Source organism: Phocoena sinus, chromosome 10 (genome assembly GCF_008692025.1).
Source record: "Phocoena sinus isolate mPhoSin1 chromosome 10, mPhoSin1.pri, whole genome shotgun sequence".
In the NCBI taxonomy this organism is placed as follows: domain Eukaryota; kingdom Metazoa; phylum Chordata; class Mammalia; order Artiodactyla; family Phocoenidae; genus Phocoena; species Phocoena sinus.
In genome coordinates, this window is record NC_045772.1 from 76,712,369 (window position 1) to 76,784,457 (window position 72,089).

General features: G+C 40.1%; 1 protein-coding gene across 6 annotated transcripts; it reads right to left on the reverse strand.

Annotated features, from left to right (window-relative positions):
* Positions 1-19,995: 19,995 nt before the first annotated feature.
* On the reverse strand, positions 19,996-59,216 carry RESF1 (retroelement silencing factor 1). 6 transcript variants are annotated; one of them, XM_032645173.1, is made up of 5 exons: positions 59,078-59,216; positions 57,528-57,622; positions 25,086-30,075; positions 23,735-23,818; positions 19,996-20,741 (listed from the first exon to the last, which is right to left on the reverse strand). In XM_032645173.1, the coding sequence occupies exons 3-5, from the start codon at positions 30,016-30,018 to the stop codon at positions 20,575-20,577; spliced, it is 5,184 nt and encodes a 1,727-aa protein (XP_032501064.1). In that variant the 5' UTR covers positions 30,019-30,075; positions 57,528-57,622; positions 59,078-59,216; the 3' UTR covers positions 19,996-20,574. The 6 variants fall into 6 exon arrangements, 5 of the variants coding, with proteins under 5 accessions (XP_032501064.1, XP_032501059.1, XP_032501060.1 ...); XM_032645168.1 differs by lacking the exons at positions 57,528-57,622; positions 59,078-59,216 and adding exons at positions 30,519-30,522; positions 35,163-35,168; XR_004351718.1 differs by having other exon boundaries at positions 20,677-20,741; positions 23,735-23,873; positions 59,078-59,151.
* Between the last annotated feature and the right edge of the window lie 12,873 nt (positions 59,217-72,089).

The window sequence follows — 72,089 nt, forward strand, 5'->3', positions numbered from 1 at the left end:
ATGCACCTATGGTCAATTAATCTATGACAAAGGAGGCAAGAATGTACAATGGAGAAAAGACAGTCTCTTCAATAAGTAGTGCTGGGAAAACTGGACAGCTTCATGTAAAAGAATAAAATTAGAACATTTTCTAATACCATATACAAAAATAAACTCAAAATGGATCAAAGGCCTGGATATAAGGCCGGACATAGAACACTCTTTGACATAAATTGCAGCAATAGATTCTTTGATCCACCTCTTAGAGTAATAAAAACAAAAATAAACAAATGAGACCTAATTAAACTTAAAAGCCTCTGCACAGCAAAGGAAACCATAAACAAAATGAAAAGACAACCCACAGAATGGGAGAAAATATTTTCAAATGAAGCGACCAACAAGGGATTAATCTCCAAAATATACACACAGCTCATGCAGCTTTTTGTCAAAAAAAACAAAAAGCAAAAACCAGGCAGAAGATCTAAATAGACATTTCTCCAAAGAAGACATACTGATGGCCAAAAAGCACATGAAAAGATGCTCAATGTCACTAATTATCAGAGAAATGCAAATCAAAACTACAGTGAGGTATGATGGCCAAAAAGCACATGAAAAGATGCTCAATGTCACTAATTATCAGAGAAATGCAAATCAAAACTACAGTGAGGTATCACCCCACACCAGTCAGAATGGCCATCATCAAAAAGTCTACAAACAATAAATGCTGGAGAGGGTGTGAAGAAAAGGGAACATTCCTACACTGCTGGTGGGAACGTAAACTGGTACAACCACTATGGAGAACAGTAAGGCGAGTCCTTGAAAAACTAAAAATAGAAATACCATATGACTCAGCAATCCCATTCCTGGGCATACATCCAGAGAAAACCATAATTCAAGAAGATACACACACCCCTGGGACTTCCCTGGTGGTCCAGTGAACAAGACTCCGTGCTCCCAGGGCAGGGGCACAGGTTTGATCTGTGGTTGGGGAACTAGATTCCACATGCACGCTGCAACTAAAAAAAGATCCCATGTGCCACAACTAAAGATCCTGCATGCCACAACTAAGACCCAATTCAGCCAAAATAAATAAACATACATTACACAAAAAGATAAATGCATCCCAATGTTCACTGCAGCATTATTTACAATAGCCAAGACATGGAAGCAACCTAAATGTCCAGTGACAGAGGAACAGAAAAAGAAAATGTGGTACATATACACAATAGAATAATACTCAGCCATAAAAAAGAACTCTTCCAAAAAACTGCAGAGGAAGGAACACTCCCAAACTTGTTCTATGAGGCCACCATCACCCTGGTACCAAAACCAAATAAAGATATTAGAAAAATAGAAAATTACAGACCAATATCACTGATGAACATAGATGCAAAAATCCTCAACAAAATACTACCAAACAGAATCCAACAACACATTAAAAGGATCATACACCATGATCAAGTAGGATTTATCCCAAGGATACAAGGATTCTTCAATATATGCAAATCAATCAATGTGATACACCATATTAACAAACTGAAGAATAAAAACCATATGAACATCTAGACAGAAGGAGAAAAAGCTTTTGACAAAATTCAACACCTATTTACGATAAAAACTCTCCAGAAAGTGGGCAGAGGGAATATACCTCAACATCATAAAGGCCATATACGACAAACCCACAACAAACATTATTCTCAATGGTGAAAACTGAAAGCATTTCCTCTAAGATCAGGAACAAAACAAGGATGTCCACTCTTGCCACCATTATTCAACATAGTTTTCAAGGTCTTAGCCACAGCAATCAGAGAAGAAAAAGAAATAAAAGGAATCCAAATAGGAAAAGAAGTAAAACTGTCACTGTTTGCAGATGACATGATACTATACATAGAAAACCCTAAAGATGCCACCAGAAAACTACTAGAACTAATCGATGAATTTGGTAAGGTTGCAGGATACAAAATTAATGCACAGAAATCTCCTGCATTCCTATACACTAACAGCAAAAGATCAGAAAAAGAAATTAAGGAAACACTCCCATTTACCATGGCAACAAAAAGAATAAAATACCTAGGAATAAACATACCTAGGGAGACAAAAGACCTGTATGCAGAAAACTATAAGACACTGATGAAAGGTATCAAAGATGACACCAACAGATGGAAAGATACATCATGTTGCTGGATTGGAAGAATCAATGATGTGAAAATGACTATACTACACAAGGCAATCTACAGATTCAATGCAATCCCTATCAAATTACCAATGGCATTTTTCACTGAACTAGAACAAAAAATCTTAAAATTTGTATAAAGACACAAAAGAACCTGAATAGCCAAAGCAATCTTGAGAAAAAAATCAAAACAAAACTGGAGCTGGAGGAATCAGACTCCTTGACTTCAGATTATACTACAAAGCTACAGTAATCAAGATAATATGGTACTGGCACAAAAACAGAAATATAGATCAATGGAACAGGGAACAGGATAGAAAGCCCAGAGATAAACCTATGCACCTATGGTCAACTAATCTATGACAAAGGAGTCAAGAATATACAGTGGAGGGGCTTCCCTGGTGGCGCAGTGGTTGGGAGTCCGCCTGCCGATGCAGGGGACACGGGTTCGTGCCCTGGTCCGGGAGGATCCCACATGCTGCGGAGCGGCTGGGCCCGTGAGCCATGGCCGCTGAGCCTGTGCGTCCGGAGCCTGTGCTCCCCAACGGGAGAGGCCACAGCAGTGAGAGGCCCACATACAGCAAAAAAAAAAAAAAAAAAAAGAATATACAGTGGAGTAAAGACAGTCTCATCAATAAGTGGTGCTGAGAAAACTGGACAGCTACACAAAAAAGAGTGAAATCAGAACACTTCCTAACACCATATACAAAACTCCAAATGGATTAAAGACCTAAATGTAAGACCGGACACTATAAAACTCTAAGAGGAAAACAGGAAGAACACTCTGACATAAATCACAGCAAGATATTTATTGACCCACCTCCTAGAGTAAATAAAATAAAAACAAAAATAAACAAATGGGACCTAATGAAACTTAAAAGCTTTTGCACAGCAAAGGAAAGCATAAACAAGACAAAAAGACAACCCTCAGAAAGGGAGAAAATATTTGCAAAAGAATCAACAAACAAAGGATTAATCTCCAGAATATACAAACAGCACATGCAGCTCAATATCAAAGAAACAAACAACCCAATCCAAAAATGGGCAGAAGACCTAGACATTTCACCAAAGAAGACATACAGATGGCCAAGAGGCACATGAAAAGATGCTCAACCACTAATTATTAGAGAAATGCAAATCAAACCCACAATGAGGTATCACCTCACACCAGTTAGAATGGGCATCATCATAAAATCTACAAACAATAAACGCTTGACAGGGTGTGGAGAAAAGGGAACCCTCTTGCACTGTTGGTGGGAATGTAAATTCCCCCAAGCCACTATGGAAAACAGTATGGAGGTTCCTTAAAAAACTAAAAATAGAATTACCATATGACCCAGTAATCCCACTACTGGGCATATAGCCAGAGAAAACCATAATTTGGAAGACACATGCACCCCAATGTTTACTGCAGCACTATTTACAATAGCCAGGTCATGGAAGCAACCTAAATGCCCATGGACAGATGAATGGATAAAGAAGATGTGGTACATATACACAAAGGAATATTACTCAGCTATAAAAAGGAACAAAACTGGGTCATTTACAGAGACGTGGGTGGACCTAGAGACTGTCGTACAGAGTGAAGTAAGTCAGAAGAAAAACAAATATCATATATTAACGCATATATATGGAATCTAGAAAAATGGTACAGATGAGCCGGTTTGCAAGGCAGAAATAGAGACAAAGATGTAGAGAACAAACGTATGGACACCAAGGGGGAAAGGGGTGGGGTGGGATGAATTGGGAGATTGGGATTGACATATATACACTAATATGTATAAAATAGATGACTAATGAGAACCTGCTGTATAGCACAGGGAACTCCACTTCGTTGTACAGTAGAAATGAACACAACATTGTAAAACAACTATACCCTAATTAAAAAAAAAAATGAAATAATGCCACTTGCAGCCACATGGATGGAACTAGAGATTATCACACTGAATGAAGTAAGTCAGACAAAGAATGACAAATATCATATGATATCACTCATACATGGAATCTAATTTAAAAAAAATGATAACAATGAACTTATTTATAAAACAGTAACACACTCAGATTTTGAAAACAAACTTATGGTTACTAAAGGGGAAACGTTGCGGGGGAGGGGATAAAGTAGGAGTTTGGGATTAACATATATACACTACTATATATAAAATGGGTTATCAAAAAGGACCTACTGTATAGCACAGGGAACTCTACTCAACATTCTGAAACAATCTGTATGGGAAAAGAAAGGATATATGTATATGTATAACTGAATCTCTTTGCTGTACACCTGAAACTAACACAACGTTGTAAATCAACTATACTCCAATAAAATTATTTTTTGAGAAAGTTAAAGTAAAAAAAGGTGTATCGGGCTTCCCTGGTGGCGCAGTGGTTGAGAATCTGCCTGCTAATGCAGGGACACAGGTTCAAGCCCTGGTCTGGGAGGATCCCACATGCTGCGGAGCAACTAGGCCCATGAGCCACAAGTACTGAGCCTGCGCGTCTGGAGCCTGTGCTCCGCTACAAGAGAGGCCGCGATAGTGAGAGGCCCGCACACCGTGATGAAGAGTGGCCCCCACTTGCCACGACTAGAGAAAACCCTCGCACAGAAACGAAGACCCAACACAGCAAAAATTAATTAATTAATTAATAAACTCCTACCCCCAACATCTAAAACAACACTAGGTGAATCATTATTCAGACATGCTGATTTCTTAAAAAAAAAAAAAAGGTGTATCAAAGCAGATAGGCAATCCCTACACAGTTTCTGCTGGTAACTTAGTCTTGGTTTTGACTGTCCAGATTATGCCTGTTTGTAGCTGCTACACAGGTGAATGAACCAGTCCTCTCTCTCTCTGCTTCATATTTAATTACACTCAAGAATTTATTTTGCTCATAAAAGTGCTGTGGGGTTTTGCACTATTAGTAACTCAAAGGCTATTTAAAAGAGTTATTCTCTTTCTAGTGGTAGGATATAATGAGGTTGGTTGCGATAAGAATTCAGTTTTGGGCTTCCCTGGTGGCGCAGTGGTTGGGAGTCCGCCTGCCGATGCAGGGGACATGGGTTCGTGTCCCGGTCCGGGAGGATCCCACATGCAGCGGAGCGGCTGGGCCCGTGAGTCATGGCCGCTGAGCCTGCGCGTCTGGAGTCTGGCTCCGCAACGGGAGAGGTCACAGCAGTGGGAGGCCCACGTACCACAAAAAAAAAAAAAAAAAAAAAAAAAAAAGAATTCAGTTTTTACTAGTCACATGCCATACCACAAGTACCTCTTAAAATTTATTTTTGAATAACCTCACTTTTAAACATGTTCTGACGCTTAAACATTTTCTGATTCAACAAGCGCTTCACATAAGTGTTACATGATGGATTTTTATATTTGTGGCTGTATTTCATGTCCTTGTTAATGTGCTAGTTTTTAATTAACATATCAGTTCTTTCATCTGTCTGTAGAGGAAGCAGAGAGGAGAGTGAAGAGCTCTGGAGTCAAGTCAGAGCTGGGCTTGAATCCTGGTTCTATTACTCACGTAACACAAGTTATCTAACCTTTTTAAGCCCAAATGTTCACTCCTCAATAATCATTTACTTAGTCATAAAATAAATAATTATTAAGAAAATAGGGATTTCCCTGGTGAAGCAGTGGTTAAGAATCTGCCTATCAATGCAGGGGACACAGGTTCAAGCCCTTGTCCAGGAAGATCCCACATGCCACAGAGCAAGTAAGCCTGTGTGTCACAACTACTGAGCCTGTGCTCTAGAATCCGCGAGCCACAACTACTGAACCTGTGTGCCACAACTACTGAAGCCTGCACACCTAGAGCCCATGCTCTGCAACAAGAGAAGCCACCTCAACGAGAAGCCCGTGCACTGCAACAAAGAGTAGCTTCTGCTCGCTGCAACTAGAGAAAGCCCGTGTGCAGCAACGAAGACCCAAGGCATCCAAAAATAAAAATAAATTAAAAAAGAAAATAAGCTAGGAATGGGGTACATAATGATGAAGAAAACAAGTGTTTTCCTGTTTCACACTGGGGATAATGATACCTGCATCTCTAGGTAGTGTGTGTATTAAATAAGATAATATGAGCGATAGATCGGCAGAGCACTTGACAAATCCTCAAAAAGTGAGGACCTCCTATGTACCTACAGACACTTGAGCAACTTTTATGTGCTGGCCTGTGCTGTCCAATTAGTGGCCACAAGTGGCTATTAAGAATCTGAAATGCGGCTTCCTTGGTGGTGCAGTGGTTAAGAACTCGCCTGCCAATGCAGGGGACATGGGTTCTAGTCCTGGCCCAGGAAGACCCTACATGCCGCGGAGCAACTAAGTCTGTGTGCCACAACTACTGAGCCTGCACTCTAGAGCTCGCGTGCCACAACTACTGAGCCCATGTGCCACAACTACTGAAGCCAGCGTGCCTAGAGCCTGCGCTCTGCAACAAGAGAAGCCACTGCAATGAGAAGCCCATGCACCACAACGAAGAGTAGCCCCTGCTCTCCACAACCAGAGAAAGCCCATGCACAGCAACAAAGACCCAACACACCAAAAAAAAAAAAAAAAAAAAAAAAAAAAGAACCTGAAATGCTAATCTAAAATAGGATGCGCTGTACATGTAAAATACACACCAGAATTCAAAATCTCAGTACCAAGAAAAGAAAAAAAAAAGATGTAAAATATCTCATTAATAATTTTTATATCAATACATGATGACAATATCTTTTTTTTTTTTGGCTACGCCATGCAGCATGTGGGATCTTCATTACCTGACCAGGGATCAAACCCATGCCCTCTGCATTGGAAGTATGGAGTCTTAACCACTGGACCACCAGGGAAGTCCCCTGACAATACATTTTAAATATACTGACTTAGATAAAATATATTATTAAAATTAATTTCACCAATTTCTTTTTAATGTGACAACTAGAAAAAAATTTTTAATTTTTAAAATTTATTATTATTATAATTTTTTTGCGGTACGCGGGCCTCTCACTGTTGTAGCCTCTCCTGTTGCGGAGCACAGGCTCCAGACGCGCAGGCTCAGCGGCCATGGCTCACTGGCCCAGCCGCTCCGCGGCATGTGGGATCTTCCCGGACCGGGGCACGAACCCGTGTCCCCTGCATCGGCAGGCGGACTCTCAACCACTGCGCCACCAGGGAAGCCCTATTTTTATTTTTGGCTGCGTTGGGTCTTCGTTGCTGTGTGCAGGCTTTCTCTAGTTGTGGAGAGCAGGGGCTACTCTTCATCGTGGTGTGTGGGCTTCTCATTGCGGTGGCTTGTCTTGTTGCGGAGCACGGGCTCTCAGGGAAGGGGCTCCAGTTGTTGTGGCATGCAGGCTCAGCAGTGGTGGCTCGTGGGCTCTAGAGTGCAGGCTGAGTAGTTGTGGCGCATGGGCTTTGTTGCTCCATGGCATGTGGGATATTCCTGGACCATGGATCGAACCCGTGTCCCCAGAACTGGCAGGCAGATTCTTAACCACTGCACCACCAGGGAAGTCCCAACAACTAGAAAATTTAACATTACATATGTGGCTCACATTTCATTTCTACTGGACAGCACTATGCTAGACAATAGGCACTATAAGACAAATATAACTAATTCAGGGTCCCTGCACTCAAGGAGCTCCTAATTTCTCCAGGAATTGAGAGTAATTGTAATATAATACAATAAGCACTCCTACAGCAGTAGAAAACTCAGCAAGCTGGTACTGTACAAAGAAAGAAGCAATGGGAGAGAATGGCATGGAAAGCAGTGCAGAAAGAGGTCTAACCCTAAAAGAAAACTGACTTTAGGGAACAGCATTCAGTGAGGTTCTTTGCAGCCCCATGGATGATTTGACTCATGCTAGCAGAGTTTCCAAAGCCCCTTCAATACCAGTGGAATTTAGACACAGTGGCTATATGTGAAGTGCACACAGTGTGGTAATAGTACTGCCCAACTGCAGCAATTCCATGCGACTGGATCATTGAAAGGGTTCCTGTGACTTTGCAGGATATACTTAAGTAATTTTAAAATAAAAGTATGTAGTACAGCATAAGAAAAAAAGCATAGACAGCCATAGAGAAATCTGAGGCTTCTGGACACAGCTCCCAGGGCCCCTTCTTAGTCTTTGGACTATGAACCACCAAGACAGGAGTGAGATACTGCAATATCAGGGATGCCGAGGCACAAGTCTACCCAGGGGTCTTTTATACTCTGCACCAGGTAGCTAAAACCCGTCTAGGCAACTGGTTAACCAGGTGTATCACTGTCTATCCTTATCTTGGCCAAAGAGCCTGACTTCCAGGCTTCCCTAGAATAAGCACAGAGCTACTCGAATCAAACAGAAAGTTCACATGTCCATTCAGGCCTTCCATTCCCATATGAAGAAGGAACAATTTAGGATTTAATTTAGGAAAAGACTGTTAGGCAGCTTCCAGGATGGTCCCTAGTGATCCCTACCCCTTCGTATTTATACCCTCGGATTACCCCCTCACCTTGAGTGTAGGCTGGACCTTTGTGACTCACTGCTAACAAACAGAATATAGCACAAATGATAGGATGTCACTTCTGAGATCGTCACAAAAAGATTGTGACTTTCATCCTGCCTCTTTCTCACACGCATGTTCTATCACTTTGAGGAAAGTCAGCTGCCTTATGAAGAGACCTGCACCGCAAAGAACTGAAAGAGGCTCCAGGCCAATGCCTATAAGGAAATGAAGCCCTCAGTCTAACAGTTTGAGAAGCCTGAATCCTGCCAAGAATCACATGAGTGAACTTGGAAGTGGATCCTTCCAAGTCAAGCCTTCAGATGAGAACACGATCCCAGCCAACACCTTGACCGCAGCCTTACGACAGACCTTGAAGAGGAGCACCCAGTTAAGCCACATCAGACATCTGACCCACAGGAACTGTGACATAGTAAATGCTTGTTGTTTCAAGCCCTAAACTATGACAATAACGGATACAGGGATCTAACAATGAGCTTCATTCTGCAACAGGAGAAGCAATGATAGTATATTTCAAATATACGAAGTTGGTAGGTGGTACTAAGTCAGAAATGAAGAAAAGGGAGGCAGTAAGCAAAGTTAAGGTCACACTGACACAGGAAGAAGTTACGACAGAAAAAGCACAAGGCCACTAGAAATTTTAAGTGCAAAGCCAAATACAAGTGGAAGCTGAAGGGCAGTCTGTGTGAGTCCTATGCTGGGATTACTTAGAACACATATTCTGGCAAATTATTCCAGTACTTCTATTCATGGAGAAAGGACAGGTGTTGATATGCATCATGTAATGGAAATGCTCCTTGGTAACTGTACTGTAATTGTTGATTTTAGTATTTGGGGTCAAATTATAAGTTGTTTGATGATTATATTAATTCTTAGGTAAGCTTAAAAGCTGTTTGACCATAAGTTAATTTTCTGTAGCTCAATGTTCTCATATGTATAAAACAAGGACAATGTAACTTCCTGGTTTACTGTGAATATTAACTTATCATTAATGAGAGGAAATGAGTAAGGGTTAATTAATAAAGGGTGTACTTGAATCTGAAGAGAAAAATTAACTATCCACACATTTTGTTTCCTACAAGATCCTTTGAAGCATCTAAAAGGAACTGAACTGAGTTAAGATAATTCTCACCAAGCCTAACTTGATATTTTGCCCAGGCCACACAACCATGAGTAAGTATAGGATTTACATTTGATATTTTGATGTCTTAAAAACAGAGTTTGGACCCCAAGAAATTATAGTATTACAAGGTAGGAGCCACATTTTGGATATGTAGTTCAAAGCAATCAGAGCATGCAAATTCCCAGTGACCAATGGAATGTAACATACCTAAAATGCAGCTGTGATGGCAGCAGTGCACTGATCACTGGGTCCCCACAATTTCAACATCCTGGAATCTCAAGCAAATCATCAACTTGGAGTTGATCAACAGAGAGATCAGAGAATAAAAGACAGGAGGAAAGCAACTAAAAGGACTTAGAAGAAAAGGAAAGGCTAAATTTCCTTTCCTTCCCTTCTAACTCTTTCCATTCAGGTCAATAGTCCAGGTTTCTGGCTATTTTTAAAAAAAATTCTATTATCTCATAGACAAATCGATTCTAATTAGGCAAAGCAAAAGTTAGGATAAATTATAAAAATCTCATATTAAACCACAGACATTCCTTCCATTAAAATTTATCCTGAAATACCATCTATGAAAACAATGCTGCTGGGAAGATGGTGCCCTGGGTACAAGTTCATGACTCCATTCCTTTCTAGAATCTATACTGGGTGACTCAACCACAAAGAGGTTAGGGTTAACTCATTTAAGATTGTTGCCTTCCATCATGGCCTGCAAGAAAAGGAGATGGCCATTGCAAAAGCTCCACTGAAACTGGCCACATGCTTAACACAATCAATCCTCAGTCCCAAGACACCTGTTCCCATAGGCAAGGCAGACCTCTCCACCCACTCAGTGGCACCCACACCACAGCACAATCCAGAAACAAGATTCCTCCCTCTTCTTCTCCCTTATCCAGTCCACCATCAAGTCCTATTGGCTCTCCCTCCAGAACAGTCACCGTTCAGATGGATATTTTCACTCTATATTTCTCCTCTAAAATTAGTCTTATTATCACTTTCTTTCTGTGGTCAGTTCTTTACATGGATGCCTACTGATTTGTTTGATCTTTCACTCTTGCATCTCACTTTCTATTTTTTATTCCCTTCTTCCTGAAGGACCTCTTCTTTGATCCTTTCTTTCATTGAGGGTTTGTTTGTCTTTTTCATATTATGCATAAAGGAATATTCTACACACAATTCCCCAGAGCCTCAAACACTTAAAAGATCAAATTTCTTTTTACTAATTTTAAGTCAAAGCAGTCTTCTTTCATTCTCTGCTGAAATTAACCACTGAAATTAGATGTTATAAAATCTTCATTGGTACCTGTAAGGTGCAAGCCTCAACAAGTAAACACCATGCCTAAAGTGAAAACATTAACTATTAAAAAATTAAAGAATAATGATAGCAGCCAATTCAACATTGTTGAATATACATGTGCAACTCTAAATGACTTATCTGATTTAAGTATTTGAAATTTAATGTTGACTTTTTGGTAATAAGGCAAGACTGAACATATCCACCTAATTGTGCTTGTGCCTCAGTGGTTAAGGTGCTTGAATCACCACTTTAACACTGAGATTTTTTTTTTACAATCTTAAAAACTGAGGAAACTCAAAAGATACTTATCAAAATTTATTCCATGAGAAATTGAAACACATTTTTAAAGCATTTTTCATTTAAAATTAAACCCATTATGGGACTTCCCTGGCGGTCCAGTGGTTAAGACTCAATGCTTTTAGTGCAGGGGGAGGGGATTCCATCCCTGGTCAGAGAATTAAGATCCCACATGCCATGTGGTGTGGCCAAAAAAAAAAAATTTTTTTAATGAAAAATAATTATCAAAACATTTGATAAAAGTCTACCGTTGTTCTACATTTTTGCAAATTTCTAATATCTAAGTTTATGGTGGACCCCTGAATTCTTTTTGTTACATCTTTATTGGAGTATAATTGCTTTACAATGCTGTGTTAGTTTATGCTGTACAACAATGTGAATCAGCTATATGTATACATATATCCCCTCCCTCTTGAGCCTACCCTCCCTATCCTACCCCTCTAGGTCATCACAAAGCACTGAGCTGAATTCTTACTTTTGCCTTCTGTTGTTGAGCTATGTTGTCTTGAAGTATGTCCAAAAAAATCCGATCTCACATACAGACATACTTTTTATGTGAACAAAGAGTGTGTTCATAGCCTTTTCAGATAATCATGCATTATTCTTCTTTGATACTGTGCCAAAAGTTGACAAGCAATTGTTTCCTGAAGATTTAATTGCAATGTAGAAGCTGTCACCACAAAGAAATTTTCAGTTTTATTAAAATCCATTGGTCTACGTGGCATTTTTGAAAGGATCTCTTATCTCTTCGCACTGGTCATCAGAAATATTGGTTCACTAGGGTATAGAGATCTTCCAAATATTGACACTTCTTACCACACAACATCAAAAATAATTGTGTTCATTAATATTCTCATTGAGTTGACTAGAGATCCAGGTAATAGGATGCTATCAAGCTCAGTGTCTTGGATACAAAATTTCCAAAATCCTAATTTCTCTTCAAAAGCTCAAATTATCATTGACAACAAGTATTTTTATTCCCCTTGAAATATCAGGATGACATAGTTCAAGACAAACGAGTCCATGATTCCTTCAAGTAAATATGATGTTCCATGGGACTACTTCTCAATGACCATCACACAACCATTGCTTCTGTATCTCTCTTGGTTCAAATCATTTGGGAATGCATACATTTCTTTATGTGTACCTGCTAGTTCATCACTTAGGATATTTAAAAGATGTATATTCAGGGGTTGAGATTTAACAACATAAACAACTTTCACCACTTTATCAAAGACATTCTTAAGGGAAACTTTTTTTTTTAATTGAAAGATTCCAGCACTAAAGAACACAATGACCATTCTTCTAAGATGGTGGAGTAGAAGGATGTGTCCTCACCCCTTCTTACAAGAATCACAACTAACTGCTGAACAACCATCAATAAAAAAACGCTGGAACCTACCAAAAAAAGACACCCTACATCCAATGACAACGGAGAAGCCACAACGAGAGGGCAGGAGGGGTGCAATCACGATAAAATCAAATCCCATACGCACCAGGTGGGCGACCCACAAACTGGAAAACAATTATACCACAGAAGATCTCCCACTAGAGTGAAAGTTTTGAGCCCCAAGTCAGGCTTCCCAGCCTCAGGGTCCTGCAACAGGAGGAGGGGTACCCAGATAATCTGGCTTTGAAGGCCACTGGGATTTGACTGCAGGACTTCCACAGGACTAGGGGAAACAGAAACTCCATTCTTAAAGGGCACACACAAAGTCTTGCACACATAGGATCCAGGGGAGAAAAAGCAGTGCCAGACTTACCTGCTAGTATTGGAAGGTCTCCTGAAGAGGTGGGGTGGCTGTGGCTCACGGAGGGGACAAAGACATTGGCAGCACCAGTTCTGGGAAGTACTAACTGTGTGAGCCCTCCCAGAGGCCACCATTAGTCCCACCAGCCTGTAGGCTCCAATGCTGGGTTGCTCAGACCTAATAACCAAATGGGAGGGAACACAGGCCCACCCATCAGCAGACAAGCAGATTAAAGTTCTACTGAGCACTGCCCAGTCCAGAGGGACAAGACCCAGCTCTATCCAACACCAGTCCCTCCCATCAGGAATCTTGCACAAGTCTCTTAGATAGCCTCATTCACCAGAGGGCGGACAGCAGAAGCAAGAACTTCAGTCCTACAGCCTGTGGAACAAAAACCACAATCACAGAAAGTTTGACAAAATGAAATGGTAGAGGTTTACATCCCAAATGAAGGAACGAGATAAAATCCCAGAACTAAGTGAACTGGAGATAGGCAATCTTCTGGAAAAAGAATTCAGAATGAGAGTGAAGATGATCCAGGACCACAGAAAAGAATGGAGGCAAAGATCGAGAAGATGCAAGAAATGTTTAACAAAGACCTAGAAGAACTAAAGAACAAACAAACAGAGAGGAACAATACAATAACTGAAATGAAAAATACACTAGAAGGAAGCAAAAGCAGAATAACTGAGACAGAAGAATGGATAAGTGACCTGGAAGACAGAATGCGGGAAATCACTGCCATGGAACAGAATAAAGAAGAAAAGAAATGAAAACAGTCTAAGAGCACTATAGGACAACATTAAATGCACCAACAGGGACTTCCCTGGTGGTCCAGTGGGTAAGACTCTGCGCTCACAATGCAGGGCCCCTGGGTTTGATCCATGGTCAGGGAACTAGATCCCGCATGCACGCCATGCAACTAAGATTTTACATGCCACAACTAAGAAGTCTGCATGCCATAAATATGAAGTCTACATGCCACAACTAAAGATCCCACGTGCTGCAACTAAGACCCGGTGCAACCAAAATGAATAAATTTTTTTTTTTAAATGCACCGACATTCTCATTATAGGGGTCCCAGAAGGAGAAGAGAGAAAGAACATGAGAAAATATCTGAAGAGATAATAGCTGAAAATTCCCCTAACATGGGAAAGGAAACAGTCACCTAAGTCCAGAAAGCACAGAGTCCCAGGCAGGATAAACCCAAGGAGGAACACGCTGAGACACATACTAATCAAATTTACAAAAACTAAAGAAAATGAAAAAGTATTAAGAGCAACAGAAAAATGACAAATAACATACAAGGGAACTCCCATAAGGTTATCAGCTGATTTCTCAGCACAGACTCTGCAGGCCAGAAAGAAGGGATTGGCACGATATATTTTAAGTGATGAAAGGGAAGAACCTACAACCAAGAATACTCTACCCAGCAAGGCTCTCATTCAGATATGATGGAGAAATAAAAAACATTACAGACAAGCAAAAGCTAAAGAGAATTCAGCACAAGAGCAGCTTTGCAACAAATGCTAAAGGAACTCCTCTAGGTGAGAAAGAGAGACCAGCAACTTAAAACAACCTGAACATATAGACTGCTATATCAAAACCACATGGGAATAGCAAACCCAAGAACTACAATACACACACACACACACACACACACAAGCAACCCAAAGACAACACTAAAGATGGTCATCAAACCACAGAAGAGAACAAAAGATGAAGGGAAGAAAAAAGACCTACAAAAACAAACCCAAAACAATTAAGAAAATGACAATAGGAACATACGTATCAATAATTACCTTAAATGTAAATGGATTAAATGCGCCCACCAAAAGACAGACTGGCTGAATGGATACAAAAACAATGCCCATATATATATGCTGTCTACAAGAGGCCCACTTCAGACTTACTGACACATACAAACTGAAAGAGAGGGGATGAGAAGGTATTCCATGCAAATGGAAATCAAAAGAAAGTGGGAGTAGCAATACTCATATCAGACAAAATAGATGTTAAAATAAAGACTAAGAGACAAACAAGGACACTACAAAATGATAAAGGGATAATCCAAGAAGATGATACGATTGTAAATATGTATGTACCCAATAGGAGCACTTCAATACATAAGGCAAATACTAACAGCCATAAAGGGAGAAATCAACAGTAACACAATAATATTAGTGGACTTTAACATCCCACTTACACCAATGGACAGACAATCCGGACAGAAAATCAATAAGGAAACACAGGCCTGAAATGACACATTAGATCAGATGAACTTAATTGATATTTATAGAGCATTCCATCCAAAAGCAGCAGAATACACATTTTTCTCAAGTGCACATGGAACATTCTCCAGGATTGACCACATGATGGGCCACAAAGCAAGCCTTGGTAAATTTAAGAAAATTAAAATCATATCAAGCAGCTTTTCTGATCACAACGCTATGAGATTAGAAATAAACTACAGGAAAAAAACTATAAAAAACACAAACACGTGGAGGCTAAACAATAGGCTACTAAACAACCCATGGATTACTGAAAAAAATCAAAAGGAAAATCAAAAAATACCTACAGACAAATGAAAATGAAAGCACAATGATCCAAAATCTACTGGATGCAGCAAAAGCAGTTCTAAGAGGAAAGTTTACAGCAGTACAACCTTACCTCAGGAAACAAGAAAAATCTCAAATAAACCACCTAACCTTACATCTAAAGCAACAAGAAAAAGAAAAACAAACAAAATCTAGTTACTAGAAGGAAAGAAATCATAAAGATCAGAGAAATAAATGAAATAGAGACAAAGAAAACAACAGCAAATTTCAATGAAACTAAAAAGCAGGTTCTGGGACAAGACTCCATGCTCACAATGCAGGGGGCCCAGGTCCGATCCCTGGTCAGGGAACTAGATCACACATGCCGCAACTAAGAGTTCGCATGCCATAACTAATGAGCCTGCACGTGGCAACAAAAATCCTGCACGCGCCTGCATGCCACAAGTATGACCCGATGCAGTCAAATAAATTTTTTTAACTAAATAAAAGCTGGTTCTTTGAAAAGATAAACAAATTGATAAACCTTTAGCCAGACTCAAGAAAAAAAAGGGAGAGGACTCAAATCAAGAAAAAGGAAAAATTACAACTGACACCATAGAAATACAAAGAACCATAAGAGACTAATACAAGCAACTGTATGCCAATAAAATGGACAACCCGGAAGAAATGGCCAAATTCTTTGAAAGGTACAATCTCCCAAGACTGAACCAGGAAGAAACAGAAAATATGAACAGACCAATCACAAGCACTGAAATTGAGACTGTGATTAAAAAGCGCCCAATAAATAAGTCAAGGACCTGATGGCTTCACAGGTGAATTCTATCAAACATTTAGAGAAGAGCTAACACCTATCCTTCCGAAACTGTTCCAAAAAATTGCAGAGGGAGGAACACTCCCAAACTCATTCTATGAGGTCACCATCACCCTGATACCAAAACCAGAAAAAGATAACACAAAAAAAGAAAATTACAGGCCAATTATCACTGATGAACACAGATGCAAAAATCCTAACAAAATACCAGCAATCCAAATCCAACAGTACATTAAAAATATCATACACCATGATCAAGTGGGATTTATCGCAGGGATGCAAGGATTTTTCAATAACCACAAATCAGTGTGATACACCACACCAACAAATTGAAGAATAAAATCCATACGATCATCTTGATAGATGCAGAAAAAGCTTTTGACAAAATTCAATACCCATTTATGATAAAAACTCTCCAGAAAGTGAGGGAACCTACCTCAACATAATAAAGTCCATATAAGACAAACCTACAGCTAACACCGTACTCAACAGTAAAAAGCTGAAAGCACTTCCTCTAAGATCAGGAACAAGACAAGGATGTCCACTCTTGCCACTTTTATTCAACATAGTTTTGGAAGTCCTAGTGACGGCAATCAGAGAAGAAAAAGAAAGAAAAGGAATTCAAATTGTAAAAGAAGTAAAACTGTCAGTTTGCACGTGACATGACACTATACATAGAGAATCCTAAAGCTACTACCAGAAAACTACTAGGGCTCATCAATGAATTTGGTAAAGTTGCTGGTTTCAAAATTAATACACAGAAATCTGTTGCATTTCTATACACTAACAACACCCTATTTACCACTGCATCGAACAGAATAAAATACTGATACCTAGGAATAACCCTACCTAAGGAGACAAAAGACTTGTACTCTGAAAACTATAAGACACTGATGAAAGAAATCAAAGATGACACAGATGGAAAGATATATCATGTTGGATTGGAAGAATCAATAATGTGAAAATGACTATACTACACAAGTCAATCTACAGATTCAAGGCAATCCCTATCAAATTACCAATGGCATTTTTCACCAAACTAGAACAAAAAATCTTTTTTAAAAAATAAATTTATTTATTTTTGGCTGAGTTGGGTCTTCCTTGCTGTGCGTGGGCTTTCTCTAGTTGCGGTGAGCGGGGGCTACTCTTCTTTACAGTGGGCGGGCTTCTCTTGTTGCGGAGTATGGGCTCTAGGCACGCGAGCTTCAGTAGTTGTGGCTCACGGGCTCTAGAGTGCAGGCTCAGTAGTTGTGGTGCACAGGCTTAGTTGCTCCACGGCATCTTCTCGGACCAGGGATCAAACCCATGTCCCCTGCATTGGCAGGCAGATTCTCAAGCACTGCACCACCAGGGAAGCCCAGAACAAAAAATCTTAAAATTTGTATGGAGACACAAAAGACCCCAAATAGCCAAAGCGATCTTGAGATAGAAAAATGGAGCTGGAAGAATCAGGTTCCCTGACTTCATGCTATACTACAAATCTATAGTCATCCAAACAGTATGGTACTGGCACAAAAACAGAAATATAGATTAATGGGTCCATTGATAGAAAGAGATTAGAAAGTCCAGTAATAAACCCAGGCACCTATGGTCAATCTATGACAAAGGAAGCAAGATTATGCAATGGTGGAAAGGCAGCCTCTTCAACAAATGGTGCTGGGAAAACAGGGCAACTACATGTAAAAAAATGAAATTAGAACATTCTTTAACACGATACACAAAAATAAACTCAAAATGGATCAAAGACCTAAATGTAAGACCAGACACTATAAAACTTAGAGGAAAACATACGCAGAACAATCTTTGACATAAATCACAGCAATATCGTCTTTGATCCACCTCCTAGAGTAATGAAAATAAAAATAAACAAATGGGACCAAATTAAAAGCTTCTGCAGAGCAAAGCAAACCATAAACAGAACGAAAAGACAACCTGCAGGATGGACAAAAATATTTGCAAATGAAGTGACCAACAAGGGAAGTCTCCAAAATTTATAAGCAGCTCATGTGGCTTAATATCATCAAAACAAACAATCCAATCAAAAAATGGGCAGAAGACCTAAATAGACATTTCTCCAAAGAAGACATACAGATGGCCAAGAGGCACATGAAAAGATGTTCAACATTGCTAATTATTAGAGAAATGCAAATCAAAACTACAATGAGACATCACCTCACACCAGTCAAAATGGCTATCATCAAAAAATCTACAAACAATAAATGCTGGAGAGGGTGTGGAGAGAAGGGAACCCTCTTGCACTGTTGGTGGGAATGTGAATTGGTAAAGCCATTATGGAGAACAGTATGGAGGTTCCTTAAAAATCTAAAAATGGAGCTACCGTATGATCCTGCAGTCCCACTCTGGGGCATGTATCTGGAGAAACACATGGTCAGAATGGGTACATGCACGCCAATGTTCATTGCAGCATTGTTTACAATAGCCAAGATATGGAAGCAACCTGAATGTCCATCGACAGAGGAATGGATAAAGGAAAATGTGGTACATATATACAATGGAATATTACTCAGTAATTAAAAACAGTGAAATAATGCCATTTGCAGCAACATGGATGGACCTAGAGATTGTTATGCTGAGTGAAATTAAGTCAGACTGAGTGAAGTAAGAGAAATATCGTATGTTACTGCTTATATGTGGAATTTAAAAAGAACTGATACAAATGAACTTATTTAAAAAACAGACTAACAGACTTAGGGAATGAACTTATGGTTACCAGGGGGGAAGGGATAGTTAGGGAGTTTGGGATTGGCATGTACACACTGCTATATTTAAAATGGATAACCAAATACAACATTGTAAAGCCACTATACCCCAATAAAAATATAGCACAGGGAACTCTGCTCAATATTATTTAAAAACCTAAATGGGAAAAAATTTTGAAGAAGTATAGATACATGTATAACTGAATCAGTTCGTTGTACAACTGAAACTATCACAACACTAATCAACTATACTCCAATGTAAAATAAAGTTAAAAAAAAAAAGAACACAATGACCAATATAATGACCACTAATATTCATAGTTTGGAACCATTGCATTGACTCGACTGGTGCTATGGTGCCAGTTCTACCAACCATTGCTTTTCTAACTGATCCTTCTACTGACATTGCTCAGGATGAGCACAATGGCTTTTCCTATGGAAGCATGCTATTTAATATTTTGAGAAGCCCAGTCTTCTCAAGTCTTCAGAATGTATTTTTAAAACTTGTGATAAAATACATGTAAGAGTTTACTATAGTTTTAATATGTGTGAACTATGTAGCATTAAGATTTTATGAAAACAACACATTTCTACTTCTAGTAGTCATAAAAGCCCAGAAACATCTGAAGAGTTATATTTTGCCTTCCTTGCAATTTCCTGAACCTAGTAAATTTTGCTCTTCTAATGAATGAACCTGAAAATATTTACTTGTGACAGCTTAATTAACATTTCTCCTTTTAAAAACACCTTTCTAAAATGTGCTCTGTTGTGAGGGCAGGAAATCAAACACAAATCAAACTGTTTCGGATATACTTTTTAAAAAATAAATGTTTATTTCAAGTATGAAAAGTAATGTTTAGATGTTATCCAAAAATTATGTCAGTTTAACAAGTATAAAACAAGACTGACAAAAAGTTTACAATTCAGTATAAAATACTTAAGAATATACTTTGACATTCACAGTGAGGATTTCTGAAAAATAAATTTTGCTAATAAGTTTTAGAAACAAAAATACAGTCCCAGAGGAAATAAGTCCTTAAGTAATGCACAGGTCTCCCTTAGGATGGATAGTTAGCATTTCAAAACAAGATTTGTGTAATAATTCATTTTAAAATAATGGTAAACTTGGTTCAATAATGTCAGAATTCAATACCTTATGGTTTCCCTGACAAATACCATCTATTTCTTATGTCTGCTACCCACAAATAAGGTTCTCAAGCCAATTTAATTAAGTAACTTCGATGATATACATAACCTAAAATGGTAACCAAACTCTGAGAAATTTTATCACGGCAATCTGAGTATTTCCAGAAAAATAATTTGAACAGAAAGTGGCAGAAATTTTCTTGTGGCAATTAGAGAACCATCAGAAGAATTAAAGTCTGAAAATTATTCTAAAGGACTGCTACCAAGACTTCTGCTTCTCTTCTCCATGTACATCTTTTTGTAGGTTTGAAACATTGCTTTTGAATCTTTTACTGGGTTTTGTAGTGTCTCAAATCCATCTGCACTGAAACTTCTCTTGGAGAGTCTTGAATTAGCCAAAACATTATCATCTAAGGAAACAAAAATTTTATTTACTTTATTACTCTTAATGTTAGTGACTAGTATACAATCAATATAAATTGAGACGGAAAACATGCGTTGTTCTCTGGGATAAAAAATTAGGGAAAGAGCTAAGTGTGACAAACTATGGCTCTTTACCTACAGAATTATAAAGTAAATACACAGGACATCTTGCCTCTCCTTTGGGGGCTGTTTTCTAACGTCATTCCCATCTTTACTGCCCAGGGCTATTCTGCTCTACCTGTACGCTTGCCCAATAAAAACTCATTATTTGCATACTATTATAAACGTGACTTTCTTAACAGCCATCTAAACTAGCAATACAAAAAGCACAAATGCAAGCCAGTTCCAAAGAGTAAATGAAAGGTACAGCTTGCATATTCTGGTCTTGTTATGCACTAGGTATTCTAAGAAATATCTGTATTTTTCTGTTTCTTTAGACTATTTTAGTGCTGTTATTAGCCTCACTATCCCTTTTTTGATGGGCCCAGCCAGCCTTTCCTTTTTCTGTATATTTCTAGATGTGCCTCTATATCTCAGAAGCTGTTCCAATTCTGAATTCCTGTACTTCACATTCCTGCTCTAGCCACTCCTTTCTGAGTAAGTTTTCTTGTACCTTTTTCTGCCTGGGTGGGTCAAGCACTCTGTCCTCTTCTTTATTTATTTTTTTTGCTAACAGAGGACGGCTACTCTTAATTCTTTATCTGTTTCAAATTCCTCTCTGTGCACAGCAGCTTTCTGTTATGAATGCTGATACCTGAGGTGCACCTCTAAGCTGCTTTCCGCTGGATTCTGTCACCTCCTCTTCTTCTACCTCACCCTGATAGCTTCACGACTTGCTCCATCTACACTCCAACCTTTGCCACCAAATTTAGGTGTTGCTTATCTAAAGCGTGTTTTCTATAGCTCTCTGGGAGTTCCAGTTCTTCAGCCTCTTCCTCTTGGTATGTTCTGTCTTTCATGATTTCCCTGAGTCTCATAAGACTTTTTTTTTAAATTATAATTTTATTTATTTTTGGCTGCGTTGGGTCTTTGTTGCCGCACGCAGGCTCTCTCCAGTTGCAGCGAGCAGGCTCTAGGCATGTGGGCTTCAGTAGTTATGGCTCACAGGCTCTAGAGTGCAGGCTCAGCAGTTGTGGCACACGGGCTTAGTTGCTCCACAGCATGTGGGGTCTTCCTGGATGGGGGCATGAACCCATGTCCCCTGCGTTGGCAGGCAGATTCTGAACCTCTGCGCTACCAGGGAAGCCCTTGTAAGACCCTTGACAGAGCTCTGGACTTGCTTCTTAGCTTTTCTCTCACCCTGCTGCATCTCTCATTGCTCCTGGGCCCTGCTTTGTGTCATTTTCATAGTGATCCTGAGTACTGATGTCCCACCTTCAGTGTTTATTGCTCATCCTGTCCGCAGGTATCTTCACATCTGTTGTTTAGCTCATGCTGCTCCCTGAGCCTCTGGTCAATCTGTGCATATATCTGTCTTCTGAGTATTTTCAGATTCAGATTCCAGTTATGCCTCTCAACTCTCTCTGAGGCAAAACTTATGGTCCTCCCTTTTTCGAAGGAACTTTCTTGCTGCAATCTCCACACCCATTTCCATCTTTCTCATATTTTACTTCCTGTGTTCCAACTTTAGGGGTGTGTTTTCTACTCTCACTAATTCATTTTCCCCTCTTTCAGTTGTCTTCCTGTTCTAATTAAGAGTGCACATTTCTTCTTCCTTTGATTCTTTCATTCAGGTTTCTTTTTCCCTTTATGTATCTTCAATGTATAAGACTCCATTTCTACATGCCTGCTTACATATATTCTTTATAAGCTCTTCTCAACCTTTGTCACACTTCTTCTCTTACTTCTCTTTATTACTGCTCATGGCAAAATTCTGCTTCTCCCAATTTTCAAAAGACTCTTATGAACTCTTCGTATTTAATTAACCCAAACTAAATTTCCTGAACCCTAGGTTCCAGTTCTCAATGTAAAACCCTAAAACACAAAATACATTCATTCCACTAATTAAAAATCAGATACTAAAAACTCTGGTTTTCTTGTTGGCCCTCAGCCCAAAACCCTTCCCAGTAAACAAACAAACAAAACCCCAAAAAACCCAAAACCAAACCGAAACAAAAAACTATGAGCATCAGTCTTTCGTCACCAAAATAACTCAAATTCCACACTTAATAAACTTTGAAGACAGGGATGTGGTTCAAGTCCCTACTGAGTTACTGGCTATGTAACTTTAGCCAAATGATCTAACCTCTCATTGATAAATGGGAACATCTTTGTCTCCCTGGTTTTGAGAATTTAATTAACTAACTTGCAAATAATCTAATCTAGGGGTTGGCTAACAGGGTATGCCTGTGGGCCAAGCCCAGCCTCTAGCAAGTTTTGGTAAAGTTTAATTGGAACATAGCCCATGCTCATTCATTATTCTACAGCCATTTCTCACTGCAGTGTTAGAGTATTTAGGAGAGACATTATGATTTGCAAAACCTATCTACACAGAAGAAGCATGCCAACCCCTTGTCTTAAGTCACTGTGATGAGAATTCTCTTGTTAAAAGGAAATAGATCACTACTTCTCTGTCCACAGCATGACAGAAAAAATAGGAGAATGTCTTCCTACCACTCATACAGACACTGAACTATCTTTTAAAAGAATATGGATAGGGCTTCCCTGGTGGCGCAGTGGTTGAGAGTCCGCCTGCCGATGTAGGGGACACGGGTTCGTGCCCCGGTCCGGGAAGATCCCACATGCCGCGGAGCGGCTGGGCCCGTGAGCCATGGCTGCTGAGCCTGCGCGTCCGGAGCCTGTGCTCCGCAGTGGGAGAGGCCACAACAGTGAGAGGCCCGCGTACCGCAAAAAAAAAAAAAAAAAAAAAAAAAAGAATATGGATAAAAACCAAACTTCACAAGTTTCCATAACTGTAATCCAGCTTATATATGATAGAGTGCCAGGTAAGTAAAATAAAAACTTAAATAGACAGTTTTACCTATTTCTTGGTTGGCTTCCGGCATCCTTTTCTCCTCAGTCAAACATTTTAACCAGTCTTCTTTTGTACTTTTTATTCCTGAAACTATTTAAATATTCATTTTCAGATCTCTAGATATTGCTATTCATCTCTTTTAGTACTATAATGAAGGAAAACCATGTAAGCCTAAATTAGATTTTAGAAGGCATCAGATATATTCACACATAACTGAAAAGGGCATGGAAAAATGCTTTCTCCCCTATGACGTGCCTGAATCTCACAATTTAAAAGTTTACCTTCACTATGTAATTATGTTTCTCCTACTTAGGCTGAACAACAACACATCTCAAGATACCTAAGGGCACATGAGACAGAATGTACCTCACACTGCTGCTGCACCCACTTCCAACCAGGCCCTCAGATTCTAAGGATCTAGTTTTAAGAACCAAGTGTAATCACCAGTACTTTACAAAATGAATTTTATACTCTATATACTCATATATCCCTACCAACTTCCAAGAAAAAGTACCTTATTTACATTGTAATTTTATGCACCCAAACAGATACTGTCTGAACACAGTACAGGAGAAACTACGATTTCCATTCAAATCCTTTAGTTTTCCAATCTGGGTTTCTCAACACAACGTTTTACATATACTATCCACAACCCATAAATGTTTCCTTCTACCACAAATAATGAGTCCTCTATTTTCTCCTTCCATCTTGCACTACATTGAGAATTCTATCCTTCGGCTAACCGACAGTCATGATTTCCATTCGGGTTTGGTAACTCAACAATGGACAACACTGCTTCCAAGATCCTCCCATTGCATACTTCATGAGTAGACTAGAAGGTACCACTTTAGTGATAACACAATCACCAACTGCTTCAAAGATGACTATAAGGCAAACCACTTCCGTATGTACAAAAAGATTTCATTAACATTACATATCTCCTAACATTTAGACCAAAATTTCAAATTCACAGGGCTTTGAAACTGCAAGTCCCAAAAGAGAATGAACAAAGGCAAGACCTGAAATAATGTACACCTGATGCTTTTCTGACTTAGCACAAAGAGTGCTAAGTCACTTCTTGGCACAAAAGGAAATCTTTGTATTTGGCAAACCTTACAATTTTATACACCTCTTACTTTTAATGTGAATGTAATATAATTTAAAATAAGTGGGACACAAACTTAAAACAAACATTGCCCAATGAACCATCAACTTACTGAGAAAACTAAATACTAAGTAAAGGCAAAATGCATTTAAGTCTCTCCTAGCTACAGGGAAGTCAGGAGAGATGCTCTGTCACTTGCTGAACTACAGTATTACAATGTTGCAGACACCATCAAAAAAAATCATACTGGACCTTGCACAGGAGCTTGCTCCTTCCTAGGAGTAGATGGCAGATCATTCTGGTCTTTAACAGGGTTTGTATTCTTAAATAGTCCATCTGGACATAATTTAAACTCCAGCATGCTTAGTTTCTCTGTGGTATCTTTCACAGGTAAAAGGGTCTTAGGTTTATTTTCTGGTCTCTTTTCTTTATTAAGCTTCCTGGGTGAACTGTCTAATTTCGTGAGACAAATGCGCTCACGTTCAGTGCATTTAAATGCAACTCTATTCAGATACAGTTTCCTTTGATCCTTTGCTTGGGAAGCCATTTGGCTGAATTCAACGTCATTATTTACATTACTTAAATTTTTGTCTAATTTGGTTTTATCAATCCACATTTTATCAGGTTGCTTTCCACCAACTGTTCCTTTAATATTCCTTGAAATGTATGTTCTAGACTCCTTGGAATGATGGGCTTTGAGGTTTTTACCATGGCTTGTACCAGTATTTACTGATTCCTTAGAGGTCTGTACACTGCCATTGTGTCTCTCATTTGATCTCCCACAACTTCCCACTCGCGTATAAAGTTTATTGGACCTCATATACTGAGAATCACATGGTACATTTTTCACATAGTTTTTCTTTAATGCTTCTTTATGCTTCTGCCTTGATAAATACTCCTTTGGTGATAGAACTCTATTAATTTTAGATGAGCTATCCATAGAGCCTGAGGACTTAACATTTGACACTGTCTTTTCTTTAATCCTGGCTCTTTCACCTGTGGTTGAGAAAAGGTTACAGAATTTAAATGCACCACCTCCCACATTCTTATTCTGCTCTTGTTTATCATATTTCTTCTTCTTTATCTCTGAATCAAGTATGCTCCCTTCATCTAACTTCTTTTCCAAAACTTTTTGTTTAGAGCCACCTGCTTTCAATTTTCTCTTTTCCGGTGATACTGACTGTACCAAAGAACCATTCTTCACATGCAAATCTTTATTTTTACTTGTCAAAAAACCCATCTTTGGTTTTAGTGGTCGTAAGTTTTGCGCCATGAGCTTCCTCTGCAGGCTCTCTTGAGAAAATTTTGCAGTTTTGTTAGTGGAGTGAAAAGTTACCTCATGAAATTGCAGTTTTCTTTTTCTTTTGTGACTCTGCAAAGAATCTGGTTTTTTATCACCTTTAGATAAAAAGTGACCAGATAATTCTTGTTCTGTCCTTAATGAGCTGTTATGTTCTGATGATTTGGGTTTATCTTTTACATTCCTGCCTTGCTCTGTTTCAGGAAAATATTTTTTCTCAATTGGACAAGTCAGAGGAATCTTCAGCTGATTATTTGGAGGACTGTTAAATGCAATAGGAACATCTCTGTCAGAGGTTCTCTCTTCTTGTTTATAACCGTTAGTCTCCAAAGGAGAACGTGGATCTTTCCCTTTTTCTTCCTTTGAAGTTGAGTTCTTAGTGGAATTACACTGGCAATGAGGTACTCCTTCATAAACCATAGAGAGCCACCCCAACGCACAGCAACGGACATCATCTTTTTCTGAATCCAGTATTACAGAATCACAGGTTTCTTCAACTGCATGTGCTTGTGGGTCACACTGGTTCCCTTCTTTTGTGACAGGCTTTTCTTTCTGAGGCTCTGTCAGTTTGTCTACCTCGTTGGGTTGATCATCCTGTTCAGGAAATAATTCTTTCATTTGCTCTGAATTTAATATTGTAATTTGTATCTGGTCTGTTGAGTCTTTGCAGTCACAACCAGTTTTATCACAAGTTTGAGCTTTTGAGATTTGGTGTGCCATTTGTTGGACCACAAAACCTTCAGGCATGTTCACAGGTTCAATACCATAGGGAAACTCTTTTAAAAGTTCTGACAGCTGATCATGTAGGTATAAGATTGATGTCTTATCTTCGAGATTCTCATTTGTTGTAGGATCCTGGGCTGCTTCCTGAGGGTAACTATCCCGCTGAATAGCAGCTGGTGAACACATATCATTAGCCATGCTTTCATTTTTAGTGATATGCTCCAAACTGCTTTCCTCTGGAATTCCACTCTTTGCTCCAATGTACTTCAAAGTCGATGGTTCTGGAGGTTGCAGTGACTCTGACTGATCAGTTATTTTATGTGAAACATCTGTGCACTGTACAAAATTATCTTTTTGAAAGTCAAATTCTTTATTCCCAGTGATATTGTCAAATTCATTTTGTCTACTATTCATTACTTGGTGATTGGGTAGAGGTTTCTGTGGCTCAACCTTTTGCAAAGAGGGCAAGCTGAATATCTTTGCTATTTGGGAATTATAAGAGGTATCACCTTCAACAAGAGAACAAATACTGCCAATCTGTAATACATCTCTGCCCACAATATCACTGTCCTTTGATATATATGAGGTTTGCTGATCACTCACAGGATACTGGATATCTGGTTCTAATTTGTTATGCTTTCCTTGATTGGTATTAGGTGTGACTTCTGAATTAGTATTAGTTGACTCACTTTGCTTATCCTTCTGAATCAGTGGGAAGATCTTGGTGCTTGTGGTACTTGTCACTGGTTCATTAACGTTCAAAGCAGCAGTATTTTCCGAGGATTTGTTTTGTAAGCTACAAACACTGCCTTCTTTAATAACTGGATACATTGTTTCAGGTAAAGCTTCAGGTGTTATACCTTTGACAGACAATGTTTTGACATCCGAAAGAATTAAGGGTGATACTACAGCAATCCCCTTTGTAGTAGTTGCTCCTGAAGTCTCATAATTCTGTGCTACCGTTGATAAAACTGTGTCGTGTGAGCTGTTTACAATTTTATTCTGAGAATTTACCACAGCTGAAAATGGACTCTTCTCACAGATGTCCGCAGGCTTTGAAATTCCAACTGCTGCTGTGGGTTTTTTTGACTCATCACACTGTTTTTCTTCTGTAGGTTCTGAAGGTTGCTTTTTCCACAAAGACAGACATGTTGCTAGCAATTCCAGGGAAAAGTGAGAGTCACTTTTAGAAGACATTCCATTGAAGGATTTATGCTCAAAGCAAGAAGAGTTGTTTGATATCTTGGCATTTATATTACAAGTAGTTGGAGTATCTGGAGTTTCCATGGTTTTCAAATTCACTTGGTTACCAGTGTTCTGGATATTTGGATTCATTTCAGAACTATGCAGTTTAGAATCATGAATACGTTCATTAGTATCTTTTAATAATTTCTTCTGAGTTTTATTTCCAGATGCAAGTAAACTGAGAATTAGCCTATTTTTATTTGGATACTTTGAAACATATTCCTCAAAGGATGTAGACTGAGGAAGAGAAGTTGCTTCAGAATTTGGTGGCACATTTTGTGCAACGTTGACTAAATTTCCTGATGAAAACTGGGTGTTATTTAATATTGCCTGGGTAATCTCAACAGTTGACGTCTTTAAAGAACTCACAACTTGCGAACAGCCAGAATTTAGTAAAACAGAACTGACTTGGTTAAAATTTCTGTCCTGAAGGTTGGAATTCAATGTATTGTGTGTTCTATTTGTTTCTTCTGCAGATTCCATTACTGTTGGTGGTTTATCCTCCACAGTATCTGGAGGGCCTAGGGTTACCTGTGGTCCAGACTGGATTTTGGCAGTTTGTTTCAGAGACAACCCACAATTTTGAGCTGATTCACTGTAAGAGGTATTAGCTGTTTTAATACAACCTGCTGCCATCAAAAGATTTTTATTAATTTTAATTTTCCTTGCAAGGTCTGAAAACTTCTTTTTTATTTCTACTAATGTTTTAATATCCCTCACTAACTTTTCTTTTGTGGCACTCGTGTCCAGTACTTGATTTGAAGTTAGATTTCGAGAATCCACTCTTTTCTCTTGATTATTTTGAGTAAGAGCCTGAACACCATCCACATAAGATCTAACAGGTTCATTAAAAGGCTGATTGACATTGGTATTTACTCTCAAGTTACAGGAATTTCCCATTGTGCTGAAATTTTCATTAAGGTTTTGCCACTGCTGCTGAAAGCCTCTACAAAAGTCTTTCCTCATTTCAGGTAAGTGTATTTCTTGACTCTGAGGAACTTCCATAGAAGTGTGCTTAACAACATGCTGAGTACTTTGCAGAGGCTGGCTTGCATACCTACAGTCATAAGGAGGAGGAGGTCTTCTGTCAGTTTGAGTAACCGCATATTGATATGACGGTACAGTTGCAATCTGCTTTGACTGTAAAGTCAGGGCAGGATTTGGAGATTGACTATTTTTAACTTGTAATGATACAGATGACATAGGGGTTTGTTTCTGAAGAGTAGGCTCCTGCGAAAAGCTTCGTGATGAATAACTATATTGCTTTGGAAGTGGCCTGTAATCTGGGTAAGTCAATCCACTGGATGCACACTGCTGTGCCCAATCAACCTGTTGCTCTGATAAAGGTAGGTTAAGTCTCGGGTTTCCTTGATAAGTTATAGGAACTCTTCCGGAATTAGAAGGGATCATTTGTAGTTGCATGGAATAGGTATCTGATGTTAGAAATTGATTCTGTAGTGCATGTACATTGGGCGTATTCGTTCCTAAACCAGTCTGATGAGATACAGTTGCCCCTGTTTGAGGAAGCATAGAATTCCTCACTGGTGAGTTCAACCATACATCCTGTGTAACTCCTGAAGACATTTGCAAATCGTGATTTTGTTGTTTGGGTCCTTTAACATTTGCATATGTTATTCTTTCTACTGAAGTTTGTGAGGTCACAATGGTCCCACTATGCATATCAGAAATAGGGATTTGTTGAGGAGTTTTATAATTTCTAATGTTGAGCAGCGGCTGTGAAACTGGATTTAAATTACTGAGAAACAGGCACGGTTCTTGGTTACTTCCAGGATGGTTTAAAGAACTTTGAGATGCTGTGGTAAGTGTGTTTACTAAAGCTTGCTCCAAAAAAGATGCCTGTTTTTTAGGATACTGTGGTGGTAAGGTGACACTCTCTGATTTTGCATTCCAGTTCATTGTTGATTTGATGCAGTAGCAGTGTATGAAAAGCCAGCTGTTTTGAATGTCAGGAATCTGTAGGAAATAAAGATCTTTTATTAAAAATCTGTTTTGCCAGGTCAGAATTTCTACGATAATTTTCTTAGTTTACCTTATCACCAATGCTAACTATGTCTAGCAAAATTCCTGAAACCTCAGACTAGAGAAAGCTTCATCTTTGATTTGGATAAGAGGAACAGCAAAGGAAGATGTAATAATAAATATGGCAAATGTCAATAAAATTTTCTGGTGTGTTCAACAGAAATTCATTCCACCCAATATAGTTAGTATTTTGTTTGTTACACTTAAGAGACAATTACTTTCTGCATTTACTTATTTTAACTAGCTCTTTATTCTAAGTAACCCATGATCACTGTAAAAAATAAAATAAAAAGAAAAAAATCAAGCATATACTAAGAAGCCCTTACTACTGTCCATCTCCAATATCTAACTAACTCCCTAGGGGTACCTACTGTTACCTTTCTTTCAGAAAATTTCTATATATAAAAAAACACCAATACATAGATAAAACCTCATCTTTTAAGACAAATGGAGTCCTACCAAACATGCTGTCTACACAGTTAGCCTCATTTTCATTACTATACCCAGGATATCTTATCATTTCAACTACACATATATCTATCTCACTGTCTGCATAACATTCCACTTTCTGTGTATATCACCATTTAACCATTTCTCTATTGATGGACATTTGGTTTTCTTAAGTTTTTACACTTATAAACTATCCTATACTAAGAATTCTTGTATTTATGCTTTTATATTTGTGCTGTTTCTGGAAATTCCTACAAGTGAAATCAATGTGTCAAAAGACACAAATTATTTTCATAAGCAGTGACAAACTGCCTTCCAAAAAGACTGAAATAATTTATACTCTCACCAACAGTACAGGGACATATCTAAAAATGGACAAATCTGTAACAATAAATGATAGGGCAAACAAACTTGACTTAAACGTATTAATAGTATACCAAACAACTGCAGAATACACATTCTTTCCAATGCACATGGAATTTTTACCGGTACTGACCATATGGCTAGACCATAAGCAAATCTCATTTTTGAAGGATTACAATAATTCAGATTAATTCACAGTGGAATTAATCTAGAAATTGCAGAAAAAGGACCTAGGAAACTGCCAAATAATTAAGAAATAAAGAATGCAGTGAGCTCTGGTGTCTTTTCCTCTAATTATCCAATAGGATACCAGACCTACTGAATCAGACCCCACCCTTATGACCTCATTTACCTTAATTATCTCCCTAAAGGCCCCATCTCTAAAAATAGTCACACTGGAGGTCAGAGCTTCAACATATGCATTTGGTGGTGGTGGTGTGGGGGGGGGGGGGACAAGACACACAGTTCATTCAGTCCATAATGGGCTCCCAACCCCATGTTAACATATGACTTGAGGATAATTTATAACATTAAATAGACTTATTTAAAAGAAGACTGGGAAACAATCTCTGTATTTATCATACAAAGTTAAAAATAAGTTAATCCAAGGAAAAGACAGAGTGAAATAAAATGAGAACAGAGATTCAATAAGTCACAAGTTGGTAACAAACAAAAATCAATAAGCCTCTGACAACACTGATCATCATAAAAAAAAAAACAAAACACTGTATTGGGAAAAGAGGCTATCACTAGATCTTACAGACATTAAAACGGTAATGTATATATCTTGAGTATTTCCAAACATTTAAAATTTAGGTGGAATGGAGAAATTCCTTGAAAAAACATACCTTAACATCTATAATTAAATATCTTCACAAAGAAAACAGCAGGGCCGTGTGGCTGTACTGGAGTGTTCTACCATTTATGGAAGAGATAATCTAATATAACCTCTTTAAAAGGATAAAAGAGGGAACACTTCATAGTTTATTTACTGAGCCTATCATACCAAAGCTGAAAAGAAAGACAATTAAGAAGCCAATCTCACAGAAACAAACACAAAAGTCCTGAACAAAATGTTAGCAAACCAAATGGGGTGATACATGAAAAGGATAACATCATGATCAAACTGAGTTTATTTCAGGAATACAAAGTTTGTCATTGAAAATTAATCAAAGTAATTACATTATAATCATTTTAAAAATCATATGATCATTTCAACAGATGCAAGAACTTTTGATAAAATTCAATTAAAATTCATTAAAAGAACAATTGTATAAAACCAAGAATAGAAAGAAGTTTCCTTAATTTTGATAAGTGGTAATTTCAAAAATTCAGACCAACAACAGTAATATTATTAATAGTAATAGATAACTTAAATAAAGATCCCACTATCACCCACTTCTATTCATTGTTTTACTGGAGATCCTAGAAAGTATAAGAATTGTGAAGGAAAATATAAAGCTGTCTATTAAGAGACGTTATGTAGAAAATCCAAAACAATCTGTAGATCTTTTAGATCTATTACATGATGGATCATAGTGTACTCAAACTAGATTGAAGAAGGCACATGTTATACCATGTGTTTGATTTGTTGATGTGATTCCTGGGAATTATATATATATGTTTATTTATGTATTTGCTCATAAATACAGTAGAAGCGAGCCTTTTGAGGCCTGGTGTCAAGCATGAAATAAAGCCATGACTAGAAACTGACTCCATGACTTCAGAGGTTTCATTTTTTGTCATTGCTGTACCTGAGCCAAGATTGATCTGTGCATGCTGGTAGGAAGAGGCAGAAATTTGGGGGATCTCCTGCCAAGGTGACCTAAGGCGACACAGGAGGCATTAGAAACTCTCCCCCTCCCAAACTGAACATCTATCTTGGAGATAACGTGCTCCTGGGACTATAAAATTAGGTGAGCTGGGACTGTTTGCATTTGAGACAAGTGTTGCTGTAACCTCATCTCTTGTCGAGGATCCATTCACCAAGGCATTGGCCACCAGAGGCTTTGCCTGAATGGACAGTCTTCACCTCATCACTTGTGACCCAGCAGTAATCCAGACCTGCTTGAGTGCCTTGCTGAGGAGACTAGTGTCTTGGACCAACTGGACTTTTCTATTATGGATGCATGCATGGACTTGGTTCATTACAAGCACTTCGTGCTCAAAGTGGTTTTAACATTCATTCTGAATTTTTAGATACGTTTTTGCTTTCTATTTCTCTGCTTGCTTCTTCTCACTTATGTGAAAGTCAAAGTCATTGGTGAACTCTATGTTTGTCCTGACCTGTCATTTGATTAAGGTAGTAAAGAAACCTCCCTCTCTTTGAGAGTTTAATTTGTCGGGGAGCCAGATCACCCTTGTCCAGTATGACAGCATGCACATTTTGGTTTAAAAACAGGTCCCAAGTAGAAAGATCTGTATATTCCTCACATGCTTTTTATCCCAGGAAAGCTCCTTAATAAGACAACTGATCAGGGTGAAGTATAATACAAAGTAAAAAGCAGTACTACCAAGTAGCAGTATTACAAAAGAGTTAATGATAAATTCCCAATAATTTGCCCTATTTCTTATGTGAGCTTGGGGGTGGGAGGCTGCTACAGACTGAATTCTGTTCCCTCAAAATTTATATGCTTAAGTCCAGTTCACTATATTTAGAGATAGGACCTTGAGTGAGGCAATTAAGGTTAAATGAGGTCATAAGGGTGGGGCCTTAATCCAACAGGATTAGTGTCCTTATAAGAGAGACAACCAGGTGTATACACACACAGGAAAGACCATCTGAGGAGACACAGAGAAGGTAGCTGTGTGCAAGCCAATAAGAGAGACCTCAGGAGAAACCAAACACATTGATCTCAAACTTCCAGACTCTAGACCTGCAGAAATTTATTGTTTAAGCCACCCAAGCTGTGGTTATTTTGTTAGGGCAGCCCTACAGACTAACACAGAGATTATGCGTAGGAAGAGAAATGCTCCTTATAAATAATTTGGGGATGTTGGGTTTTTTACCCCCTCTCTCTCCTTTGCTGGCACAGAAAAAAACTGAAGCTTGGAAAACCAACTTTGAACTACTAAATTAAAAGGAGAGAATTAAGGGATCTCCGTGGCAGTCCAGTGGTTAAGACCCCACACTTCCACTGCAGGGGGCGCTGGTTTCATCCCTGGTCGGGGAACTAAGATCCCACATGCCACTTGCTGCAGCCAAAAACAAAAACAGAACAAAACAAAAAAGACCTTTTTCCTGACTGCAGCCTCTACTTTTAGATACAATGTATTCTTAGACCTTTTGAAGATATATTTTAATGGAGATAACCAGAGACAGGATTTCCATGGTCTATCATTTAAATTTTTCTTGGAAAAATTAACTCTTTTGCTCCCAAATTTGCACCCTGCCCTCTTATCTCCCCTCACCTGTGACAGCCATGGCATTTACCTAACAAATTCCAGCTACGGCTGAACTTAAGAACCTCTCTGCACAGGAGTGGCCAAAGTTTTCTGGGGGAAAAACACACAAGCCAACAAAATGAGTTTACACATTGCACATATCCACAGTGCATGACAATTCTACTTCATTTTGTTGAAATTTTATTTATATTAAAGTAATTTAATTTTTCCATTCTTCTCACCTCCCACCACCCCAACCCATACACATGCTCCCCCTACTCAGCTGCTTATATTTCAGAGGGAAAAAAATTGCACTACCTATCATCCTCCCATCACCAAATCTATAAGACAGAGCCTTGTAAATGCAGTCTGTACTTATAGTATCAAATCTCTACATTTAAAATCCTGCTCCCAGGAATTCCCTGGTGGTCCAGTGGTTAGGACTAAGTGCTTCCGACTGCTATGGGCCCGGGGTTCAATGCCTGGTCAGGGAACTAAGATTCTGCAAGCCGCGCAGCACAGCCAAAAAACAAAAAAGAGAGAGAGAGAGAGAGAGATAAAATCCTACTCCCTTTCCCTGTATTCCCAGTATCAACCTGTCTCTAACTGGATTAAGTCAGTTACACACACACAGGCGCACACACACATGCACATACGCCAGTATTACTGGTACTCAAAAAACACAACAAATAACCTCACTGGGCCCTACATTATTCAGCTCTCTACTCCCCCCACACACACCAGTGACAGTCTTTTAACTTGGTTAAAAATCACAAATATAACAAATCAGATTTTAAATGCTTAAAACCTTTAAAGGTAGAAACAAATATGATTTTTTAAAAAGTAATTTTGTGGGACTTCCCTAGTGGTCCAGTGGGTAAGACTCCAACACGCTCCCAATGCAGGGGGCGGGAGTTCAATCCCTGATTGGGGAACTAGATCCCACATGCATGGCACAGCTAAGAAGTCTACATGCCACAACTAAGACCTAGCACAGCCAAAATTAAATACATATTAAAAAAAAATAAAGGTGGGCTTCCCTGGTCGCACAGTAGTTAAGAATCCGCCTGCCAATGCAGGGGACAAAGGTTCAATCCCTGGTCTGGGAACATCCCACATGCCATGGAGCAACTAAGCCCACGCGCCACAACTACTGAGCCTGTGCTCTAGAGCCCATGAGCCAACACTACTGAAGCCTGCGTGCCTAGAGCCGTGCTCCACAACAAAAGAAGCCACTGCAATGAGAAGCCCGTGCACCGCAACAAAGAGTAGGCCCACTCGCCACAACTAGAGAAAGCCCACACGCAGCAACAAAGACCCAATGCAGCCAAAAATAAATAAAATAAAATAAATAAAAGTAATTTGTGATTCCATAAAATAAAAAAATATACTGAAAAAATTATTAAAGAAGCTAAAATGCTACATTACAAAATATTCACTTAATGCAAAAGAAAACAGTGAGGGACAAAGTGATATGAGACAGAAAATAAAAAGTACAAACAGGAGATGTAAATCCAACTATATCATAATAACATTAAAAGTGAGTGGATTAGGTTTCCCTGGTGGCCCAGTGGTTGAGAGTCCGCCTGCCGATGCAGGGGACGCGGGTTCGTGCCCTGGTCCGGGAAGATCCCACATGCCGCGGAGCGGCTGGGCCCGTGAGCCATGGCCGCTGAGCCTGCGCATCCGGAACCTGTGCTCCGCAACGGGAGAGACCGCAACAGTGAGAGGCCCGCGTACCGCAAAAAAAAAAAAAAGTGAGTGGATTAAACAATCCAAATGACAATGTCAGATTATATTTTTAAAAAATGGCTAGCTAACTATATGCTGTCTCCAATAGGCATACCTTTGAGTCAAAGATAAAAACAGATTGGAAATAAAAGGATAAAAAAAGAGGGACTTCCCTGGTGGTATAGCAGTTAAGACTCTACACTCCTAATGCAGGGGACTCAGGTCTGGTCAGAGAACTAGATCTCACATGCCACAACTAAAAGATCCTGCATGTTGCAACTAAAGATCCCACATGCCACAACAAAGATCCCTTGAGCTGCAACTAGCATCCGGCACAGCCAAATAAATAAATAAATAAATAAATTTTTAAAAAGATATTAGGCATACAATAGTCACAATAAAGGGAGAATGACTATACTAATTTTCAGAAAAAATACACTATAACAAAAAATGTTACTAAAGAGGGACTTTTTATAACCATAAAAGGGTCAGTCCACCAAGCAAGATATAACAACTATAAATATATATGCACTTAAGAGAGCAGTAAGGGCTTCCTTGGTGGTGCAGTGGTTAAGAATATGCCTGCCAATGCAAGGGACACGGGTTCAAGCCCTGGGCCGGGAAGATCCCACATGCCTCGGAGCGACTGGGCGCATGCACCACAACTACTGAGCCTGTGACCCACAACTACTGAGCCCGTGTGCTACAACTACTGAAGCCCACACACCTAGAGCTGGTGCTCCACAACAGGAGAGGCCACCACAATGAGAAGCCCGCGCGCAGCCGCAAAGACCCAACACAGCCAAAAGTAAAATAAATAAATAAAATTAAATTTAAAAACAGAGAGAGAGCATTAAAATACAAGAAGTAGGGACCTTCCCTGGTGGTGCAGTAGTTAAGAATCCACCTGCCATGGGCTTCCCTGATGGCGTAGTGGTTGAGAGTCCACCTGCCGATGCAGGGGACGCGGGTTCATGCCCCGGTCCGGGAAGATCCCACATGCCGCGGAGCGGCTGGGACCGTGGGCCATGGCCGCTGAGCCTGTGTGTCCGGAGCCCGTACTCCGCAACGGGAGAGGCTGCAACAGTGAGAGGCCCGCATACTAAAAAAAAAAGGAAAAAAAAAAGAATCCACCTGCCAATGCAGGGAACATGGGTTAGAGCCCTGATCTGGGAAGATCCCAAATGCTGCAGAGCAACTAAGCCCATGTGCCACAACTACTAAGCCTGCGCTCCAGAGCTCTCAAGCCACAACTACTGAAGCCCACACACCTAGAATCCATGCTCTGCAACAGAAGAAGCCACCACAATGAGAAGGCCGCTCACCATAACGAAGAGCAGCCCCTGCTCTCTGCAACTAGAGAAAGCCCATGCAGCAACGAAGACCCAATGCAGCCAAAAATAAATATTTTAAAAATGAATAAATTTATATAAAAAAATACAAGAAGCAAAACACAAAGTGAAAAATAGGCAATCCACCAAGAGTCAAAGACTTCAATTCCCCACTTTCAATAAATAGTGAACAGAATTGGCGGCTGGCGGGGGGGAGGGTGGTAAAAAAAATCTACAAGGAAATAGGAGTTTTCAACATATTATATACACCCACATTTCTAGTTTCCAGTGCAGATTTAAAAAAAAAAAGAACATCAAAAAACTGGAGTACTTTAGGTTGCAGGTTAGTGCACAATTGTCCATTGGCTGCTTTGTAGTTTTAAGGTTCTCTCCTCTCTGGCATTTACTGTGGTTTGGACCCAATAGTTCATGTACTCTTGTCAAGTGGCAAAATGGTCAGCAAGCAGCCCAGTGACAGGTGTATGTGCCAGCAAGCTATGAAAGCACTGGACTCTTATATTCTGTTGTGGGGAATCTTCCTAACTGTGAATAGGTATAGGCAAATTAGCAAACTGTAAATAATGGTCCTTGATATAGCCACACAAAATTTGGCTCTACTAAGCCACCCATCTGGCTGTAGGCTTTATGGTTTGGAGAACAAGCAATACTAATATGTTGATGCTGATAAACTGGTGGCCCTCACTGGGAAGGGAGGCAAGCAGCCCGTGTGTGTTGACATTGATAAAGTGCTATGGTCTACACTGGGGGGATTTAGAGTCATAATTAATATACTCTTATTCCAAAGAAAGAATCCATAGAGGCTTCCTGTGTGTCATCACAAAAACAGTCTTTTAAAATTTTTAATTTAAAAAAAAACCCTAAAGTCTACCTTTAGGTCTGACAGTCTCTGGATTGAAATCTTATATATATTATTACTATTACTTCCTATGAGAAAAGTGGGAAGAAAGCAAGTCACTAAAATCCATGGCATAGGAAGTTGTAAATAGCAAGTTGTAAACTGCGAAATTAAGATGAATTAGTGAAGCTGGAAAAAAAGGGAAGTGAATGGCTGCGGTAGACTATAAATGTAACAATGCATGTGGATTTTCACATAAAATCTTCATAAAGACCTTACTAACGTTAAGAAAAGGCTTGTGATTTTTTTTATTTTAAAATATTCTATATCCATACAATGCAAATATGGTTTAACTGGAAAGCCTCCTTTATTTGATGTCAGCCTTATTACAGAAAATTACAAACCAAAAAATAACCTAAAAATCATACCTGTGAAGAATAATCATATTAATATCTATCTTCAACACAAATGCACAAGCACTTACAACCACCAACAGAAAAAACTCTACTGAAATGGACCTATTATATTATGGTTTGCCATGGCCAGGCTTACTTTAGGCCAGACAAAGTAGTAAGAAACAGAACATGAAAGGGCAAATTAAGCCACATCAAGAATATTTTTATATGCAAGGGTAACCATTCATTTATCAAAGAAACTGGAACATTATTATAGTGAAAGACAATGCTATTAAAAGCCAAAAGTGATAGGCTTTTAAAAAGACTGTCTTGGGGGCTTCCCTGGTGGCGCAGTGGCTGAGAGTCCGCCTGCTGATGCAGGGGACACGGGTTCGGGCCCCGGTCTGGGAAGATCCCACATGCTGCGGAGCGGCTGGGCCCGTGAGCCATGGCCATGGCCGCTGAGCCTGTGCTCCACAACAGGAGAGGCTGCAACAGTGAGGCCTGCGTACCGCAAAAAAAAAAAAAAAAAAAGACTGTCTCAGGGCAAAGCAAAAGATGCATATCTAGGGATTTCCCTGGCAGAACAGTGGTCAAGACTCTGGGTGTCCACTGCAGGGGCCACGGGTTCCATCCCTGGTCAGGGAACTAGTATGCAGCGTGGCATGGCCCGGAAATTTAAAAAAAAAAAAAAAAAGATGCATATCTAGACAGTTGTCTAGCAGGCTTCGATAAATGTTTGTCAAATGAATAAACGTTATCTATAACTGTTGAACACCAAGTTCAAGAAGTCCCTATTTAAACCTGCAAATGGGAAAAAGTCTCCACCCCTCCCTTCACATCTGTGTCAACCATAAACATTACATGATTTCATCTGTAAGCATTTCAGTACCTCAAAAATACAAGATTTCTTAAAAAGTATAGTACTCTTCTCATACCTGAAAAAAACATATATCTCTTCTGGTATTTTAAATTGGAACCTTCCCTTATGTCTTTAGTTCCACTTCTAATGTGTTTATTTGGAGAGTCCACTGATGTGAATAAATTGAGGAAAAACCAGTATTTTTCATTGCAAAACTCATCTCCAATGGAAAAAGCTATAGATTCTTCTTTAAAATCAACAAAACCACAAATACCAACACGTAAGTGGTAAAACCCACTTCTGAGGAATTCCTAAAGTATCAAGATTTACTCAACCTATTCCAGCTCTGACTTTTTGTGTCCTTAGTCCTAAGAGAAATAAGGCTTTTATCAGTCCTTGAATTAGGCTTTCAAGAATAGACTACCCTAAATTTTACCTTTATAACACAACTTATAAATAGTAACAGCTAACACTTGAAAATTTATGTCAAGAACTGTATTGAATAAATACATTTAATGGTCACAACAAATGCACGAAGCCAAGCAGTCCTAAGCAGGAGTGCCGCGGCTGGCAAGGCCACTATCCCAGCTGTTAGGTCGGCTCTCTACGCTGCTGCAGATAGAAAGGAGACAAGACTGAATGGATTCCTATGTAGTTTTTTACCCACTCAAACAGCAAAACCAACTTCAGTGTCCCTAGTCCCACAAGGTAATACCAAGGCAGATGAGAACTGTAACTGCAGTCATTTCATAGCCTGCACTTATACCCCAAGGGAAGGGAGGCTGTCAAGTCTTGAGTGCAAGTGGAACTAGGGAGAAAGAGAAACCACACTGTGGCATTTCTCAGGAGGCTGCCAGGAGGACCTGTGGGGTGTCCTGCCAAGGTGTGGGTCAGACTGAGATTAAGCTAAGCTTTGCCTGTGAGACTTTTAAAGGAAAAGAAAGGTCATCAGAGCCCCATGGTGAAGTTGTTCACCTACATGTCTACTCTCCAATCTTTCAGGTACCTAGCTCCAAATTCAATACAGAAGCACAGGCCAACACAATCAGATACCCTACTTAATTATACTTCCTCTTAGGTAACACTGGGTAAGAGTGACTAGACAGTGACTCTCAGCAGGATGACCAGGCCACAACCAGGTTCCCCATATGTCCCAGATGCCATCAAGGTTCACCAGTCAGAGCAACATGGCTTTCTCCTGGGAGAAGCAGGAATAAATCGCTCTCCTTTCCCTGATTGATTAATCTCAGTACAGCATGAGGTATTGGCACTCATCACGATGGGCAGCAGGCAATTCAGAGCAATGCGATGATCACTGGGGCTAGAAAGTTTACACTAGCTTGTTGTGTCTTATATAGTAGAGGTCAGACAAATTGCAGACCACCTTTTCTAGGCATATTATTCCCTAAAGTGGGAACTAAAGATCACAGAGCACACACAGGAAGAAGTCAGTTATCCTTCCTTGGAGTTCTGCCAAGCAACTCATTTGGACCTTCTAGGTTCCCACCTCAAGGAAACACGACCCATTAGAGGGGTAGTGGTCTCAAGTATCTGGAAATCCCTGACAACTGCCTCAAGTATAGATGATTAATATTTGGTAGGCAAGTGTAAGCTACTTAACAGTATTCTATTGGGGTACAGACTGCATTAGGAAAAAGGCATCACTTATTACAATAGGAATGAGGCAATTCTGTGCCTCTTGAGGTAGACAAACTCCCTGAGTAGAAGTGAACAGTTCCCATAAAGTATGCTGAAATGCCTCTGAAGAGAAATCTGATAAAAATCTTCTCCTCCCTGTTAGTTACCACTGTCATAATAAGCACATTATAGTGTTTGCTCTGGTAGTCCCAGGTTGTTGACAGGATTCCAAGAACTACAACAGAGGCATTTTGTTGTCATGGGGTTAAGATTCAGATTCTATAAAACTGGAGGTTAAGATTAATGATGCAAAGAGACCTCAAGTACCAGAAGAAACATATAGGACAGAATCTACCTTCTTGTCAGCAGGGTCAAGTAAAGGATGACAGATCCAGCAAGCAGTTAAATTCAGAGCCATAACTACAGTCTAAAAAATGTACACAAGAGGGTTCTAATCAGGAAACCATGAGAAATCATGACTAATAGGATGAGGTATTCAGGCCTTTGCCCAAGGACACAGCTCCAAGGACATCCACTCCCAAAGTCAGCAGCTGCTGAGTTTCTAAGTGTCCTTAGATTAAGGTCTTCCATTGGCCTGTAGTTATACTGAAGATGGTGGCAACAGTCTGGAGTAAATTAGAGTAATGGTTTCTGAGCGCCCCCTACCCCCATGATCAGTACTGTCTTCCTTCCCCACCAGCATAGGGGAGCCATTCAAGTTTTGCTGGATGAGAAGGAATGCCAATCACTCAGTTGTAAAGTAAATAATCCCTTGCTCTAAGCCACCCTAGCCACAACACTTTGCCCAATGACATGATCATATAGAAGGAAAATGTAAAAACTGATAGAAATTGTAGCAGTGAATCTTTAGGAGCATAATGAAACAGTGACCTACTGAAAATGAATTTCTGTCATCCAATAAACATCCTTCAACTACTTCAACTAAAGTAACATGTAGCAAGAAACTGAATGCAGAAGCAGATGTAAGAATCCAACTATTAACCAGACATTAAAGAGATTTGCAAAAATACAAAACAATGCCACTCTTTTCACTAGTGTTTTGTGTTGTTTTGGAAAACATTTATATTAACATGTAAGGATTTACTGTGGTTTTTAAAATTATTATTCATTTATTTATTTTTGGCCGCGTTGGGTCTTTGTTGCTGAGTGCGGGCTTTCTCTAGTCGCGGCAAGTGGGGGGTACTCTTCATTGCAGTGCGCAGGCTTCTCATTGTGGTGGCTTCTCTTGTTGCGGAACACGGGCTCTACGCGTGCAGGCTTCAGTAGTTGTGGCACATGGGCTCAGTAGTTGTGGCTCGCGGGCTCTAGAGCGCCCGCTCAGTAGTTGTGGCACATGGGCTTAGTTGCTCCGCAGCATGTGGGATCTTCCCGGACCAGGGCTCGAACCCGTGGTTCCTGCATTGGCAGGCGGATTCTTAACCACTGAGCCACCAGGGAAGTCCTACTGTTATTTTTAAATAAAATAGTTTTTAAAAATTCCTGTTTCAGTCTTTAATGCAGTAAATATTGATGTAACCTACATAAACAAATGTTCTTTAGGGTCTTTAAGAATTTTTACTGTATGTAATTGCTTCCTGAAACCATGTGTTCCTGCAGTCTCCAGCTGCAGAGAAAGCATGTCCATGCAGCTCTCAATGGAGGGAGAATCTGGAAGCGCACACCTGACTTCTATGGACTTTGCCTATGCACATCTTTTTGCCATTGGTCCTATATTGTATCCTTTGCGATCATAAACTTTAGCCACAAGAATACAAAAAGAGAGAACACTAAACTCAGGAATAAGGACATTAGTACCAACCTTACATTTAAAAAGAGATACTATGAACAACTGTATGCCAGTATATTCAGATCATTTGGATGAAAAGGACAAACCCCTGTGATACTGTAATTTATAAAAAGAAATACATTATTAGGTCTTCATCCCCATTTCTGGCACAAAGCTCCTAAAACCCTCGGATTTTCCTTAGTGAGAGTGATAAAGGTGTCTTGTTATGTCACTGAGGTGACTTTCTGACTGCACCTAAGGATGGAGGCTGGTTGCCAGGAGAACCAACCAGATGATTCTGTAACACAGCAGGACCCTATGGGGCCTTCCTGCGACAGGCTTTCCCCCATATCCTCTGCTTTAGCTCCTCTCTGAAGTACCTAGATAATAGTATTTGACGCAAATTTCCTGAGTTGTTGGACAAACTACATGATGATCATGAGCACGTATCCCCAGGCCTTCTGGAACCGAGGGACTGATAAGGTTAAGCCCTGTGACACCACCCTGCTGCCTCACCATCAGCCGATCAGAGAATTGTGTGCAAGCTGATCACATACCCTGAGAGCCCTGCCCCAATCACCTGGCCTTTAAAAATGCTTTGCTGAAACCCTTCAGGGAGCTCAAGACTTTTCAGGGCATGAGCCTCCTCATCTCCTTGCATGGCCTTGCAATAAACCTTTCTCTGCTGCAAACTCTGACAGCTCCAGGAGGGGAGAGGAGCTGGAGGTTGAATCAATCACCAATGGCCAGTGATTTAATCAATCATGACTGTGTAAAGAGGTCTCCATAAAAACCGCAAAGTACAGGGTTGGGGAGCTTCAGGGTTGATGAACACATGATCCGGGGAGAAGTGGCATGGAAGCTCCACATCCCTTCCCCCCATGTACTTCACCCTACACATCTCTTCCATCTGGTTGATGATTCCTATTGTTAAAAAAAAAAAAAAGAAAACAGGCCCTAGGTTGGAGCCACTTGCCCCCAGGACAGCAAACTAAGATTTAATTGCAGTTTCAATATCTCCCAGGACTTAAGTTTCTGGAATTTCCTGGTCAGAACTAGTGAGGTAACCTTGCCTGAAACAATACTTTCTTTTCTTTTGCTAATAACCTCCTTCTCTGGCCCCGGTTTCTATAAAAGGCTTCCATTCTGTACAGCTCCTGGAGCTCCAATTTACTCTCAATTCATGAATTGTTGAAAACAGCCAATTAGTTCCTCAAATTTACTCAGTTGAGTACTGTGTAACAGTATCCTTTAATATCCTTTGCAATAAACCAGTAATCTAGTAAGTAAATGTTGCTCTGAGTTCTGTAAGCCTCTCTAGCAAATTAATTGAACAGAGGGGGGGGGTCTTAGAACCTCTTACCAATCAATCAGAAATACAGGTATCAACCTGGGCTTGAGACTGGTGTCTGAAGTTCAAGGAGAGGGTTGGGGACAGACTCTGGGAGGGCTCACACCAAGGAGTACTTCCCAGAACTTCTGCTGCCAGTGTCCTTTTCCCCACGGTGAAACAGCGCCACCCCCAGCCTCTGCAGGACACCCTCCAATACTAGCAGACGTTGAGGAGCTCCAAGGGTTCCTGTTGAATTTCCTGAACACAGTGGACCAGCCAGTGGCCGTGGGGTCCAGAGTGGAGAGGGGATTAAGAGCGCTACTTAAAGGAGCTCCAGAGACGGGCGCGAGCCGCGGCGATCAGCGAGGACCCCAGAGACGGGCATGAGACGCTAAGGCTGCTGATGCTGCCAACAAGAAGCCTGTGTGCGAGCACGGGTCACTATCCCTCCCTCCCCTCCCGGGAGCCTGTGCAGCCCACCACTGCCAGGGTCCCGGGATCCAGGAACAACTTCCCTGGGAGAATGCACGGCGCGCCTCAGGCTGGTGCAACGTCCCGCTGGCCTCTGCTGCCTCTGCAGCCGCAGGCTCGCCCCGCATCCTAACCCCTCCCCGCCCCCGCCTTCCCGGGGCTGAGCGAGCCAGAGCCCCCGAATCAGCTGCTACTTTAACCCTGTCCTGTCTGAGTGGAAGAAACAGACGCCCTCCGGCGACCTACACACAGAGGCGGGGCCAAATCCAAAGCTGAACCCCCTAGAGCTGTGAAAGAAGAGAAAGGGAAATTTCTCCCAGCAGCCAGCCTCAGGCGCAGGGAATTAAATATCCACAGTCAACTCGATGTACCCTGCATCTGTGGAATACCCAAATAGACAACGAATCATCCCAAATTGAGGAGGACTTTGAGAGCAAGATTTATTATTTTTTCCCCTTTTCCTCTTTTTGTGATGCGAGCCGTGTGGATGAAAGGCTCTTGGTGCTGCAGCCAGGAGTCAGTGCTGTGCCTCTGAGGTGGGAGAGCCAACTTCAGAACACTGGTCCACAAGAGACCTCTCAGCTCCACATAATATCAAACAGAAAAAATCTCCCAGAGATCTCCATCTCAACACCAGCAGCCAGCTTCACTCAATGACCAGCAAGCTACAGTGCTGGACACCCTATGCCAAACAACTAGCAAGACAGGACCACAACCCCACCCATTAGCAGAGAGGCTGCCTAAAATCATAGTAAGTCCACAGACACCCCAAAACACACCAACAGACGTGGAACTGCCCACCAGAAAGACAAGATCCAGCCTCATCCACCAGAACACAGGCACTAGTCCCCTCCACCAGGAAGCCTACACAACCCGCTGAACCAACCTTAGACACTGGGGACAGACACCAAAAACAACGGGAACTACAAACCTGCAGCCTGCAAAAAGGAGACCCCAAACACAGTAAGATAAGCAAAATGAGAAGACAGAAAAACACACAGCAGATGAAGGAGCAAGGTAAAAACCCACCAGACCTAAAAAATGAAGAGGAAATAGGCACTCTACCTGAAAAAGAATTCAGAATAATGGTAGTACAGATGATCCAAATCTTGGAAATAGAATGGACAAAATGCAAGAAACATTTAACAAGAATCTAGAAGAACTAAAGATGAAACAAGCAACTATGAACAACACAATAAATGAAATGAAAAATACTCCAGATGGGATCAAGAGCAGAATAACTGAGGCAGAAGAACGGATAAGTGACCTGGAAGATAAAATAGTGGAAAGAACTACTGCAGAGCAGAATAAAGAAAAAAGAATGAAAAGAACTAAGGACTGTCTCAGAGACCTCTGGGACAACATTAAACGCACCAAAATTCGAATTATAGGGGTCAAGAAGAAGAGAAAAAGAAAGGGTCTAAGAAGATATTTGAAGAGATTATAGTTGAAAACTTCCCTAATATGGGAAAGGAAAGCGTTAATCAAGTTAATCCAAGGAGAAACACGCCAAGACACATATTAATCAAACTGTCAAAAATTAAATACAAAGAAAACATATTAAAAGCAGCAAGGGAAAAACAACAAATAACACACAAGGGAATCCCCATAAGGTTAACAGCTGATCTCTCAGCAGAAACTCTGCAAGCCAGAAGGGACTGGCAGTCGGACATATTTAAAGTGATGAAGGAGAAAAACCTACAACCAAGATTACTCTACCAAGCAAGTATCTCATTTAGAGTTGATGGAGAAATTAAAACCTTTACAGACAAGCAAAAGCTGAGAGAGTTCAGCACCACCAAACCAGCTTTACAACAAATGCTAAAGGAACTTCTATAGGCAAGAAACACAAGAAGAGGAAAAGACCTACAATAAATAACCCAAAACAACTAAGAAAATGGGAATAGGAACATACATATTGATAATTACCTTACATATAAATGGATTAAAGGCTCCCACCAAAAGACACAGACTAGCTGAAAGGATAAAAAAACAAGACCCATATATATGCTGCCCACAAGAGACCCACTTCAGACCTAGGGACACATATAGACTGAAAGTGAGGGGATGGAAAAAGATATTCCATGCAAATGGAAATCAGAAGAAAGCTGGAGTAGCAATTCTCATAGCAGACAAAATAGACTTTAAAAAAAAGGCTATTACAAGAGACAAAGAAGGACACTACATAATGATCAAGGGATCGATCCAAGAAGAAGATATAACAATTGTAAATATTAATGCAGCCAACATAGGAGCACCTCAATACATAAGGCAAATACTAACAGCCATAAAAGGGGAAATCAACAGTAACACATTCATAGTAGGAGACTTTAACACCCCACTTTCACCAAAGGACACATCATCCAAAATGAAAATAAATAAGGAAACACAAGCTTTAAATGATACATTAAACAATACAGACTTAATTGGTATTTATAGGACATTCCATCCAAAAACAGAATACACATTTTTCTCAAGTGCTCATGGAAAATTCTCCAGGATAGATCATACCTTGGATCACAAATCAAGCCTTGTTAAGTTTAAGAAAATTGAAATTGTATCAAGTATCTTTTCCGACCACAACGCTATGAGACTAGATATCAATTACAGGAAAAGATCTGTAAAAAATACAAACACATGGAGGCTAAACAATACACTACTTAATAACGAAATGATCACTGAAGAAATCAAAGAGGAAATCAAAAAATACCTAGAAACAAATGACAATGGAGACATGATGACCCAAAACCTACGGGATGCAGCAAAAGCATTTCTAAGAGGGAAGTTTATAGCAATAAAATCCTACCTTAAGAAACAGGAAACATCTCGAATAAACAACCTAACCTTGCACCTAAAGCAATTAGAGAAAGAACAAAAAAACCCCAAAGTTAGCAGAAGGAAAGAAATCATAAAAATCAGATCAGAAATAAGTGAAAAAGAAATGAAGGAAACGATAGCAAAGATCAATAAAACTAAAAGCTGGTTCTTTGAGAAGATAAACAAAATGGATAAACCATTAGCCAGACTCATCAAGAAAAAAAGTGAGAAGACTCAAATCAATAAAATTAGAAATGAAAAAGAAGTAACAAGTGACACTGCAGAAATACAAAAGATCATGAGATTACTACAAGCAACTCTATGCCAATAAAATGGACAACCTGGAAGAAATGGACAAATTCTTAGAAATGCACAACCTGCCAAGACTGAATCTGGAAGAAATAGAAAATATGAACAGACCAATCACAAGCACTGAAATTGAAACTGTGATTAAAAATCTTCCAACAAACAAAAGCCCAGGACCAGATGGCTTCACAGGTGAATTCTATCAAACATTTAGAGAAGAGCTAACACCTATCCTTCTGGAACTCTTCCAAAATATAGCAGAGGGAGGAACACTCCCAAATTCCTTCTATGAGGCCACCATCACCTTGATACCAAAACCAGACAAGGATGTCACGAAGAAAGAAACCTACATGCCAATATCACTGATAAACATAGATGCAAAAATCCTCAACAAAATACTACCAAACAGAATCCAACAGCACATTAAAAGGATCATACACCATGATCAAGTGGGGTTTATTCCAGGAATGCAAGGATTCTTCAATATACGCAAATCAATCAAGGTGATACACCATATAACAAATTGAAGGATAAAAACCATATGATCATCTCAATAGATGCAGAAAAAGCTTTCAACAAAATTCAACACCATTATGATAAAACCCTGCAGAACGTAGGCATAGAGGGAACTTTCCTCAACATAATAAAGGCCATATATGACAAACCCACAGCCAATATCGTCCTCAATGCTGAAAAAACTGAAACCATTTCCACTAAGATCAGGAACAAGGACAAGGTTGCCCACTCTCACCACTCTTATTCAACATAGTTTGGAAGTTTTAGCCACAGCAATCAGAGAAGAAAAGGAAATAAAGGAATCCAAATTGGAAAGAAGAAGTAAAGCTGTCACTGTTTGCAGATGACATGATAGTATACATAGAGAATCCTAAAGATGCTACCAGAAAACTACTAGAGCTAATCAATGAATTTGGTAAAGTAGCAGGATACAAAATTAATGCACAGAATTCTCTGGCCTTCCTATACACTAATGATGAAAAATCTGAAAGTGAAATCAAGAAAACACTCCCATTTACCATTGCAACAAAAAGAATAAAATATCTAGGAATAAACCTACCTAAGGAGACACAAGATCTGTATGCAGAAATTTATAAGACACTGATGAAAGAAATTAAAGATGATACAAATAGATGGAGAGATATACCATGTTCTTGGATTGGAAGAATCAACATTGTGAAAATGACTCTACTACCCAAAAGCAATCTACAGATTCAATGCAATCCCTATCAAACTACCACTGGCATTTTTTCACAGAACTAGAACAAAAAATTTCACAATTTGTATGGAAACACAAAAGACCCTGAATAGCCAAAGCAATCTTGAGAACGAAAAACAGGCTGGAGGAATCAGGCTCCCTGACTTCAGACTATACTACAAAGCTACAGTAATCAAGACAGTATAGTACTGGCACAAAAACAGAAATACAGATCAATGGAACAGGATAGAAAGCCCAGAGATAAACCCCCGAACATATGGTCACCTTATCTTTGATAAAGGAGGCAGGAATGTACAGTGGAGAAAGGACAGCCTCTTCAATAAGTGGTGCTGGGAAACTGGATAGGTACATGTAAAAGTATGAGATTAGAACACTCCATAACACCATGCACAAAATAAGCTCAAAATGGATTAAAGATTAAATGTAAGGCCAGAAGAAACTATCAACTCTTAGAGGAAAACATAGGCAGAACACTCTATGACATAAATCACAGCAAGATCCTTTTTGACCCACCTCCTAGAGAAATGGAAATAAAAACAAAATAAACAAATGGGACCTAATGAAACTTCAAAGCTTTTGCACAGCAAAGGAAACCATAAACAAGACCAAAAGACAACCCTCAGAATGGGAGAAAATATTTGCAAATGAAGCAACTGACAACGGATTAATCGCCAAAATTAAAAGCAGCTCATGCAGCTCAACAAAAAAACAAACAATTCAAAAATGGGCAGAAGACCTAAATAGACATTTCTCCAAAGAAGATATATAGTTTGCCAACAAACACATGAAAGAATGCTCAACATCATTAATCACTAGCGAAATGCAAGTCAAAACTACAATGAGGTATCATCTCACACCTGTCAGAATGGCCATCATCAAAAAATCTAGAAACAAAACAAAACAAAAAGAATCTAGAAACAATAAATGCTGGAGAGGGTGTTGAGAAAAGGGAACACTCTTGCACTGCTGGTCGGAATGTGAATTGGTACAGCCACTATGGAGAACAGTATGGAGGTTCCTTAAAAACTACAAATAGAACTCCCATATGACCCAGCAATCCCACTACTGGGCATATACCCTGAGAAAACTAAAATTCAAAAAGAGTCATGTACCAAAATGTTCACTGCAGCTCTATTTACAATAGCCAGGAGATGGAAGCAACCTAAGTGTCCATCATCGGATGAATGGAAATAGAAGATGTGGCACATATATACAATGGAATATTACTCAGCCATAAAAAGAAACAAAATTGAGTTATTTGTAATGAGGTGGATGAACCTAGAATCTGTCATACAGAGTGAAGTAAGTCAGAAAGAGAAAGACAAATACCGTATGCTAACACATATATATGGAATCTAAGAAAATAAAAAACGTCATTAAGAACCTAGGGGTAAGATGGGAATAAAGACACAGACCTACTAGAAAATGGACTTGAGGATATGGGGAGGGGGAAGGGTAAGCTGTGACAAAGTGAGAGAGTGGCAGGGACATATATACACTACCAAATGTAAAACAGATAGCTAGTGGGAAGCAGCCGCATAGCACAGGGAGATCAGCTTGGTGCTTTGTGACCACCTAGAGGGGTGGGATAGGGAGGGTGGGAGGGAGGGAGACGCAAGAGGGAAGAGATATGGGAACATATGTATATGTATAACTGATTCACTTTGTTATAAAGCAGAAACTAACACACCATTGTAAAGCAATTATACTCCAATAAAGATGTAAAGAAAAAAAAAAAGAGGGTTGGTCCTGGGAACCTCCAATCTGTACCCAGTCAGAAGCACAGGTGACAATATAGGCTTGTGCATGTGAAGTGGGGGGTGAGGCAGTTTGTGGGACTGAGGCTTCAACCTGTGGAAATCTGCTGGCATTTCTGGGTAGATAGTGTCAGAACTGAGTTTGTAACAGGTAAGAGCCAAATCTAACTATATGTTGGATCTGGTTCTTTTACTTTATTTAACCTTTGCTTTCCACTGCTTTTTTTCACTAAAAAAAAACATAATGGCCTGTCTCAGGGAACCCTACCCCTGAATATTAAGTGTCCAGACCCTGTCCACCTGTGGATGGATGCAAGAAAGAAGAAATTAACACATCCCCTCCCCTGAGGCTCGCCATTCCAGGGGATATTTGCAAAACTTATGGCCTTTTTACTTCACTTCCTCATCTCCCCGTCTCTGTTCTATGAAAGAAACTGGCATCCAAACCCCGAAAAGATGGTTCTTTTGAGACACTAGTCTGCCATCTTTTCCGTCTGCCGGCTTTCGGAATTAAGTCATATTCCTTGCCTCAACACCTCGTCTCCCGATTTACTGGCCTGTCGTGCAGCAAGTAGAGGGAATTTGGACTTGGTAACAAGTTGAATTGTAGAACACCCAACTGATGTCCCCAGAGAATTGCTTGTTGGTAGTACGGTGGGGATCCCCCCCTACACACACCCACTGGAATTGGGTGCAGAGAATCCCAAAAGACACACTGACCAAAACTGACTCAAGAAGATACAGGAAATCAGAACAGACCCATAAAGAAATTGAATTAGTAACCAAAAAGCAACCCAAAAAGAAATGGTTAGGCCCCGATGGCTTTCTGGTGATTCATGCCAAAAATTTAAACATTTAAAACCCACTCTACAAACTCTTTTAAAACATAAAAGAGGGAATACTTCCCAAATCAATTTTGAGGCCAATACTAAAACCAGAAAATAAATAAATACATAAAATCACAATAAAACTACAGACCATGGGCTTCCCTTGTGGCGCAGTGGTTGAGAGTCCGCCTGCAGATGCAGGGGACATGGGTTCGTGCCCCAGTCCGGGAGGATCCCACATGCCCCGGAGCGGCTGGGCCCGTGAGCCATGGCTGCTGAGCCTGCACGTCCAGAGCCTGTGCTCCGTGGTGGGAGAAGCCACAGCAGTGAGAGGCCCGCGTACCGCCAAAAAGAAAAAGAAAAGAAAAAAAAAGAACTACCGAACAATCTGTTATGAATATAGATGCAAAAATCTTCAACAAAATACTAGCGAACCAAATATAACAGCATATAAAAATAAGTATATGCCATGACCAACTGGTACTTTCCCAGAAATGCAAGATTGATTTTTTAATTTTTTATGTTGAACCAATGTCATATAACACATCAATAGAATAAAGGACACAAACAACATGATCATCTCAAGCACATGTAGAAAAAGCATCTACTACGACTGAAATTAAATGCATCCTAAAATCCAACACCCTTTCAGATAAGAACACTAAAACTAGAAACAAAGGGGAACTTCCTCAACTGGATAAAAGACATCTACAAAAAAGCCACAGCTTTAAAGCCTGTTTTTCCCTTTACAAGATCCAGAACAAGACAAGGATATCTGCTCTTGCCACTTCCATTCAACATTGTAGGAGGGGTTCTAGCCATGGCACTTGGCAAAAAGAAAAAAAATAAAAGACATCCATATTGGAAATTAAGAAATAAAACTACCTCTACTTACAGATGGCATCATCTTGTATATAGGAAGTTGTAAAGAATCCAACTAATAAAAAACTAATAGAACTAGTTTGACTAGGTCGCCTAGTACAAGCTCAATATACAAAAACCAAATTTATTTCTATACAACAATCTAGAAAACAAGTCCATTTACAGTACCAGCAAAAGAAAGAAATACGTTGGAATAAATTTAACGAAAAGTGAAAATTGTACACTCTGAATATTTCAAAACATTGCCAAAAGAAATTAAAGACCTAAATAAATGGAAACACATCCCACATTCATAGACTGGAAGATATGATACTCTCAAGGTGGGCACTACTCTTCAAATTGGTCTACAGATTCATTACAACCCTTACCAAAGTCCCAGATGTCTTCTTCGCAGAAATTGAGAACTTGACCCTAAAATTCATTTTGAGAAAGAGTATAAAGTTGAAGGACTCCCACTTCCCAATTTCAAAACTTTAAACTACAAAGCTAGAGTAAACCGCTACAGGCTCTTTGGTGGGGCCTTATGCCAATGGGTATTTCCCAGAACTGCTACTGCCAACGTTCTTGTCCCCATGAGCCACAGCACGCCCCCCTCCCACATCTGCAGGAGGAACCTCCACTACCAGCAGATCTTAAAATAGTAATTGCAAATTAATAAGAAGAGCTACCACTGAGCAAGGCCGCACATCACACTGAGAGGCTTTTTAGCTTTTTTGCACTCTCTCTAATGGTACTGATGATCTCGCAAGGCTTCCTTCCTTGTACCTTGAACCTCTGTGGTTTCCAATGATGCTGCTGCCCATCTGAAAGGACCTGATGAGAAGGGGAAGAGCCAGCAGTCACACCACTGGGACACTCAGGCAAAATATGGAGATACTCACATGGCAAAAAACTACAGCCTCCTTCCAACAGCTATGTGAGTGAGCCATCTTGGAAGCAAATCCCTGAGCCTCAGTCAAGCCTTCAAAAACTGTATGCAGCTCCTGCCAATATCTTGACAGCAGCCTCATGAAAAGCCCTGAGCCAGAACCACTCAGCTAAGCCATTCCCTGATTCCTGACCCATAGTAGTAACTATATGAGATAATAACTATCTGCTGTTTTAAGCCACTAATATTTGGGGTAATTATGCAACAACTAATTATAATAACTAATACCAATGGCTAAAAAAAACCCCAAAAACTAGAGTAAACAAAGTCATGTGGGGCTGAACTAGGATAGACAATGATCAATGGAATAGAATCCAAAAACAAACCCTCATATATATGATCACGAGGAACAAAGTAGAATCCAGAATATATAAAGAACTTTTACACCTCAATAATATAAAAACAACTTGAATTTAAAGTTAACAGAGGTTTTGAATAGACAGTTTTTCCAAAGATATACAAATAGGCAATATGCACAAAAAGATGCTCAACATCATTAATAAAATCACAGGATGCCACTTAATGCTCACTATGATAGCTACAATCAAAAAGACAAGTGTTAAGAAGGATGTGGACAAACTGGAACTCCTATGCATTGCTGTTACTACTGAGAATGTATATGGTTCATCAAAAACAGTCTGGCAATTTCTCAAAAGGTCAAAAATAGTTACCATATGATATGACAGAAAAATATAACTCCTAGATATATACATACACGAATTGAAAATGTATGCCCATACAAACAGTTGTACATGAATGCTCACAGCAACATTATTCAGAGTAGCCAAAAAGTGGAAACAATCCAAATGTGTGTTAACTGATGAAAGGAAAACAAAATGTGGCATAACCATACAATGGAATTATTACTTGCTAATAAAAAGGAATGAAATACATACATGCTTATCATGAATCAATCTTGAAAACATCACGCTAGGTGAGGAAAGAGTCATAAAAGATCACATATGACGTCATCTATAAGAAGTGTTCAGAATACACAAATCTAGAGACAAACTAGATTAACGGTTGCCTGGAGACGCATGGGTTGGGGGAGAATGGAGAGTATAGAGAATATATGTAGAGTATGAGTAGAGATTCTTTTGGGGGGCAAGAATATGTTCTAAAAGTGATTGTGGTAATGCTTGCACACTATGTGAATATACGCAAAACCACTGTACACTGTAAGTGAATAAACTGAATTATATGAATATGATATATGAATTATATCTGTAAACTACAGTTTAAAAAAACAAAACATTTCCCAGTTGTTAGCACAGACACGGGCACATGACAGGATGAGCACAGATATAATTATAGACCTGGGAGAGCAACCAGACAAAAGACATGCTCTGTGCAAGTTGAAGCTGACTGGCTATATACCTGGAGATGTTAGGGCTACCCAATGAAGGGGGAGCTGTGCCTGAGAATGAAGTCAATGCCAAAGACAGCAGAACTCAAAGACAGTGTCTCAAGTCTTTAAAACTTTCTTTCAGATTCAAATGTTGGATCCAGCCAAACCTGAAAGTCAAGCCACATGAACTTTTTTTTTTTAACACCTTTATTGGTGTACAATTGCTTTACAATGGTGTATTAGTTTCTGCTTTATAACAAAGTGAATCAGCTATACGTATACATATATCCCCATATCTCTTCCCTCTTGGTGTCTCCCTCCCATCCTCCCTATCCCACCCGTCTAGGTGGTCACAAAGCACTTTGCTGATCTCCCTGAGCTATGTGGCTGCTTCCCACTAGCTATTTTACATTTGGTAGTGTGTAAAAGTCAATTGTTACTCTCTCACTTCGTCCCAGCTTACCCTTCCCCCTCCCTGTGTCATCAAGTCCATTCTCTATGTCTGCGTCTTTATTCCTGTCCTGCCCTTAGGTTCTTCAGAACCATTATTTTTTTTAGATTCCATACATATGTGTTAGCATACTCTTTGACTTATTTCACTCTGTATGAGACTCCAGGTCCATCCATCTCACTACAAACAACTCAATTTCACGTCTTTTTATGGCTGAGTAATATTCCATTGTATATATGTGCCACATCTTCTTTATCCATTCATCTGTCAGTGGACACTTAGGTTGCTTCCATGTCCTGGCTATCATAAATAGCACTGCAATGAACATTGTTGTACATGACTCTTTTTGAATTATGGTTTTCTCAGGGTAAATGCCCAGTAGTGGGATTGCTGGGTGGGATGGCAGTTCTATTTTTAGTTTTTTAAGGAACCTCCATACTGTTGTCCATAGTGGCTGTATCAATTTACATTCCACCAACAGTACAAGAGGGTTCCCTTTTCTCCACACCCTCTCCAGCATTTATTGTTTGTAGATTTTTTGATGGCCATTCTGACTGGTGTGAGGTGATACCTCATTTTTAGTATCACCTACATTTGCATTTCTCTAATGATTAGTGATGTTGAGCATCCTTTCTTGTGTTTGTTGGCAATCTGTATATCTTCCTCACATGAACTCTTAAGTTATGTGATCCAATAAATTCTCTTTGGGGGCTTAAAAAAATTTGCGTATGATTTTTTGTTTCTTGAAACCTAAGTGGACAATATAATTTCTTTAACCACAATTTTAACCACAAGTTAAGATTGTATTTACAAATGAAGTCTTGTAATTTAACACATCTCAAGAAAATCTTAGTGACTGTCATTAAATCTCTGCAATCACTTGAGACATTTACCTCAACAGGCTAGGCTCTAACACTGCCCTTCAATTTACAAGCACACTTAGGATATCAAGCACAGACACACTACATAGCTGTCTGTCAACAAAGCACTTAGAATTCTTCAAAGGTCCACAAGATTACATTTCGTTTTTAAGATTGCACCTTTAGGGCTTTCCTGGTGGCGCAGTGGTTAAGAATCCTCCTGCCAATGCAGGGGACACGGCTTTGAGCCCCGGTCCAGGAAGATCCCACATGCCGCGGAGCAAATGAGTCCGTGCGCCACAACTACTGAGCAGGCGCTCTAGAGCCCACAAGCCACAACTACTGAGCCCGCGTGCTATAACTACTGAAGTCCACGAGCCTAGAGCCTGTGCTCTGCGACAAGAGAAGCCAGCGCAATGAGAAGCCCTATCCGCAACTAGAGAAAGCCTGCGCGAAGCAACGAAGACCCAACACAGCCAAAAATTAACTAATTAACTAATTTAAAAAAATATGGCTGCAGGTAAAAAACAGAGTTGTGTCTGGTACTTCCTTACAAAAACAGAACCTCCAACATTATCTACAGTCAAGGATTTAATCAACACAAACTCGATAAATTGATTTAGCACTTAAATGAGCAAACTGAATCTCCTGTAAGACACTGTTAATTTTCTTAGGCCATAAAATATATTTCTTCTCATGACAACAGCTAAGATTTATTAAGCACTTACCATTTACCAGGAGCTCTTCCAAGTGTGTTCTATCTACCAAACTCATTAACTTATCACAACAATCCTGCGAGCTAGGTACTATGGTTACCCCCATTTCACAGAAGATGAGAAAACTGAGGCAGAGAAGTTAAATAATTCTCCCAAGGTTGCAGAGATGGCAAGTGGTAGAGCCAAAATCTGACGCTCAGCAGTCTGACTGCAGGGACCATGGTCTTAAATCATTACAGATTTCCTAACACTACTTGGAGTTTACATGATGGAAGCCCTGAAATGACCTCTTTGGCTTTATAGGTTTATATTTCTGGGAATGGTTCTCCCAGAGTTCTGCTCTGTGCTGCCTTCCTCCAACCCCATGTGCCACATATGATGAATTTAAAAATAAAATAAGAAACAAACCATAGAGAATAATGTTAAGTAGACCTCTTCCTCAGTAACTTAGACCACAGTCACCTCACCATCATCTTCTATTCCTTTTCTTGCAAAGATGAACAGCTGAATTCTCCACGCTACGCCAACCATATTTCTCAAGCTTTGATGTCAAATCCACAGCATCCTATAGTTTAATATTTAACCAATGCTGATTCAACTTAATAATTTTGTTCCACAACAGATAAATTAGAGTAGACTACTTAGAGGAGACACACTTACCTTTAAATATGATATTACTCATTCATTACTGTATATGTTCCCATTTCCTTCCAAACGTGTCAGTACCACTCTCCACAGTGTTTACTTCTTTGGTCCTAGGAACAGCAAGAAACATTTTATAACTGATAATAATTTAATATAAAACTTAAATATATAACATATAACTTAATACGAAATTTATAGTTGAATTTTATTTATATAAAGTTCACATTAAGTTTATAATAAAAATACACACTAATCTGTTTACTTGATACGACATTGTTGTGCAAACTGTTCCTTAAGGTTGCACCAAAAGCAAACTGAGTTTACTGAATTCTTATTAAGAAGGCAAAGTAACAGAAACAAACTGGGTCTGCCTTCAAATACATTCACTTTTTAAGTGATAATTCACGTGCGCTCCTCCTGGGCCACTATTATTTTATCACGCTAAACAACACTTTAACTTAATTCTTTATTGGATTAGTAAACAAGAAGTCGACTGTACAGTAAAAAAAAAATAAGTAAAACCTTAACTCATGCATAATAATACTAAAACTTAACTGTGGTTTACAGCTAACGCATTAATCAGAAAAATCCCCAAACAAGCTCTGTGACCCGCCTATTTAAATGCACCCAAGCTCATCCCCATCACTTGCTGTTCTCTTTATTTTGATCACAGGCACTAGAGGTATTACAAATTGTTTTCAGTGAAACTATTCTCCAGAAGCTTGCTGAACTCAGGATCCTAAGGTCACCTGCTTAGGGAATTCGCGTCCCTCGAGAACTAAAATCTGTACGCATTTGTGCATTTAAAAATGCCTCGAGGGACTAACTATTGCAGAGGAACAGAAAACGTCTCCGGCACAAGCGCGTTCGCGGGCCACTTGGAGATGCAAGCGAAGCAATTCTGTTTCGGGAGGTTCTGCATAATGGGGGTGGGGAGGAAGAAAACCCTAGAAAAATAAATGCAAAACAAAGATCTTTTTTTCAAGCCAGCGACAGGAAATCAATAACAACATAAGCCACTCTCACATCCAGCCTAACCAATTGCCTTGGAATTTAACAAAATGCGTCCTCGCAGTCTGCACCCGCGACCTCTACCGTGAAGAGTAAGGCGATCCACAGAAAACACACGGCGAGGCGCCACCCTCTGGGTCAGGCTCTGAGTCCGCGGCTCCTCCGGGCCGGCCCCGCGCCGTGGGAGGGCAGCGAGCCGAGCCCAGCGGGCCCGCCCAGCTCTGGGCGGCGGCCAGCGGGGCGCGTTCACCGCGGGCCCGAGGCCCGAGCCCCCGGAGCCCCTGCAGCCGCCACTCTGTCCCCGCCACAGAACAAAAGCGCTCACCGCCGCACACCCAGCCCCGCCCGCAGACACCTGGACTCCCGGTGCCCCCAGCCCAGCCAAGACCAGAGAAGACGTGCGAGTGCCGGCCGGGAACCAAGCCCCCCCCCCCCCCCCCCCCCCCCCCCCCCCCCCCCCCCCCCCCCCCCCCCCCCCCCCCCCCCCCCCCCCCCCCCCCCCCCCCCACCCCCCCCCCCCCCCCCCCCCCCCCCCCCCCCCCCCCACAACTTACCAACGGGCACACAACCCAGCCAGGGCGAGCGGAGGAAAACGCAGCGCCTGGCTGCCCCAGAGTTTTAAGTCAACTCGGGTCCGCCTCCAGGGGCGGGTCGAGTGGAGGCCCCCGCTCCGGAACAGCACAACCCCGCCCCGGGCGCAACGGCTGCTGCGAGGACCCGGTCCCCGGCGTCGGGGTCCTAGCTGCCGATCGGATGAAGTAGCGTCCGGGGCCAGCCCCGCCCCCCAGTCATCTCCCCAAACTTGCAAAGCTAGTTCACGTATCTGAGGAAGAAAACTCCAGTAGTGGCTCTCCACCTTTAACTTGCATCAGATTCTTTCGAAGGATTTGTTAAAAAGGGACTGAAGAGCACCACCTGCAAAATTGCCAATTCAGTAAGTCTAGCTCCGGGCTGAAAATTTCTAACAAGGGGGAACATCCATTAACGCAGAGAAACCTCCTCAAAGAAAAGGAAATAGACTTTTTTTTGCTGGGGGATTTCTACAGGAGAAAGTTGTGAAAATTAATAAAGGGAAACCTCACCAAAATAGAGTTGGGAGGCCAGAAGGGGGAGCTCTCATGCAGTACAGTACCACTCCCAGTCAATTACAGAAGGAATTGTCAATTACAGGCCCCAAAGAGCAAGATGTACATTGCAGTTCATACAAGAAACAGCCTACCCCAGCAACCTCAGCAATGAGAAACTGTCATCACCCTCACTTTTCACCATGCACTTTCCTTCATAAGAACCCCCCCCCAAATTCCTCCATTTTCTCTATAAAGTAACTTTCCTTTGTTTGTTGGACTTGCCTATGGCTTTTGCTATAGTTTGCTTGACCCAAATTGCAATTCGGTCACCAAGTGCAAACTGATACTGCTTGCCCCATGACAGGCCAATAAATCAAGAGACCAGGTGTTGGGGCAAGGAATAGCGACTTTATTCAGAAAGACAGCAGTCGGAGAAGATGGCAGACCAGTGTCCCAAAGAAACATCTTACGGAGCTAGAATTCAAGCTTCTTTTAATACTAAAGGGGAGGGGGTGTGGTTGATTGTTGCAGACTTCTTGGTGCAGGCCAGACCCTGGAGGGGATGTGAGCATCCTTTCTTCTTGTATCTGTCCACAAAGGTCTGGTCACCATGTTCCTGTAAACCTCCAACAAGACAAATGTTATTCTTTGTTCTGCAACTGTTTATCTCTATGTAAATGAAAAGTCTTATACCTTTAGAGGTCAAACCCAGAAGGCAGAGCCTTGAGAATGGCTATCAAGTACATTTCAGACTCTAGGCAACATTTTTTTGGACAAACGTGCAGAACCAGCATGACTAAGCACAGGCAATGTGGCAACAGAGCGCAAAGGTTAGAGCTAAAGGTATCAGGTTTGTTCTTCTCTGTTACAATTCCTCTGCTATTCCCGAATAAACCCATTTTTGCTGGTAAAATAACTTTTATTTTTAAAGTCAACAAGGGAATCCAATCTGAGTGAATAAGAATGAGAAAGGGCAGAGTTGGTTAGTTCTTGTAGTTAGTTCTTGTAGGGTTAGTTCTTGTAGGGCGGGGTAGTCCTTTGCCCTCTTGAGGTGGAGATCATGGCTCAGCACTCACTAGACATACAACTTTGGGGAAATCACTTAACCTGTCTCTGCTCAGTTTTCTCATCTGTAAATTGAAAATAACACTAACACTTACCTCATAGGATCGTTGAGATAGTTACATGAACTAATACATAACTAAAAGCAGCTCCCAGAACATGGGGTGGTGTCCTTGGCTCAGATATGGGGTTTTCCAGAGCCTAAGCCACACAGGTCAGCAAACAGAAGTGAACGCAAGAAACAGGGAGTTTTGTTGCAAGAAAGTCTGACATGGACCCAACTCCTATATAGCCTAAGGATGACTTAATGCCCAGCAAGATTTAATGCCCGGGAAGCTACAACTCATTCTGAAACGAAGCGGCTGATCTCTCTGCTGTGTATCCTTGCCCCTGTTTGTGCTGACTTTCTCCTGTCTCCTTTAGATGAATAAAGCTTGTCTGATTTTCCAAAAGTGTGGTCTTTCCACCACTCCTAAAGTACAACTGACATTTGTCAATATAGCAGGCCTGAAGGGTCACCAGCAAGGAGACTTGCAAGGGGAGGACACAATCTCTAGAACCTGAAAGTTGTTTAATCAGGGGCTGGACTTTAAGTTGCCTTCTCTTTAAGGTATTTATAATTCAGTATGCTAAACAAAGAAACTTGTTATCCTGTTAGACCCAAGCGGTCTACGAGGGATTCCAACTCGCCCAAGAACCGCCAAGAGTCGAGAGCCGTTGCAACACGCAAGAGGTTTATTAGGAGCCGATGCACCGGGGTTCCCTGAACCTCACGCAGGAGGCCGATGGGGAACCCCTAAAAGCGGAATCACATACTTTTTATAGGTTTATTTACTCATAGGGCGGGTATATTCTCACAATGATTGGGTAAATGTGGTGACTTTTGAATTCATTGGCTTAGGAACTTTTGTCCCACCTTCTGGCCGTTATAGTTGTCTGTTCATTGTGGCGGTTAGGGCGTATACCTGTTACGGGCAACTGGAAAATTACCCGCTGTCTGGCAAGTCCCCGTCAACTGAAAAACTCCAAGAATTGGTTTCGATAGGGAGAAGGAGTGGCGCACGATAGGGAGAAGAATTGGTTTCGATAGGGAGAAGGAGTGGCGCACGATAGGGAGAAGAATTGGTTTACGGGAACAAGTGAGGGGGTGGAAAGTCCCTAAAGGCCCCACAATCCAACTGGTCAGGCTGGGGAAAGATTCCCCAAGAGATTAGATTGTTCTATGCTATGTCCCCTATCATAAATTACAGATCCTTTCTCTGTGTTTCACAATATTCAAAAGAAAGTCTCTCTTTAGTCAAATTACTTTGGCTATAGATGCTATCTCAATCTTTCAAGAGCATAATACTTAGCCTCAAGGCTTGTTAACTCCTAAACTTATAAAACATGTTTTAGAAAATTGCATGACATCATTAGCATGTCTATAGTAAGAAATTTGTACAAAAGATGCCTAGTATTCATTTAAGAGGTAAATGAGGTCATTGGTTTTCTTTTTCTTTTCTTGGTTGTCCCCTATATTCTGTTTCTCCTTCCTGCTAGGTACAAGGTCACTTAACTGGAGAATACATTCCCCAAGCCTCCCTTGCAGCTAAGTATTGCCACATTTCAGTTCTTACAATGACATATGAGCAAAAATGTTGTATGCAACTTCTGCCTGAAGGAATGTCTTACTCTGAAATTCCTCTTTCTCTACTTGTTTATATTGGAATATAGAAATGGCAGTAACCTGATTTCAACCTTAGAAAGGAAAACTATTCCTGAAGGCAGGAATTCTTTTTTTTTTCCTGGTGCTTTAAATCTCTTTGGCAGTTTGGTGGAGCCCATAGACCCCTTCTTAGAATAATGTTTTGGAATGCTTAAAATAAAATATATAAGATTACAAAGGAAATTAATTCAGTATGAAAGTTATAAAATATTTAAAAAACAGATGTGTGATATGATAATATGTTTCTTTATTAACAAAATAAATAAGATCTAGTAGCAGATCTAATAACAACTGTGATTTTGGAAGTGATGGACATAAATGACATTTCAAGATTATCTGCATAATATAAGAATACCTTGCCTGTGATTTTTATGGTGAAAAATTTATTGTTAATACTGCTATATTTCTGTGTCTTTGTTGCCAACATTTATAATTGAAGGAAATGGTACATTTCAAAAAATGTTAGTGAAAATAGAGTTAATTGTTTTGCCATCCAAATTCATGGTATTCTTGAATTCTATCCATGGATATGGTAGGCATAAGTTTGGCCCCTGTGACCTTCACCTCCAGGTGTTACTCCATGGTTATGTTACTTACATACAAAAGGGACTTTGCAGATATAACTAAGATCACTAATCAGCTGACCTTAAAATAGGCAATTTAGCCTGAATTATCTGGGTCTTGGTGGGCCCAGCATAATCATATGAACCTTGAAACTCAGAAGATGAAGACAGGAGAGGAAGCCAGAGAGATGTGGCACAGGGGATAGCATGAGAAGGAAATAAATTATGCCAACAACCTGAATGAGCTTGAAAATGAAACTCTGTGAGATAATAAGGAGGTGTTGTTCAAGCAGCTCAGTTTGTAGTAATTTGTTGTGTCAGCAACAGAAAACCAGTATAATGGACTCCAGGTTATAACCTCTGCCCAAGGGAATGTTTAAGGAACAAAACAGAAGTAAACCGGGTCCTGAAAGTTCTGTAAAGAAGAGCTCTCCACCAGCAGGGACCACCTAGACTATTACTGAGAGAGAAGTAAAGTTCTATCTTTTATAAGTTGATTAAAGCTCTGGTTATGAAACAGTACTCGTTTATGTGAAGTGTAGAATGAGGAAAGATCCAGACCAAGTCTTGAAAATCTCCAATGTTTAATGGTAAGGGAGGAAGATACGCCTTAAAGAGACATGGGAATAGCCAGAAAGACAGAAGAAAAACTAGGAGAATGATATCACAGAGGCAGAGAAAGAGAGCCGTTCACGTGAGTAGAAAACCTTCAGTCCTGTTAAAGATCAGGTAAGAATAAACTGGAAAATACCCTTTGGATTTGACAAGAAGGGGAATAATTGGAGATCGGAACCTGGAAATGCAGGTTCAGAAAGGACAATGAAAACAATCCTGAAGAAGAACAGTTAAAAAGGACTTTCACAACCTGATCTAAAGATGTACTACATAATAATCAAGAAGTGTGATATTGGTGTAAGGATAAACCACCAATTCCCCCTAATCCATGTGTACTTTAGTACTTTTCTCCATGCTCATTTAACCATATATTAATATACGTATAGAGAGATCTTACTCACCATTTTATTAAATAGAATATTGTTCACACTTCTCTGATTCTTACTTTATTCAACAAGCCATAGCAGTCCCTCCAGGTTACAGTAATAGCTCTAAGTCATTTTTAATAATCACCTAAAATTCATCATTACCTAACGAAACTCGCTTCACTTCCAATTTTTGCCACTTGTGAACAATCAATAAGTATTTGAAGGATTCCCAGGAGGAAAATTGCTAGGCTGAACTGTAATTTCAACATAACAGATATTGCCAGGTTACATCCTTTTAAGGCTATAACTATTTTCAGTAATGCCAATAAAGTTATTCTTTCTCTATCATTGACAATGGGCATTAGCTTCTCAATCTATGTAAAGTAATCTCATTGTTGTGATTATTTGAACAGTCAAAAAGATCTGGTGCATTGAATTACCAACTAGAAAACAAAATTCAAGGTCAATTTGGAAAACAAAGAACAAAAAGTGAGAAGGTAGCCACAGGGTTCAGCAATCGAAAAGAAAAATAGCTCAGCAATTCAGGTGCTAAAAGCTTTGAGTTTTGGGGCCTGATACTGCTAATCAATCATTCTTTGTTGAAGCTACTCTTCTTTTCAGATTCAAGGTTAAGGGAGATGAATTCAACTGGCTTTTAAAGACTGCCCAGTTGTGTCAGGTCTGTTCATTCTCAGTAGGACATCCAAGGTGATACTGAAGGTTGTGAGAGACTGAAGGACCTGAGTGGTCCTCTGATGTCCTTGTCTCCACAGCGGTTCCTCCTCACCCCTTCTTGCACATGACCATAGCCGTCACCTATCTCCCCCCATTCCTCTTGACCAAACAATGGCTACCAATCCACAAGAATTATTCCTCTCTTTCCCAAGGAACCCTCTTCGGCCATCTATTCCCCAAGTTGGCCACACTTCAACAGACCCCTCCTGCTAAAATGCCATCCTTTCACGGGTTAGACTGCTCATACCCAGCCTTCTCCAATAAATTCCAATCAGGACTGAACCCTCTGCTGCTCAGCCCCCAGCCACATCAAGGAGAATAGAACATGCCCGAGACCCCTTTTCATGTCCCCTCAAGTTGCAAGGACTGGTTGCTTCAGTGAGCCCTGCTCCTGACCTGCTCTCTGTGTTGAAGAGCCACCTAAACATTTATTCTTTTTATTGTCTGTGGTGCAAGCCTCTTGATTTGTTTTCACTATTCCAGGTTCTCCCAGATGAACTGGGCTCATAGTTCCAAGACGCTTTCCTGGCCCACTTATTCTTGTCTGCTCTTGTCATTTGAAAATGGGATTAAAGTTGTGGGGGTGAATAGCACTAAATGTTGGAAACTCTCGCAGGATCTTACCAAGGACACTTTAGGTCTTCAGTGGTTATTCTTGGGAACTTGGGATATGAATAAGATAATTCATTTGCTTGCCACCTTAGACACAAATGGTTGAAAGATTCCAAAAATTCAATCACCTGCATTTTCAAATGGGCATTGTTAGTAAGACAGTAGTAAGGAAGCGAATGGGGTTAAACCAGATTATATCATATCTTGCAGAAGTAGAATACCAGGCAATAAGAGAAATTGTAACATGCACTGGACAAGTTTATTTCAGAACCCCTCTGTGTTCTGTTTACTGATGATTGGGGGAAAGGTAAACTATGGTTTCCTAGGTCTTCCTGTGGAAACAAAGAATATGTCTCAGAAATTAATGATTTCAAAAGGAACAAAGAATGTAGGAACAAACGACTATTATCAAGAAAGAGAAGCAACCATAGCAAAGATAATAAATCAGTCATAAAGACTCCCAGTTCTGTTTCAAAGGTAAAGATCAGCCTGAAGCACATTCTTGAGCTGTTTTTCAGGATCCAAACCCCCTGGAGCACTCAACCACCAGACTAAGTGGAGCCTAAGAATTGATGATGCTGACCTTTGCTGACCCTCTTGACTTCACTCAATTAGGTGCCTGGATTTTGTCAACCTAGAGTAACCTCTGCCTCATTTTAGTGCTAAAATCTCCGCCCTAAGGGTGGGGATTGCCACCATGTTTTGAACAGCAACATCTTCCTATGGTCGCACTGGCAAGGGCATCTAGAACTTCACCTCTACTTAGAAGATTGCACTCATCCTTTCCTGAATATGCATGTGCCCTAAGCTTAAAATTCCCTGATCTTGCTGTTCAGAGAGACAGTGCTTTGAGAGCTATCTATCTCCCTGACTCCTTACTTGCCACAAGTAATAAATGCTTCTGCTTTGATCAAAAGTACTTGGCACGTTCGTTGACTATGCACCCCAACTGATGGACCCATTGAGTCCGGCAACGGCATGAAAAGCCCTCTAAAAGAAAACTCTAAAGTTCCTGCCATTAATGATGCCTCAGGAAAGGCTAATAACAATGTGGAGGATCTAAAATCCAACCTTAAAATCTCTTCTCCCTCTCCTGATCCAACCCTAGATTGACTTTCCTCCTTGACCCCTGTACCTTACCTTCCTCCTCCTCCTTATTCTGTTCATCCTCTTCTTCCTGTACCTTCCCTAGATCCTCTTCCCTTTTCTCCATTGCTCCTTCTTAAAACATACCCCTTTCACTAAGCAGTGTCCCTCCATAATGTCTTATAACATAGGTAAAAGTGATGACCAAGCTTGCTGGACTTATACCTTTAAACTTTGGTCAAGGAGTTCCCTGGCACTCCAGTGGTTGACTCCCTGCTTGCACTGGGAGTCCCTTGCCAGGGAACTAAGATCCCACAGGCCACAAGGTGTGGCCAAAAACAAAAATTTTTTTAAATAAATAAATACATAGACCTTGGTCAAGATCAGGTTTGCATAATGTAGTTAAGAACTTTATAAATCCTCCTAAGGAAAGAGGGAAATTTACTGAAGAATTTACAGTCATCTTAGAAATTTATAGTATGGAATCTCTGATCTCTACCAGTTAGTTCATCTCTTTATGAGACACAGAGACGGGGAAATGCTAATATTGGGTTGGCCAAAAAGTTTGGCTAATATACTGTGTATGTCTTTTGTTATGCTCTCTAGATAGAAAGTCTTGAAGAATTGACTCCCTCCACCTGCTGACAGTATTAGCAAATGAGGGACATAACTTTTCAAAGGGTAAACTCCAATTTTCAGACCAAAGTGCATTATTTTGGTCATGACATCGTCATACAAAATGGAAAGTCTCTTTCCCTTCTGAGAGTGGAAGTTCTTCATAACTTTACCTGGCTAACAACCAAAGCATAATTTAGAAGAGTTCTTGACTCATGGGATATTGTAGACATTGGATTCCTAACTTTCTGTACTGGCTGCCCCTTTGTATGATCTTAACTAGTTGACACACCTGAATCCTTGCCCTGAATAGATTCACTACTCTTGGACTCCATAATTATCATAAATATTTCTTTCTATTTGTATAAAAAAATCAGGACAAACTCTAGGAGTCCTTAACAACAGCCATATTTGGAATCAGAGACCCATTGATTATATCCCCTCATTTTGACCCCATAGCAAAACCCCATCTACCTTGTTTGGGTACAATGGCAGCAGCTGGTTACTTAGCCTTAGTAGCTGCATTTAACCTCATGGACCCTGGTGCTGTTCAGACCTTGCTTTTGATGAAAATACATAGCATTTTTCTGCCTCTAGTTTGACTTCTGAAAAACTCATCTCCTCTCCCCCTGCACGTGTTTCATTCATTGCAGGAATACTCTAGACCCCACCACTGTTCTGCCTCATTCAATGGAAGACAAACCTCATAACTGTCATAGGCTTATTTGGGAATTTACCTGCCTCACTCTGACTTCTTAAAAACTCCTTTAAATGTCCATAATTAAATCCATCTGTGGATGGGAACTAGTTGAGTACCAAAGAAGGAGGCAATCAAGCTAGATATGCTGACACAACCCACTCAGATTTGCTTGGATCCAACCCTCTTCCAGAGGCCAAATCTGCACAAGAGTTTGACAGTCCTTTGCTAATGTGATGTGATACATAAATCATTAAAAGTTACATGTTTAGGGAGTTCCCTGGTGGCTTAGTGGTTAGGACTCCGGGCTTGTACTGGTGGGGCCTGTGTTCAATCCCTGGTCAGGGGACATCCCATAAGTCACTCAGCATGACTAAAAAAAAAAAAAAAGAAAGAAAGAAAACTTACATTTTTTGAAATAAATAATATTTGTTTTCTTCACTATAAATTCATTAAATAGAACAGAGAAGATAACTGTTCTTGTTATTAAAAGACCCCAAATTTCAAAATAAAAGAATTCTGAATGCTATGGTGTGTTTTTTCCTCCAAGTTTTCAGTTTCAGACTAAAGTAGACAGGATCATAAACAATACAAGTAGTATGATGTCTTTGTAGTATGTCAGCATAGCTAAATTCAAACTAACTTTCCCAGAATTTCTTTTCCTGCATGATTCTGAGTTACAGTTGGCCACAGGAGAAGTATGAGCATTTTTTGGAAGGCCTAAGTGAAGCAGCTCTCATTTTTTTCACACTGAAAGTCAGTATAGGGTGTCAGGCATTGTCATAATGAGCACATATTGTCACTGATCTGCTAACACACCTTCTGGGGGTACAGTGGTACCAATCCATAGTTCCCCAAGCACACCCCATATCTCCTCATTCAGCTTTTCCTAGTCCTGGGTCAAATGCATGGGTAGTTCCATGGTGAAGGGCACCAACTTCTCCTGTAGTTCACTCAGCATCATGGTTTATCCTTGTGGTTTCTAGTTTATCCTTATGGATTCTAGTTCTTGCTCGTCCTTACTTTACATCCAGCCTCCCTTATTACCAGCCTGGATGACTTCAGGCCCTACACAGTAGAGAGCCAATAGCCTTGCATAGACTTCTCAATCAGCTACCATAATTGTCTAAGGTCTAATGCCTATAATAAATTTCTTATTCAATTATTCATGGTGTTTCTGCTTCTCTCATCAAATGCTGCTTGATACAAGAAGTCAGTACACTTATGAAAAAAGTATCTTCTAAGGAGGAACATAAAGTTATATTTGCTGCATTCATTGTTTGCTATGTGCCAGACATTTCGCTAAGTGTGCCTTATCTCTTTTGATCTTTACTACAACACTGTTTTCCAGGTGAACAAATTGAGCTCAAAAAGATTAATAAATTTGCCCAAAGCATGCTACTAGAATACAAAAAGCTGGGCAATTGAGAGTTTCTACTCATAACTGCTGGGTCATCCTACCTCCCCGAAGAGCATAAACTTTGCACAGCAATAAATTCTTTGTGCAGAATGGTGATTTTTTTTACCCCATAAGTATTTTGACTATTCATTTTTGTTTTCTGAAACAGAATAAAGGAAACCTCATTTAAAATGGAATTAAGAGGCCAGAATGGGGAGGCCTCATGCACTACCACTTGTCATCAGTTACAACCCAACAGGAAGCATCAATTACAGACCTCAACAGGAAGATTTCTTTTGCCCAGCAACAAGCCAGACCAATAGGAAAAGCTGGGTCACCCTGACTCTCACTTTCCTCCAATGGACTTCTGGTCAAAACGACGCCTCCTGGGACTTCCCTGGTGGTCCAGTGGTAAAGAATCCACTTTACAATGCAGGGGACACCGGTTCAATCCTTGGTCAGGGAACTAAGATCCCACATGCCGCGGAGCAACTAAGCTCACGCACCGCAACCACTGAGCTCTTGCGCCTCAGCTAGAGCCTGCGAGCTGCAAACTACAGAGCCCACACACCCTGGAACCCATGTGCCACAACTAGAGAGAAGCCCGCACACCACAAAGAAGAGTCCACACACCACAAAAGATCCCTCAAAGCCTCAGTGAAGATCCTGTGTACCGCAACTAAGACCCAATGCAGCCAAAAATAAGTTAAATAATAAATCTTAAAAAAAAAATGCCTCCCAACTTCCTCTTCTTTCTCTAGAAAGTAACTTTCCCCTCCTTTGCTAATTGGGCTTGTCAAGGTTTTTTGTTACAGCTTTCTTTTCTCTAATTGCAATTCCTCTGCTATTCCTGAATAAACTCATTATACCAGTAAAATAACTGGTTGTTTTATTTTGCAGGACAACAGTTTGAAAGGGATCAGAATATGCCACCTCCAAATATGCCACATTGACAGAAGGATTATTTTGAGCTTAGGCATTAAGAATCACTTCCACACACACCCCCAGCCCAAGAGGGAGGGAACTGTCAATTTGCATAAACAAATTCTTGCGGAAATAGCCCTTATGTTCCATTAGTTTCACTTCCCTACCATTTTTGTCCCTTGAAGCCCAAACCCCCTTTATTTTGTTGAAAGAGCATATAAGCTTTTCTTCTTTGAGTTGCACTTTTTTTCTGTGAACTCCTATGCACATTAAAAAAACAAACAAAAAAAGAGTGCCTCTTCTACTGTTAAACTGTCTTTTGTTAGTTTAATTAGCACACCTCCAGGCAATAAACCTAAGAGGGTAGGGTTTTTCCTCTCACTAAGTTAAAATGGATTGTTTTCCAAATAGACCATCTGAAGAAGTTGCTTTGCTTAACAACACAGTACAGAAATGTTGTCTTCCTAGTTAGAACTTGCAAGAGACCTACTGTCTATGTCATTCAATCACAGTTTAAAGTGTTAACTTGACCTCCTTTACAAAACACAACTATCAAATACTCATTATGTGAGGTATAATTCTTAGGTATGGGGAGGAACACAAACTACAAGTTTTTGTAAAAGCCACGAGAGGCCAACCTATTGCATCACACATCTTAAAAGAAGAGTCAGGGCATGCTGAAATATGCTGTGTTTTGTTTGTACCAACATTTTCCTCATTATAAAAAATAATAAGTGCTCGTTAGACAATGAGGAAAATCCTGAAAAATAAAATAAAGTATTATTAATAACCTATTACTCAAAGATAATCATTAATATACTGGTTGATGGAATAAAATTCATGTTTTAAGACAGGATAAGAAAATTTAAGCAGAACATGTTCCCTACCTGCCTTGGACCCCCGCTAATGTGCAACGTGCATCTGCATTATACATTAACCAGACCCCCTCAAAGGTGGGAATGTCTGCTCAACCATAAAGATCTTTTTTTTTTTTTCTTCTCTGACTCCAGAAACATATCTCCTTAGAAGATAACATTCTTTTCCTAATGCTGTGAGGAGTCATGGTGACCTATTGTACTCTTGGTACCTGTAGATCTAGACTATGTATCCTTGATGACCTTTATGTAAAATGTCAGTGTGTCATTTTGATAGCCAATCCTTTGTGTCCAAAATGTATATAATTGTGACTTCTACTTCTAACAAGTGGAACCATCCTCAGAGTTTTCTGAAAGACCGTCTGTCTCCTGGGTTATAATCTTCAGGTTGGCTTGAATAAAATTCTCTATTTCTTCCATAGAGAAATTCATTAATTTTTCTTCAATGAGATGTTTTTGCTCTTACGCTTTCTTTTCTATGCGTAGTTTTTGTTTTCTTCAAAAAGTAGTTTTAGGGAATTCCCTGGCCGCCCAGTGGTTAGGACTGTGCTTTCACTGCCGAGAGCCCAGGTTCAGTCCCTGGTTGGGGAACTAAGATGCCACAAGCCACGTGGTATGGCCACAAAAAAAAAAAATAGTTTTACATGTTATAATATAATCTTCAAAATCATAATTTTAATGATGGAATCTTTTTCCAAGGAATAGAGGTACCATAGTTTGCTAAATCATTTCGCCAGTGGTGAACACAGAGTTCATGGATCATTTTGCTTTCTTTGCTTTTACTTAGACATAATAACATTTTTTTAAGTCAGAATTTCTTATAAATGCAAAAGTAATGCAAAAATGTTATGAAAATTCAATTTCCAACTTCCATCCTCAGAAATAATTGCTGCCCAGTTTCTTCTGTCCATATTGTTCCAAGGCCTTTTCTGTGAACATACAATTATATCAAAGGACAAAATTCTTAGATAGATTTGTTAGTACACGTCTAAGATTTATTGAATCATTGAAACTGAGCCCCTGTGGGGCTCCTAGGCCTTTCTGTGTCTCCCATTTATTTAAGGCAATGAGATGATATTCTTCCCCAGCTGGCTATGCCTCTGTGTCCCCCCATTTCTTGATTAAGGAAATAGGCTTCATTCAGCCTTCAATTCCCCTGAGTTCCAAGGGGAAGGTTCAAACAATTGCTAACTAGGGAAGGGAGGGGAGACAAGGGAGGAACAGTCAAGAAACAATAGTGCAG

Bases quoted from the DNA above. Each gene is read 5' to 3' on its own strand.
- RESF1 (XM_032645173.1), bottom strand. From the start codon at position 30,018: ATGAACTGGAATGCAAAATCAGAGAGTGTCACCTTACCACCACAGTAT. The intron at 23,819-25,085 runs GTCCAGTATGAT...ATATTTAAATAG, and splicing joins GGAGCAAGCTCCTGTGCAAG to TTTCAGGAATAAAAAGTACA. The intron at 20,742-23,734 runs GTAAAACTGTCT...TTGTTTCCTTAG, and splicing joins GGAAGCCAACCAAGAAATAG to ATGATAATGTTTTGGCTAAT.